Raw genomic sequence first — 72,089 nt, 5'->3', positions numbered from 1 at the left:
AAGAAATGATAGAGTTCAAGTCTATCTTTATTGGGTACACTGTTGCTTTTGTACTTGTCTATAAATAGTCTAGAGATCAGATCGATAAGTAATGGAATCAGAGATTATTTTCTTATTCAACTTCTCTCTTCCTCTTTCTATCTTTATTCGATCTCTTTATTTTTTCGCTAAGGTTAAATTTCATTACATGATATGAGTGCCTTGATCATGGCTTCTTTCACCCAGCTTCGGATCTTTATTCTCTTGGAGGTCTTTCTTTGTGATGCAGCGTGGAAGCAATGGAAATCGGAGCTGGCTATGCAAGCACCGGGCGTTCGCTAGCACCTAGCGAAAAACATCGATTTCCCTAAGAGAGAGAAAAGGTGGCGAAAATAGGAAGAAGAGAACTTGAAGAAATTCTGAAAATCTGAAGTAGAAATTGATGAATAACTTTGGGAAAATAGCAGTATTTATAATACATTTGGAAATTGTAAAAGAACTAGGAAATAATAACTATGATAGATCTAACATCTAATCTAGATAGGATCGAATTCCTCTTTGCCTGATCTCCACCGTCCGATCTCCCTAGATGCATGAATCTTGGGAAATCTTGCTAATCTTGATGCTTCTTGGAGTCTTTCTTGATAATATTGGAAGAGTCTTGGAAGAGTCTTGTCTTATCTTGCTAATCTTAGAAGTGTCTTGATAATCTTGAGTTCTTGGTTCCTTATCTTGAATTCTTATTTAACTTATCCTTATCCTAGGAGCTGCAGCCCCTAGGGATGAGATGGGCCTTGTGATGGGCCTCCATCATTCTCCCCCACTTGGAGACAACTCGACCTCGAGTCGTGACTAGGGTAGGCGAGTGTTATTTCTAGCAGGTACTGATGAAGGTCAGCAACGTTGAAGGTCCTGGACAAACTCATATGATCTGGTAAATCTACTACATAGGCATTGTCATTGATCTTCTTCACGATCTTATATGGACCATACTTCCGAGGCTTCAACTTGTTGTAAGTACCTACGAGAATCCTTTCCTTCCTTAAGATGACCATAACCTCATCACTTACATCAAACACTTGAAGTCGGCGGTGCTTGTCTGCGGCCATCTTGTACTTGGCGGCTCTAACTTCTGCTTCACGGCTTCTTGGACGGACTGGATTTGTTCTACCATCTGCTCTGCTGAGATACTGGCGCTGGGAACCTTGGGTAGTTTTACTAAATCCAGTGCATGGTTAGGGACCTTCATGTACACGATGGAGAATGGTGATCTGCCTGTAGAACTATGCACTGCATTGTTATAGGCGAACTCAGCCTGGGGTATGGCGAAGTCCCACTGTTTTGGCCTTTCCCAGCATATGCTACGAATTAAATTCCCTAAGTTCGGTTTACCACTTCTGTCTGTCCATCTGTCTGCGGATGGGCTGTACTGCTGAAATTAAGTGATGAATCAAACAACCTCCACAGGGTCATCCAAAAGTAACTAAGGAACCGTGTGTCACGATCTGAAGTGATGGTCTTGGGTACCCCATGCAAGCGGACAATCTCCCTGAAAAATAATTTTGCTGTTGCGGATGCATCTGCTGTTTTCTTGCATGGGAGGAAGAGAGCCATTTTCGAGAATCTATCTACCACCACGAAGACAGAGTCCATGTTCCTCTGGGTCTTTGGCAAGCCTAGCACAAAATCCATGGATAAGTCTTCCCATATAGTAGTAGGAACGGGTAGGGGCATGTAGAGACCTATGTTCTGGGTTTGTCCCTTAGCTGTCTGAGAAACATAGCACCTGCTTACGATGGTAGACACATCCCTTCTTAATTTCGGCCAGTAATATCGCCCCCTAACTGCTTCTACTGTTTTGTCCCTCCCCAAGTGTCCTACTAATCCACCCCCATGCAAATCCCTGATGATCTTTTCGCAGAGGGAGGTGCAAGGGATACACAGTTGTTCCCCTTTCATAAGGAACCCATCATAAATATAGAAGTCTTTTGCTGGCTGTTTATTCACACATTTCTCCCATACCTGTTGGAAGTCTTCATCTTGGGCATATAAGTCTTTTAGGCACTCAAAACCCACAATCTCAACACTGAGGATCTTGATGAGAGCTACGTGCCTACTAAGTGCATCAGCCACCTTATTTTGTTGTCCTGTCTTATACACAATTTTATATGGGAACTTGTCTAGGAAAGCAGACCATCTGGCATGTAAATCACTTCTTAATTGCTTTTGCCCACTAAGATATTTTAGGGCTTGATGGTCAGTGTAGAGAACAAATTCTTTTGCAATTAAATAATGTTCCCATGTTTTCAGGGCTCTAACCACCGCATAAAACTCCTTGTCATAAGTATACCACTTTCTCCTGGTTTTACATAATTTTTCACTGAAGAAAGCAATGGGTATTTTCTCTTGGAACAATACAGCCCCTATGCTAACTCCACTGGCGTCACATTCAATTTCAAATAATTTATTGAAATTTGGCAAGGCAAGAACAGGAGCAGTACATAACTTTTATTTTATGAGAGCAAAACTTTGCTCTTGTTCTTCCCCCCATTGAAATTTTCCTTTTTTCAAGCATTCAGAAATGGGAACCATGATACTACTAAAATTCTTAATAAAACGCCTATAGAAGGTTGCCAACCCATGAAATCGCCTGACATCTGTGACAGTGGATGGGGTCGGCCACTCCCTAATGGCTTTCACCTTTTCCTCATCTACTTTCACACCATCATTCCTTATAATAAATCCCAGGAATAATAAATTATCATTCATAAAGATTCATTTTTTCAAATTAGCATATAATTTATTTTCCCTCAATGTTTTCAGGACATCCCTAATATGTCCCACATGCTCGGTGATAGATTTGCTGTATATCAAAATATCATCAAAATAGACTACCACAAACTTACCAATGAAGGGGCGCAATACCTGGTTCATCAGCCTCATGAAAGTGCTGGGTGCGTTGGTTAGTCCAAAGGGCATGACCAACCACTCGAACAAGCCATCTCTAGTATTGAAGGCTGTCTTCCATTCATCTCCGGGACGGATCCTGATTTGATGATATCCACTCCTGAGATCTATTTTTGAGAAAACTACAGCTCCGCTTAGTTGGTCTAGCATGTCGTCCAGCCTAGGAATGGGAAATTTGTATCCAATGGTGATCTTGTTAATGGTCCTGCTGTCGACACACATTCTTCAACTGCCATCTTTCTTTGGTGTTAATAAGGCAGGTACTGCACAAGGACTCATGCTGATTTGAATGTGTCCCTTTTTCAATAACTCTTCTACCTTTTCTCATAATATTTCATTCTCCTTAGGACTCATCCTGTAATGTGGGAGGTTAGGTAGACTAGCACTTGGAACAAAATCAATATGGTGCTATATATCTCTCATGGGAGGGAGTTCATTTGGTAACTCATCGGGAACTACATCATTAAATTCATCCAGTAGTCCCTGTATTTCAGCTGGAATTGTATTTTCATCATTAACATCTTCTCCTTTTACTACTAACAAATGTATCTCACGAGTATCCTTACATTCTTTAACAAATTCAGCATGATGATGGGTGATGGTAAGGAAATTCTTCTCATGTGCCTTTGGAATACTTCTAATATTTTTTTCTGCTATGGGTAACAAAGTATAACGTGTACATTCTTTTTCAAGTTGGTAGGTATTCTTCCTACCCATGTGCCTTGCATCTATATCAAATTGCCAAGGCCTCCCTAACAAAATATGGCAAGCATCCATATCTACAATATCACAATATGCTTCACCATGGTACTTACCAATTGAGAAAGGTACCTTGCAACGTTCTTCTACTCGTACGCCGCCTCCTTCCTTGATCCACCCAATTGTGTATGGGTTGGGATGTTTTTCAGGAATCAATTGTAATTGTTGGATGACATCCCTACAAATAATATTTTCCTAACTACCACTGTCAATAATTAAATTAAATAATTTTCCCTTGATAGTACATCTGGTACGAAATAATCTGTGCCTTTGAGAAGTATCCTTATTTTTCTGGGACAACATTAATTTTCTTACCACACAAGTATATTCCTCATGTTCATATGGACCCTCTTCATCCTCCCCATCAGGTCCACAATATACTTCTTCCTCAATATCTTCTTCCTCCTCCCTTTCTACCATATTAACTGCCTTCCTCCTGGGACAGTCACTGGATCTATGTCCAACCTCATTACATTTAAAACATTTAATAGGAGCAGGCATTGCATAAGGGTTACTGGGTTTAGGAGGATTGGAAGGATTACCTCGAGTATGTCCTCTTGTAGTAGCCTTATCAGCGTTACTGGTACTTGCCAGGTGAGAAAGTTGTATTGCCGGGACTGATTTGTTCCTACCGACAATTGCCGGTCTGTTGTCGCTCCCGCTGTACCGGCGATAATTATCACTACGTGCCTTGTCCTGGAACATTAATTCTGCTTTCAAGGCTAGGTTCCTTGCTTCCTGCACACTAAGAACCATTTGTACACCAATTTTGTCTCTGATGGATGGTCTCAAGCTGCTTAGATAACGGGCTACCTACTGGTTATCACTTTCAAATAATTGGTTTCTTCCAGCTAATCTCAAAAATTCAGATGTATATTCGTTGACACTACGAGAACCCTGCGCACACCTCTGATAAGATTCAAACATATATTGTTCATGGTCAAGAGGTAAAAATCTACCTCTGATTAATTGTTTCATGCGCCTCCAGGTTCAAACAGGACCCCTTCCTTCTCTCATCCGGGTCTCTCTCATCCGTTCCCACCAAACAGATGCGCCTCCCTTTAATCGGAAAGCTACTAATTTTACCCTTCGTTCCTCTGGTATTTCCATGTAATCAAAGAACCTATCGAATTCTGTGATCCAATCCAAAAGTCCCTCTATACCAAGATCTCCACAAAAAGTAGGAATATCTACCTTGAGTTTAAATTCATCATTATTCCTACGAGGATTGAAATTACCTTGGTTGTGCCAATTTCTACCATTTCTGTCATTGCCGGGAGGAACTGGAGTGCCACCAAATTCGAAATCATCATCGCTGTCGTCATCAAGAACTGGACGTCGGGACGCAGTAGCGACGGGTGGTCTGTCGTGGTTGTCTCCTTCGACCTGCTATGGATTTTCCCGGATCCGTGGGACAACCTCCCGTAACAAGGTTTGTTGTTGTTCAGTCACCTCTGCCAACTATCGTTCGATGTTACGTGTGGCTGTACACTGCTCTTCGATTGCTCTCCAAACAGTTGGGAACCCCTGATCTCCGTCACGGGGTGGGTTGCGACTGCTACCGTCTGGGTTGGACATGACTGGGGGAATTCCCTGCTCTGATACCACCTGACGCAGCGTGGAAGCAATGGAAACCGGAGCTGGCTATGCAAGCACCGGGCGTTTGCTAGCACCTAGCGAAAAACACTGATTTCCCTAGGAGAGAGAAAAGGTGGTGAAAATAGGAAGAAGAGAACTTGAAGAAATTCTGAAAATCTGAAGTAGGAATTGATGAATAACTTTGGGAAAATAGCAGTATTTATAATACATTTGGAAATTGTAAAAGAACTAGGAAATAATAACTAGGATAGATCTAACATCTAATCTAGATAGGATCAAATTTTTCTTTGCTTGATCTCCACCGTCCGATCTCCCTAGATGCATGAATCTTGGATAATCTTGCTAATCTTGATGCTTCTTGGAGTCTTTCTTGATAATCTTGGAAGAGTCTTGAAAAAGTCTTGTCTTATCTTACTAATCTTGGAAGAGTCTTGATAATCTTGAGTTCTTGGTTCCTTATCTTGAATTCTTATTTAACTTATCCTTATCCTAGGAGCTGCCGCCCCTAGGGATGAGATGGGCCTTGTGATGGGCCTCCATCACTTCGACAAAATAGGTTGCCACGTAGACCGGTTATTGGGTCATTTAATTTAGGGAAGCTAACTTAATGACCTTAGTAGCAGACCCATCTTTACATTAGTAACATTACAAGTGGGGAAAAGTATGGGAATGCAAGTGATTTGACTAAAAGTTCTGATTTGTTTTTGTCTAGCTTGGATCTGTTTGGGAAGAGTGTAAATACAAATATATTCAATGCAAAATCTTGCATACAGTCCATATTTGTATTTCTAATCCTGAACATATTTGTATCACTCTGATCTCCTAAACTAATCCTAATTTTTACTTTGATTTTCCTACAGTGGAATTTACACCAGATAAAATAAAACTTAAAGCTGATAAAGTAAAATTTTTGTGATATATGTTTTCTTGCATTTGTATTACTAAAGAAAAACTGAAAAAGAAAAATATTGCATAGCAATTTAACAAAGGGAGACATAATTTATTCGTATGCAATTAAGAGATAATTTTGCATTCTCTAGTATTTCAAGCAGTAAAATTTACACTTTTGATTACATTCCCAATTTATTTAATATAAGCACTAATCATTCAAGGGTTGACAGTTGACACATAAAATAACATACAAATTTTGCAAGACATTGTGTTAAATTCTTAAAGTGCAATATCAATTTCTAATATGAAGTCATTCCCCAAGCTTTCCTGACCTGTTGCATTGCCATTATCAATTCAATAGCTTGATGGTTCACCCAACAAATATTCAGTTTCCTCTTGATTTCCTTGTACCCATGGAAAATCAGGCCAAAAAAAAAAAAGCCTAGCCCGTGTAAAATTTTGGGTGGAATGGTTCGGGCTTGGGATGGGCCCGCCCAAGTTGCACTCCTAGGCCGAGCTATGTTATTATTGTGGCCGTCTGTCTCATCCCTCCATCCACATCAGCTACATGCCCCACGGATAAGTTCAACCGCAGATAAGGGGTTGGGAAGCCAACTCCGCCGAGGAGTAGGACTCTACCCCGATAACCTTGGCAGAGAGCTCCATCCCCATCTCCCCGAAAGCCTAATTCGACTAGGAGACGAAACCCGGGTTATAAAAAGGTGCCCCATGCTCAAGGTAAGGGGATCGAAATTCTAACACTCGTACTGCTACGTAGCTCAGACCAACATCCTTATAGATCGACCCGACCATCTACCATCTCCTACTGACTTGAGCGTCGGAGTGCTTACCAGGGGATAACTCCTCAGGCCTCTGACATCTCCTTTCTTGATTGCAGGTCTTGAAGTGCGGCCTCGTCCTTGTAGCTCGGCCCTGCCCTACCAACAAGGACTATCTTATTGCTCTTCTCAATTCGTGCACCACCTCGGATTGAACAACATCAGATACCTAATAATCAATCAAAATCTAAATGAGGTACAGAAAAATCAAAAGTGTGAACAATAACATTTGGCTTTCTTGATTTGGTGTGTTCACATCCTAATGTCATGGATGGACACCCAACTTCTTTAGTGGATGCACAGCTTATAGATTCATCAGTTGGAACCTCAACGAGCGTAGGTTTCAAAAGATCATCCTCATTCTCTAGAGAATCAGCACGGTTCACAAGGTTAGAGCCAATGTATTCAAGTTAATGCTGGAGCAGCTTGGTTTAGGTTGAGTCAATTTGATAATATTAATATTTACATCTTATATATATATATTAATACAATTGGGATGCTCTCTCTGTGCAACAAATGGAATCTACCCGTGAGAGTACCCACTTCCTATTAATTATATAAATTATTAGATAATTATCTAATTATATAAATATATATTAGTTATTATATATAACTATAAATATTGTTATTATAATTATCTAATTACTGTTTATATAATTATCTAATTATACAAATATATAATAGTTATTATAAATATTGCTAATAACTACATATCGAACTGTTTGAACAGTTTTGACTGTTTTATATTTTTTAATTTTTTTTCAAAACAGGTCGACCGTTCAACCTAATAATTGGACACCTTACTGGTTCGGTCTCTGGGTCGGTTTTAAAAACCATGACGTTATGTCATTTGAGCATGTGACTCATACGACCCAAAAATGAAACCATTCTAGCCACCGATTTTCGAGTCAATGATTTGACGGTCTGGTGTGAACGATCGAACCATTCGACCCAGTAATATTAGTATTTATACTCTTTCCAAACCGAGCTCTAAGTGCAGTACCTTGAAAAAAAAAAGTATAGTATTTTGTGTATTAATGTTGTATATGATCTAAAAATTGAAATAAGAAAATTGTCTTGGCTTTCAAAAATGGTAAATTATAAAGACCTTGTATAATGAGGTCAGTGACGAACACCCCTTGAATTTTCATTTGTGACAAACATTCCCCTGAACTTTCACTTTGCAACAAATACCCCTGGCTATTAAGTTAGATATGATAGCATGTGTTAAATTACCAAAATATTCACCTGAACTTTCCTTTTCCTTTTCTGTTAATCCTAATTGATCATAAAGTACCTTCATTTTTTTAAACAAAACCAACTAAAATAACACGAATCATTTCATTGACATGAAAAAAACAAGTTTCTTTAAATTCTTGTCTAATTTTACTAACAAAAAATGTCTCTCTTCATCTTAAAATATAAAAATTATCCACTCCTTTTTTTCCAATAAGCCAAGAAAAAACCAAATAGAACATTAAAGTTATATCTATTAGAAAGAAACCCCTACCATTTTATCTGAATATTGAATCTATCGAAAAATCCGCAAGGACCTATTAAATTAACCAAGAAGACTTGAATATTATATTTAGAAAATTAATCAATTAATAATCCATTCAAATAAAAAAGAAAAGGGTAATAGTGGGATATAAACAATAAAAAATAATGAAGAAAACAAATAGAATGGGTGGCAGTTTTGTTAACAGTTATTACGCAGGCTAGGGTGTAGTTATTTCAGATGGTTTTAATTCGTTCCTAGTGCCTCGTCTTAGATTTTTCCAACGAGATCCGCAATGGATGCTGAAGTTAGGATGAACTGGCGAAACTCTGTGGTCTTTCGTAGTATTTTGATTGAAACGGACTGTAAGCAGAAGAGATGAATACTTTATTCATGCTGAGGTTTGGTTTCTATGGTAGGATTAGAGGCTTTTGAGTCGATCGGCATCAGTATATCAGTCAACAGTACTCTTTCCCATGGTCAGTAAGAGGGGAGCGAATCTCTTTCCATCTTCTGTTTAAGATTTATTGTATGTATTCGAACTCTTTGTCTCGTTAATGAATTTCAGCAATAATCAATTAGTTGACATTCTGCTAACTCGGTCATCACTTCCCAGATTCACCTTAGTATACGTGGCAAGCTGATGGTGTCATGTCATCTCCATCAGCTTGAGAGCGGTTGAGGTTGTTAATAAGCAATTAAATATAATAACGTCTCTCTTTACTTCTGACTTGTTCGTTGTATCTGTACTTATGAGATAAAACGCTAAAAAAAGGAAAAAACGAATAATTCAACAACAAACTTCCCTTTCAAATTATAATTGAATGTGTTGATCAATAGATGGTTGCAAGCATCTCTTCCATCCACGAAAAAGAAAAATAAATAAGATAATTAAGATAAGTTCGTCTGACAGGTTTCGCCATCAATTCGACACAAAGTACATTTAATAGATCATGGTTATAAAAATCGGATCGGAACTGTTTCATTTTGATAGCTGGTTTTTTCTTCACTGTTAAGAGAACTGGACAAGGCATATATAACTATAAAATATATTTTATAACTTTTTATATATTTAAATATAATGTATTGAGGGCAAATTCCTGAAATGGTTCTTAATTTATATTTTCTTTAAATACATACATAACAAAGTAATATGTACAATAAAGAGAAATATTAATATTAGTTTAGAAGTGAATTAATGGTAATTAAATAATACAGAAAATAATAGTTTATGGGTTTGAATCTTGTTAAGTACTAAGCTGTCTATGACTTAAGGACGCAGACGATTTTATGAAACTAGGACTGGTTCACTGGTTTTCTAATTAAATTGGCTGGCCATTTTTATTATTGGGATATGACAGAATTGGCCAAGGTTCCATGCAATTAGTCCCAGTTCAACTGGTCCTACCCGTTTGTCCGTTCCAATTTTCAGAACACTGGATTTTTTAATCAAACGGTTGAACCATCCAATTATCCAAATTCAGGTAAAACAATTTTAGAGTCAAAACCGGACCTGGATCCATGACCGTTCCTGGGTCAACCGATCCGACTTTCTGGTCCAACCAACATGCAAAACAAATGCAGCAGATTGAAGGTCATGAAAATAAATTTGTATAACCTATCATTCCATGTTTGTATTTTCAATCTTGAAAGACCTACGCACCTCTAAAAAACCATTAAAATGGTTTGGGCCCATATACGAGTGGATTACTATTATATACAGCTGATCACGCTGATGTATCAATAATTCCATAAACAGTGAAACTCAAATCTGGAGTGAAAAACTATAGAGTCCATGAATTTTGGTTTTGACTTGCTGATGAGCCAAGACATCTCATTCAAACCTCGAAAGCCAATAAACATGGTTTCAACCACCCCCTCCCTTGAAAGAAATATAAATAAAAGGTTAGTTTCCTGGTATTAGAAATCTAGAACCAGTCCTGTCTACTTCAGTCTTGTAAACGATTTCAATTAATATATTAACAAGAATTTTTCACTAGGTTTGTCCATTATTAAACAGACAAATTAATTAAAGATATCATAATGAGGACTGAGGATGTCATTGTTGGGTCTTTGTCTGGTAGACTGAAAAAAGAAAGTGAATATTCAAAACTGAAATTTTCTAGAGAACCTATTATTTCATGTTTGAATTGTTAGTTGTGAAAGAACTAAGCATCTATAAGAAAACATTTTAGAATTATTGATTTGAACCCCATATTTTTCTCTTTCACGTAGGGGTTATTATTTATAATCTAATTCTCGAATCAGAAAATAAAAAGATTTTGACTTAGCTAGCGATAAGCCAAAACTACAGGTGAATTTTAATTTCATTATCACTTAGCGATAAGCCAAAACTTCTCTTACAAACCTTGAAAGAAATATATCTAATAAATAAAATAAAAGGTTAATTCCCTGGTATAAGAACCAGACTTATCTATTCCGAAAAAAAGAAGAAGAAAAAAAAAAAAACAGTAGTCCTATACACAATTTCAACATACAAGATTGCTTGACTATGTTTGTCCATTATTCGGACTAAATTTAAGATGTCATAGTGAGGATGTCATTGTTGGGTCCTTATAGGTAAAATCTAAACAAATTAAAAAAAAAAAAAAAAAAGAAAAATAGACCATCTGATGGGCTGATGGTGGCTCGGATAGATAGTCAGTTCTCTGGTTGGCTGTAATATGGGTTCAAATTCCACAATTCAGATCTACCCACAATAACAATCATGGTTTTTAACACTGAACCGGTGACTGATCCAGTGACCAGTCCGGCTATTGGTTTGAATGGTTCGATTGTTCGATCTGAATGATCAGTCCTTTCTAACAAAAAAAAATTTAAAAATTAAAAAAAATTGAAAAACAGTCAAAATGGTTCAAACAGTTATCCGTCTGGTTCAATGGTTTACAGACCAAAATCAACAGTTCTAGGGAAAAACAAGTGACCGGTTCTCAGTTTTTCCGGTCCAACCGTCCCATCCGATCCAGATTTGAAAACCATGATAATATTCCTACCCACATGACAATGCAGCTGTATAATAGGAACATCTATTCTTATCGGTAGGAGATCAAAACTGTAAATTCCAAAGTGATTAGGGTTTGGAGGTTTTGTGTATTAGGACCTGCCATCCCATGTTATTTAGTCCATTAAGCCCCAAATAAAAAAGAAAAAAAAAAGAAATACACAAGAAAAGAAAAAGAAAAATAAGTTGTAAGTGGTTGCAACAATCACTTATTTCTTCATAACTCAAGCAAAAGTCGTTTGATGTGATTGTCAACCACCCCATCTAACATAAATAAATACATACAAAAGAGTAAGGTCCTTGCTTTGGACCTGATCATGCAAACAAGTTCAATACAGTTAATTGAGTTGCAATCACACAATTGATTGCTTGTCTCTCCTCTATACATATGGAACTAGACAGTTTCTTTTTCTCTTTTTTTTTTTTACATCAATTTCAGATTATGATATTGCTTGATTAGGTTTCTTCATTGATTGGACGAATTTATGAATGATTGTGAAGTTGTCATGATTGAGTCTTATATCAATTTATAAAAAGAAGAGAGTGATATTATCAAATAAAGCCTAAAAATAAATGGGGCGTTCAATAACATAAATTGCTCTCATTTCTTTTTGGAATCACTATATTAGTAAAAAAAAAACAAAAACCTGTAAATAAAATCAGACCAACCTGAGACCTGTCGAAACTTAAAATCCCCTTTCACTTATTAATCTTCTTTATAATAGTCTAGATCCATGCAATGTTAAAACCTTAGCTCTACAAAATTAAATTTAACATCCCCATTGCCTCAAAGATACTAGGAAGTAATAAATCTTCAAATCTCACATCAAATTTACAAAGATCAATCTTAAAAATGTCAAAATTCCACGGACTTAGATGAGTAGAACTAGAAAACTAAGATCTAGAAATTCTTTCTCATATCTGAGCAATGCACCCCGAATCCTCATCCCAATCCTTATTCAAACGCCAAATTTTATCTAAAAACTCTCTAGTTTAACCGTCCGATCGACAAAGGTCATGATTTAACATTTATAATTAAATCACATAAGAAGTTATAGCCTAAACAACTAAGCATCTATAATTAAGTCCAAAATCCTCAAAATAACCCACCTATCCAATTTCATCCATAAACTCCGCCAATTCCCTCCAAAATAACCAAGATTCCATTTTGAAATTTCTTCTTAATTGATGAATCATAAGCCAAAGCATTTATTTGAACCAAAATTTTCAATTCATGCCTTTGATCAAAGATCCAATTCTTTCATCAAATTTAGGACCTTTAAAAATGCCTACCTACCAAATTTTATATGGAAATTCACTCATTTGACCCTTTATTCAGAACAAATTCTATTTTAGCAAATCTTATTAATAAAAGCTTACTAGCCATAGATCTCCATTATTTAATGGCCCGTTTGGTGCGTCTTTCCACGCAGTCTTTCAGTTGTTTACAAGTTAGACAGACCGGTTTTCGGTCTATTTCCGTTTAGCTCATGGAAGATCTAGCCCCCAAAAGTTGGAGCACAAAAAAGACGTGAAAAAACCCATTTTGGGTTGATTTCGAGAAGCTCTAAATTATGCTTTTTGCGTCTTTTGCATTTTATTCTCGCACAGAAAGATATAGAAAGATGCACGGAAAGACGTGCGCCTGCCAAATGTTCTTTGGGCTACTAAGATCTTCATGCAAAAGCTCAATGTGTCTTTTGACTATCAGAGATACTAGAAGATATTCCTAAAAAGACACGCCAGATGGGCCCTAAGTTTTATTTGACAAATTAAACCTCACCACAGTGTTTAAAAACCCAAAACCCCTGATACATCAAATCTCATGACCAAACTCCACAATTTGCTATTAAACAAGTAAGACTCCATTTTAAGCCTTCTTATTGACTAAAAGGATATAAATTAAACCTTGATCTAAATCAAATCTTTCAATTCGTATTTCTAATCAATGATCCAACTTTCCTACTAGATTCAACATGTTTAAAAATGACTATCCAACTAAATTTTATTCTAAAATTCCCTTATTTGGCTTACATTAAGCTAATATTTTGTTTTAGAAAATCTTATCAATTAAAGATTATTAGTTGTGGATCTCTATCATGTAGGACTTATTCGACTAATTAGATTTCATCACCATGATCAAAGACACAAAAATAACCTTAGCATGTCAATTTTCACAACCTAATTCACTTGTTTAATTTATTAAATAAAAGGATTTTGTTATGGCATACCAGATTAAATTTCCCCTTCATATGTCTCAACCAAATACCTCAAAAGAGTTAGGGATGATGTCATCCCTTCACTTAATCCCCCTAGACCGCTAAAATAATTAGGACAAGCCAGGTAGACCAAAAGAACCCAAAAAACACCAAAGCAAATATTCTGGAACCTAGAAATTGACATAAAGGTCATTATAGCCATTCCTAATTTATCTTTTCTACCACTGAGTTGTTAGCTTCGAACTTGACATGAGCATATTCAAAAATAACACCATTGGGCTTGAGAAACCCTAATAAAATCATTGAAATCTCAGATTAATAGATTAAACCCTCAAAGATCTTCTAATCAAGCATGATAGATTGAGTTTTTTAGCTTTCTTGCATAATTTTGCTCCTGGAACCCTAGGAACATGGTGAATGAGTTTCAGACAAGTTCTGGCCTTCTCTTTCTATAAATAGGATGGATTTTTATCTTTTTAGGCCGATTCTTTTGAGAAGGGAGTATCGAAAGAGAGAAACCCCATTCGAATCTTCATCCATTTCAGTAATAACTTAAGAAAATTTTCAAATATAGAGTTGAAGCTCACCAAAACCGCCTCATTTCCTTGTGTATTTATGATTTGATGACCATCCTTTTGGTTTAAGTCCTAAAATAATCATTTCCGGGTTCTAAAATTGCAACTATCAAGCGTAAACAAGGCTAAACTAAAGAGGCAAGTTTCTAATCTTGTATTGTAGTTCCTTTTCATTAATTCTTGGCTACTTGATTGTTTTTTATCATATATTTTAGTATTTTAAATTCGTATTTATTGTGATTGGAACTCTAAACCTGATAACATCTCCTTAAAACTAGGATTAAGAGATGCTAGAAGGTATAACATTACAGGTATATAATGGGAACATCTATTCTTATCAGTAGGAGATCCAAACTGCAAATTCCACTGTGATTAGGGCTTAGAGGTTTTGTGTACTAGGACCAGCCATCCCCTTTTATTTAGTCCACTGAGCCCCAAATAAAAAAGAAAAAAAAAGAAATACACAAGAAAAGAAAAAGAAAAATAAGTCGTAAGTGGTTGCAACAACAACCACTTCTTTCTTCATAACTCAAGCAAAAGTCAGTTGATGTGATTGTCAACCACCCCATCTAACATAAATAAATACATATAAAAGAGTAAGGTCCTTGCTTTGGACCTGATCATGCAAACAAGTTCAATACAGTTAATTGGGTTGCAATCACACAATTGATTGTTTCTCTCCTCTATACATGCTTGTCTTTTTATTGATAAACTTATTGCAGAAAAGAAGCTGTCACAGATGGAACTAAACAGTTTCTTTTTCTCTTTTTTTAAATCAATTTCAGATTATGATATTACTTGATTAGGTTTCCTCATTAATTGGACGAATTTTTGAATAATAGTGAAGTTGTCATGATCGAGTCTTATTATAAATTTATAAAAAGAAGAGAGTCATATTATCAAATAAAGCCTAAAAATAAATGGGACATTCTGTAATCAATATATTAGTATTGATATATTAGTAAAAAAGCTTTCATCTCATTTTGTAATCAATATATTAGTAAAAAAAACTAAAACAAAAACCTGTAAACAAAATCAGACCAACCTGAGACCTGTTGAATCCCAAAATCCCCTTTCACAAATTAATCTTCTTTATAATAGTCTTGATCCATTGAATGTTCAAACCTTAACTCTACAAAATCAAATTTAACATCCCCATTGCCTCAAAGATACTAGGAAGTAATAAATCTTCAAATCTCACATCAAATTTACAAAGATCAACCTTAAAAATGTCAAAATTCCGTTTTAACGGACTTAGATGAGTAGAACTAGAAAACTAAGATCTAGAAATTCTTTCTCATATCTTAGCAATCCACCCCGATTCCTCATCCCAATCCTTATTCACACGCCAAATTTCAACTAAAAACTCTCTAGTTTAAGTGTCTGATCGACAAAGGTTATGATTTAATGTTTATAATTAAATCACATAAGAAGTTATAGCCTAAACAACCAAGCATCTATAATTAAGTCCAAAATCCTCAAAATAACCCACCTATCCAATTTCATCCATAAATTCCACCAATTCCCTCCAAAATAACCAAGATTCCATTTTGAAATTTCTTATTAATTAATGAATCATAAGCCAAAGCCTTTATTTGAACCAAAATTTTCAATTCATGCCTTTCATCAAAGATCCAATTCTTTCATCAAATTTAGGACCTTTTAAAATGCTTGCCTACCAAATTTTATATAGAAATTCACTCATTTAACCCTTTATACAGAACAAATTCTATTTTAGCAAATCTTATTAAAAAAAGCTTACCGGCCATAGATCTCCATTATTTAATGGCCCGTTTGGTGCATCTTTCCACACAGTCTTTCAGCAATTTACAAGTCGAGCAGACCAGTTTTTGGTCTATTTCATTTATCTCATGGAAGATCTAGTTGCCAAAAGCCGAAGCACCAAAAAGACGAGAAAATCCCGTTTTGGGCTGATTTCGAGAAGCTCTAAATGATGATTTTTTGGTCTTTTTCATTTTATTCTCGCACGGAAAGACACAGAAAGATGCACGGAAATATGTGCATCTGCCAAATGTATTTCGAGCTACTAAGATCTTCATGCAAAAGCTCAATATGTCTTTTGACTACCAGATGTACAAGAACATTTTCCTGAAAAGACATTTCAAATGGGCCCTAAGTTTTATTTGACAAATTAAACCTCACCACAGTGTTTAAAAACCCAAAACCCCTGATACATCAAATCTCATGACCAAACTCCACAATTTGCTATTAAACAAGTAAGACTCCATTTTAAGCCTTCTTATTGACTAAAAGGATATAAATTAAACCTTGATCTAAATCAAATCTTTCAATTCGTATTTCTAATCAATGATCCAACTTTCCTACTAGATTCAACATGTTTAAAAATGACTATCCAACTAAATTTTATTCTAAAATTCCCTTATTTGGCTTACATTAAGCTAAGATTTTGTTTTAGAAAATCTTATCAATTAAAGATTATTAGTTGTGGATCTCTATCATGTAGGACTTATTCGATCGATCAGATTTCACCACCATGATCAAAGACACAAAAACAACCTTAGCATGTCAATTTTCACAACCTAATTCACTTGTTTAATTTATTAAATAAAAGGATTTTGTTATGGCATACCAAATTAAATTTCCCCTCCATATGTCTCAACCTAATACCTCAAAAGAGTTAGGGATGATGTCATCCCTTCACTTAATCCCTCTAGACCACTAAAATAATTAGGACATGCCAAGTAGACCGAAAGAACCCAAAAAAACACCAAAGTAAATATTCTTGAACCTAGAAATTGACATAAAAGTCATTATAGCCATTCCAAATTTATCTTTTTCTACCACTAAGTTGTTAGCTTCAACTTGACATGAGCATATTCAAAAATAACACCATTGGGCATGAGAAACCCTAAGAAAATTATTGAAATCTCATATTAATAGATTAAACCCTTGGAGATCTTCCAAACAAGCATGATAGATTGAGTTTTTTTAGCTTTCTTGCACACTTTTGCTCCTAAAACCCTAGGCACATGGTGAATGAGTTTCAGACCAGCTCTGACCTTCTCTTTCTATAAATAGGATGGATTTTTATCTTTATAGGCCAATTATTTTGAGAAGGGTGTATTGAAAGAGAGAAGCCCCATTTGAATCTTCATGCATTTCAGTAATAACTTAAGAAAATTTTCAAATCTAGAGTTGAAGCACACCAAAACCGCCCCATTTGCTTGTGTATTTATGATTTGATGACCATCAATAAAAGCAAAGCCCCCTTAAATATTCACTTTATCACATCAAGGAGTGATCGTAAATCATCCTTTTGGTTTAAGTCCTAAATAAATCATTACCAGGTTCTAAAATTGCAACTATCAAGCTTAAACAAGGCTAAATTAAAGGGGCAAGTTTCTTAACCTGTATTGTAGTTCTTTTTCGTTAATTCTTGGCTACTTTAGTGTTTTTTATCATGAATTTTAGTATTTTCAATTCGTATTTATTGTGATTGGAACTCTAAACCTAATAACATCTCCTTAAAACTAGCATTAAGAGATGCTAGAAGGGATTCTATTTGCAAATTTTAGAATTCTATCATTATTAATTTGAGTTTTGTGAATTGAGAGCCTAAACATCTCTTATATTGGGTTACCATTACAACTTTGAGCAAGAGGTGCTTAACACCTTCCCTCTCCCAATCTTATTGAATTTAGAATCTTTTAATTAAGTGCTTTAAGGATAGATAAATGAAGTCAGTATCTAGGAAATATATATATATAATATATATATATATATATATATATATATATATATATATATATATATATATATTATGGTTTCAAAATGTTTGCAAAAGGTTTTAATTCCTGTGATCCATGTGAGTAGAGAGTGCAGCACTATACCTTGCAGCCGAGGGAGTGGTCATCTCTTGTCGGGCGGTGTTTGATCATTATGGGCTGAGAGTTTAAGTGTAAGACCATTTGAGGGTAATACCTGATGGGCTAATCTTGCATCTGCCCACAGTCCTTGAGTTTTTATAAGGTGGCTTGACCTAAGGACCGTTTAGTGTAAATGTTGGGCCCATTAAGAGCCCATGGTGATGGACTCAGGGGTTCACTGTCTCCTATTGTGAATTCGTCCAGGCCTTGTAACAGAGGCTAGGCTGAACCCATGTGGCTAATTTGTAGATCAATATTTGGGTCTCATGCCATACAAGGATAATCAACTGAGCAGCAATTAGGAGGCTAAGTGAGCAGATAGACTTAATGGGCCTAAAGCCCAATTTGAACTAGCTTAATGAGATTAATTAAAAAGGGGCAATTCTGGGATTTAGATCAGCAGATAAGATAAGGGATTATCCCTATCCACTCAGAGAGTCCATATCCAAATAAAGATTTGGATCAAGAAACTCCTAATTAGATTAGGAGGGCTGATCTTTATCTATAGATAAGATAAGGGGTTATCCTTATCTCTTAAAGAGTGTCCAAATCCAAATACAAGATTTGGATTAGGAAACTCTTAATGTTATTAAGAGAACATCTCTTTAAGGCTATAAATAGGAGAGCAAGGCAAACCCTCAGTGCACAACAGAAATCATCGGAATGACTGTTGATTTCTAGAGAGAGACAACACAGTCTGACTGCACTGTCTCCTTCTCTCCTGCTCTTGCCGCCATACCAATTCGATCTCCATCTATGGGAGCGATCAAGAAGAGTTCTTAATATTGCCTTTTGGCAGAAAAGGTAATCTAAAGTTGTGCTCACTAGCCCTCCATCAGATTCTTGCTGAAAAATCATCCTTCTGATTCTGCTTCATCCTGCACCGTGTCATCTTCGGTGGAAGCAACCTTTGGATCTATCCTTGGGTGTAAACACCTTCATTGGAGGTTATTACTACTTCGTATCAGGTATATCCCTCCACTCCCTTTTGGCTTCAGATTTGGTCTGGTTTAGGTTCAAGATTGATCATTGAAAATGCAGTTTTCTAAAATAGGAAATGCGATTCCCACATGGAAAATAGATAAATTTTTAAAATTTCACACAACCTTCCTGTAGGGTTCGGCCATCCATATGATGGATTTCTCATCCCTTCATAAGAAAGTGTGAATGTATAATAGTAGTAGGTAGCACTTGTTAATATTTCAATTTAATATTTGAATTATACTAATATAAGTGTGATGTTATTTGGGCTTTCTAATTGGGTTAATCCCAATAAAATGGCCCAAACCATATTAAAAACCAAACCAAACCGAATGATTTAGTCTGCTTTGATTTCTATACTAAAGTAGTTTGATTTGGATTGAGAATTTCTCAAATTGTAGTTTACTAATTTGGTCTGAGATTTTCAAATAGAACCAAATCAGAGTGTAAACACCCTTAATCTTGTTAAGGCTTTTGAGGTATTGTAGGAAAAATAATTTGAAAGAAACTGCTATAACAATGGGATCTTTTGGATTAAATTTATGCTTTCTTGGATAGAGGTGTAACTTTTATATTATAAATAAGGGTTTACATAGATAAAGCTTGAATTTTTGGGTTTTGCGCTGGGTCTGGGACTAAAATCTTGGGCTTTATCTAAATTCAGGCTGGGTCTGAATTGAAACCTTTGATAGCCTTAGTTCAAGCAAAGCTTAGTCCAAATCAATTGAAAATCATGCTTGACTTTAAACATAAACCTATTAATTAATTAATAGTTTGTAAGGATAAGATGGGAAATTGTCTGAATAGGAGACGAACCAATGGCAAAAATTGGGACATAAAGAAAGGATAGAATAATAAATTGGATAAAGAACAAGGGTATGTTATTTAAATATATAAAAGTTTGAATATAAACTTATTAATTGATTATATAAAGGTAGAATGAAATTTTGTATAAATGGAACGGGTATTATAGGTACTGAATAGTTGGACAAAAGGGGATGAATCAAATGTTTCTTTTATATATAGAGATATAGAGATAGATTTGATCCTAAGGCTGCAATACAAATATAAAAATGACCAGTACAAATACAAATATGTCTGATTTAGAATAATACAGAGTTGATTTAGATTTATAATGATAATTTTGTTTTCTTGTTTAATGATTAATTTTTAGATGTGATAAGTACATATACTAACACGAGTTTGGAATCGACTTTTTTTTCTTTACAGTAAGCAACTTGAGCGCGAAAAATATGTAGAGTGCAAAACCTTATATTTTGTATTATTCTGTATGCATTTGTACCATATATATTAGTATTTATACTCTTTCCAAATCGAGCTCTAAGTGCAGTACCTTGAAAAAAAAAGTATAGTATTTTGTGTATTAATGTTGTATATGATCTAAAAATTGAAATAAGAAAATTGTCTTGGCTTTCAAAAATGGTAAATTATAAAGACCTTGTATAATGAGGTCAGTGACGAACACCCCTTGAATTTTCATTTGTGACAAACATTCCCCTGAACTTTCACTTTGCAACAAATACCCCTGGCTATTAAGTTAGATATGATAGCATGTGTTAAATTACCAAAATATTCACCTGAACTTTCCTTTTCCTTTTCTGTTAATCCTAATTGATCATAAAGTACCTTCATTTTTTTAAACAAAACCAACTAAAATAACACGAATCATTTCATTGACATGAAAAAAACAAGTTTCTTTAAATTCTTGTCTAATTTTACTAACAAAAAATGTCTCTCTTCATCTTAAAATATAAAAATTATCCACTCCTTTTTTTCCAATAAGCCAAGAAAAAACCAAATAGAACATTAAAGTTATATCTATTAGAAAGAAACCCCTACCATTTTATCTGAATATTGAATCTATCGAAAAATCCGCAAGGACCTATTAAATTAACCAAGAAGACTTGAATATTATATTTAGAAAATTAATCAATTAATAATCCATTCAAATAAAAAACAAAAGGGTAATAGTGGGATATAAACAATAAAAAATAATGAAGAAAACAAATAGAAAGTTTTTTTTTGGTAAGAACAAATACAATGTTTGGTGTAGGGGTGCAATCAAGTTGAGCCAAGCTGAATTTTTGCATGTTTTGGTTAAGTTTGATTAAAATGCTATTAGCTAGGTTCTAGTTCAAGCTCGAGTTCAATTCAAACTATATTTTTTTGTCTTGAGCTCGGTTCGATTAAATATTTAATGAGCTTGAGTTTGGCTTGAAAGCTCGAAAATAAATAAATTTGTATATTATATATACATGATGTTTTTCATAATATATAGTATATTCTTACATTATATAGAATATAAAAGTATATTTTTATCATATATTTGAAAATATATTTTTGTATTCTATAACATATATGTACATTGTGATGTAGCGCAATCCGGTCACTCCTAGCTAGCGCTCGCATGGCTCCTGAGAGGTACCTGAGATGAGAGGAAAGAGGACGTCCTCCTGGGGGGTTTCCCAGCGGGAACACTCCGATGCTTAAGTTAGTATTGTGTGCAAGAAGCAGAAGGAAAACGAAGGCTAAGAGTGCAGGTTGCACAGGTGATTCGAAGATACCTTGTTCCTTGAGAATAAGCTCCTTATAACTGAATTTCGTTGCTTCAGGCCCTCTGACTTCTGACAAGGCAGGTATAACCACCACTGTCAGTCTGCCACAGCCGTTACAGGCAGGGCTGAGGTGGCACGTGCGGGACCGTCGTTGCAGGGTACGTGTCTGTCAGGTGCGGGACACCTTTCTAAAGGTGGCAGGTGCGGCGAGGGGGACATGCCTGCTATCCACAGATTTGTCGGGTACGGCGGTCGAGCAGGAAGCCCTCCTGTGGTATACCGAACTGCTCTCCCGCGAATTACCCTGAGTCGGGCTGTCCTTTGAGTGACGGGTTGCCTGTAGCCGGTTATGCTGAGCTAGCTGACCCGAGGTGTTTGTGCCTCGGGGTGTCCGGAGAAGGATCGATGCGTTCTTGCCTGGGAGCGGCCCGAGGTCCATTGGGAAGAGCTCGAGTCTTAAAAGGGGTCAGGGCGTCCCGAACTCGGGACCCCGGAGTGCCTTAACCCCGGTGGGACTTTCCCTCCGAGTTGTGCTCACGCTCGTTGCGCTATCATGCTGAGTCACTGTTTGAGCAAGGTCACGCCCACGTGTACCTGTGCTACGAGGTCGGGCCAAATCACCCTCCATCAATATGTATGTATGTATGTATGTGTTAATCAAGCCATACTTTTTATTGGTCAAGTTTGAGCTTGAATAACTAATCAAGCCTACCCCAAGGTTTGAAATCAAATCAAGTCTAATCAAATTCAACCCCAAACTATTCGATTAGAATTCAATTCAATTGCAACCTTAGTTTGGTGGTTGAGTCCATCCGGACCTAATGTTATTTATGAACAAAAATCCAAAGAGTTTACAACTCTTTTAGAAAATTTGAAAACACACTAGGATAAGTTACAAAAATGATAAATAATAGAAAGTGTAATTTGCTAAACCTCCTGGAGTTTTTGATTGTTATTGAACATCCCCCAAAGTTTGGTAATTGCAATCACCTCCCATGAATTTTCTAACATAGTTGCAAGTAGATATGACGCTTAGGAGAGACCTTGACTCATTGCAATTACCTCCCTTGAACTATTTGACCAAAATGTTTACATTTCTAAAATTGATTTATTTTCCATATTTACCCTTCATATCAATTGGTCAAAGGTAAAACTACAACTTTAAACTGTTTTTTATTGTTCACAAAGTTTGTATTCTTTGTTCTATTGTAGAAATCAGCCTCAATAACAACTGCATTGATGTTTTGGACATTTTTGTGCTTCTCTTATTAGAGGGTATTAACAAAGGGGTTTTACTTGATACTATGCCAAAAAGCTCAGGATAGGTAATTGCAATTACCACTTTAGGGGATGTTTCAGCAGTGGTCAGAAAAACTTTAAGGGAGGTTTCAGAATTTTACCAAAACGGAAAAGATTAAACGCGCGCGCGAGAGAGAGAGAGAGAGTCTCATGAATGTAGGACAATGAGTCGATGAACGATTAGGATCCAAGGTCTACATCATGCCCCCTTAAGCAAAATGTCCAAAATAGACATGAAGCTTGGAATGGAGATCAACAAAACGTGAACTAGTGATGTGTTTAGTGAATAGATTTGCTAACTGATCGCTCAACGATACGAACTAAACCCAAACATCTCTTCTGATCACTAGGTCTTGAAGAAAATGAAAGTCAATCTGAACATGATATGTGCGAACACTAGATGAGACTGAAGGTATGTGGCCCCAGTGTTGTCACAACAGATCAACAAGGAAGAGTTGAGAGTAGAGCCCATGTTAGATCAGCCAACAAAGAATGTATCCATAAGACCTCCATCGCAACATTAGTACACACAAGGAATTTGGATTCAGTGTTTTAACGAGCCATTGTAACTTGTTTCTTAGAGCTTGAGGCAATGAGATTGGGTCCAAGAAAAATTTCATAGCTGCCAGTGAATCTTTTCCCATTAGGGCATCCTGCTCAATCCATGTCTGAGTGACCAAGAAGTGAGCAAGGCGATCAAAACTACAAGAAAAATGACTTGGCAGCAGTTTTCACTACTACTAAAATTTCTAAAACTGCCATTAAAATGTTTACCGGCAATCAGTAAACTGTCACAAAAAGTTCTAGTGATAGTTTTAGCGACGCCACATTCTCTTTTAGCAGGTAAATCCATTGCCATTATAGATTTATAGCGGCAGCCATAGATTTTTTATTTTACACCGACCAAAATAACCTAGAATTTGTTACAAATAACTTGCAATTTGATTGTAATTGGTTACAAAGCTCAATTATTAAATAAACTTGTAATTTTACTCATCCAAATTAAAACTAAATACAAAATAACTTGTTTCCTTTCTTGATAGCCTTTGGAACTTTAGTCATACAAAACAAAAAAGGAAAGAAAATTTATTCCGATTAGTCCACTTGCACACAATACACTACGGTATTTGAACTCTTCCTCTTCTCATCTCTTCATCTTGTGCCTCAATAACATTAACACATACATACCATAACTTTGATGCATGGTAGACCTTTGAGTGGGATATATCTAGAGGCAACTACAAAGCTATCAATAGGGGTCACGGAATCAGAATGCCATGCATGCATCAGGGAATGCTTCATATGCTTGTGTGCCAATCCAAACAGCAAGCATCAAATCGCCTTTTGTTCTTAGGAACTTGAAACTCGGATACTAAGCAGGAATTTATAGTCAGGTGATCTTGTGTTAAGGTTTTGTAGGTCAGTTAAGATTCTTTTGTTGGAAGGGGAGGAATCATGCTCTCCTTTTCTTCTTCTTTCGCTTGTTCCTGAAACTTCTCTAGGAGCTGAATAGTAACCTCAAAATTACGCAAATCTTAAATCTTCCTGGGTTACCTAATTATGTATCAAAACATGATTTCCAATCTACTAACACTAAAATGAGAAAAAAAAACTTCTAGTTAAGATAATTTTGTTAGCACAGAAACCTGTGAACCATGACAGAAGTTCAATGTTTCCATTAGATTCAATAAAAATGGTTTGATAACCGAAAGTAACATCACATTCATTTATCAAAACAATAACATCCACATTCCCCCTTACAAGTTTAGATCATTTAAAATATATAATGAGGGGTGAGTCCTTGGAATAATAAATATATAGAGGAAACAAATGGTTTTACTTATCAAAGAGGAACATAAGGCATTTCTTTGGTACCTCCATTAGAGCAAGGATGAAACATATATAAGGGGCGGTGAGTCATTGGATTAGCATCAATATTCCTTCAGTACTATTGGATTTTAATCTCATTAGAGATTAAATCCAATGAGGTCTGATTGATCAATTACATGAAAAACACACTCACACACATATTTTGAAAAAATATTTTCTTTTCTTACTAAAACCAGTTTTCAACTTGTCCCACATTGAAAAATTATTAAACTTGTTTTGAGTTTTGAAATAGAAAATTATTTACACTCAGAAATATAAGAGGAGGGTATGGAGGCTTTCTACCATGCAATGTGCGCACATAAGGCATTTTAGAAGCACACTTTGACTTTTGGTGTCAAGCAGACCATTGAAACATCAATGGCTATGATTTGATAGGGTGTAATCAAGGGGTACTATTCAAAGTTAACAGTCATTAACCATTAACTATATTTTTAATAGTAACAATGTTTAAAATTGTGACTATTCGATGTGTCTTTTCTAAATCAACAATTTCCTTTGCTCCATGACTCTTCAGAAATTATTTAAGGAGCGTAAATCAAGTAAATGAACATTAAGTTTTCAAGAATCACTCATTTCTCTCTCAATTCGATTGTTATTGTCTCAAAATATTTTTTCGAAAACTCTTCAACTTTGTTGGCTATAGATTCTTGCCCAAGGCTCTATTGTATTCTAAAAACAGATTTGCTTGTAACCCAAGAAAAAAACCAATGGAACTGAGTGGTTCAACAATGCATGTGTGAGACATGGTTTTATACCTGGAAAGTGATTTTATGCTTCTCATCACCCTACTTTTTTACCACAAGAGAGTCTTTATACTTTTATTTTTAAATTTGTATGAATTTTTTATCAAATTTTTATATACTTTTAAAAGTTTTTTTTATTTTATTAACCTCTTATTTATATTTAATACTTTTTGTAATTTTTATACTTGTTACTTGTTAGTCAATACATGTTAATATTTTATTTTAATCACAGTTAATTTATATAATATTTTATTATTTATCTTATTTATAAAATACAATAGTTTTCATACTTGATCAATAGTATATATCATCCCACATGTATGTATGTAAGATACATAGAATCAAAATACAAGGTTTGAATTGAACTATACCACACCTTGAACACCTATATAGGCATGATGTGGTTCAGCCCACATAGTTATCTCATCCGCACTACGAACAGCCCCTAAGTAAAGCAATTGCAAACTATTTGCAAGGTTTAGAATAGGGCAATATGTCGGTAGGGCATATCGGCCTGTATTGGTATTGTTTTCTTTGTTTTTTTTTTTTTTGAATCTGGTTCAGAGGGGCAGGTTTAAGGCTGGTCTACCCCCTGAACTACTCGCTGACCCGAAACACCCCCCTGTGAGGGCATATCAGAAAGGCCCTGATACAATGCGTATCAGCTGAGACGACCTGATATGTATCGAAATTTTGATCCTTGACTATATGGGATGTTTTAGTATTATGAGGATTCGTTTTAGTAAATACATGAGATTATGGGAGTGTAGTAAATGACCCAGAAAGAAAAAATAAAAGAAAAAAGAAAACAACTCAGGAGCTTCCATAGATATATAATGCAAAAGATGAGTGCATGGTGATCAAGCGAAATCGGTAGGATGAAATTGTGCAACCTTGAATTTGGTCTTTTTTGCTCATCATAAGCTTCCTCTATGATCAATGTGTCCTAACCTCATAATTCCATATAGAATTATTTTAATACCCACAATGCAGCCTACTCGGCCTCATGAAATGGGACGATACAGTAGCATCCTATTCTCAAATCTGTGCTAATAAGAGAATCCATACGACTATAACTTCGTCCATTTAGGGTTCCACATGGGGACAAAATTGCTGAAACTAGTCCTATTCCAGGTATAGATGCCAATCTGCCATGGAACCCGTGGGCCGGATCTAGAAGAAATCGTTACACAATCACAGCAGAACCAACATTCTTACTTCAGGGTGCAATGCCTAAAGTGGTTTCAGGGAGCAACTCTGTTCATCTCTAGCGTGCCAGAGAGCAGTGCCGTGTAAGGACCATTGATCCTTGTAATTGAAAAACGCGGGAATGTATTTTAGTTTCCCCGTTATCCAAATTCTAACGCTTGTTCCTTTTGCTCTCAACGCAATACTCTTTCAATCTGGATTAGCTACATTTAATGCTTCCCCACAACCAGTTTGTGTTTCAAAACTAAATCAAACAAAACAAATCATCCCGGCAGAGGTGAAGAACAAGCACTAAAAAGAACCAGGATTTCTACTCTGGTTGGTTGTCTGATGGCATCAATTAGAAGGATAAACACGGGAGTAAGAAGATGATAAAAATTTTCAATAAACACATGTAATGCAACAATTAGAAGTGTACGAAAAGGATTTATATTAATGCTTCTTTCAAGTCAAATGTATGAAAACAAAGCACCAAGTTAAAACCTTATGCACACACACAATCATCATGGTTGAATGTTGATGGAGTGCACAAGAGAACACATGCAGAATCTTTAAGTGGACCAACGTTTTCGTGACGTTGACGTGATTGTATCTGCTGTATGTACATGGATTGTTGATAAAATACTGAATTTGGAGCTCTTTTAAAACCAGTTTAATATGATGGTGAATCATTTTGTATTTCAAAAAAAATATTAAGAATTTTACTCGATTCTCTCATTCAAAATGAATCTCTAATTACACAATAAAGTGAAGAACCAGCCGACTATTATTAACTTCTCAGGTGCTTCTATAACATACTTGCCTTCCTGCTCATAGGCAAGAAAAGGAAGAAAAAAGGCATACTTGCAACCTATAATGGAAGAAATCAAATTCAATATTTTGCTATTTCACCAAAACTTAGGCTTAAAATACAAACTCTTCCTCTTCATCTCCAATTGGCAACTCCCTCTCTCCAACTTCTCTTAGAGCAGCAGCTGTTGAGTCACTTAAACCAAGCAAATACTGCAAGCGAGAGAGCTTCTCGGGTGCTGGGTCACTCTTCAGGTAGATGGCAAAAAGATCAGCAACCTCCTCCGGCACCTCCCACGATAATGGCTCAGAAGGCACAGCCTTATCACATGCTAGCATATCATTTAGAGAGGAAACCTGCAATGGAAATGACTAATCAGACCAATATAAATACATGCAAATTAAATAGAATTCACTCAAGATACGAGTAACTAAGTCCAGACCACTCCTGCACGATTCCTCTGCCTAAGAAGTGCCACAGCCTGAATCAATGAGTTGGATAGTCTTGTCCGGGCAAGATCATGAACAACTCCTTTTGCCTTGTCACCATTTATGTTGAGGTCCAATGGGATCCTCTCATAGACCTCCACTTCATCAAACTCTCCAGTACCTGACGAGAAAATTTCATCTACAGTTTTCTTGAAGAGGTTCTCCCGTAGGCTTTCAGAGATCATGCTGTCCAAATCTACACTTGCTTCTTTCAGTTCTCGGATCTGCTTTATATTGAGCCTTCCTTGACTGATAGCAGTTTCAATTGCAGCTGCCATCTTTGTCGTTGTTATACTCTTGATAACTTTCTGTGCATACTCTGCTGGCAAGCCAACCTGTTTCTTCACTTCATTAAGCTGCTCAATCCTGGCCTTGGTCAGCTGCCCATCAGCAAGAATCACCTCAGCTTGTTGCCTGAAAGCTTGCTCAGCCAAGCTCCTGTGGACTTCCACAATCTCTTTACCAGTCAACCCTAGGATCCCACCAAGCTGGTTTAGCAGCAAATATTCTGAGTTGTCCTTCTTTGTGGTTATCTGTGCCCCAAAAGGAATTCTAGTCACCTCCCCGGTAATGCAGAATAGCAAATATGTCCTGTAAAGGTCAGTTCTATCCCTTTCTGGAAGCTCATCCTTGAGAGTTATTTCTGTCTGACCAGGCTTTTCTAGCTTTTCTACAAGCTCTTTGCTGGGTCTAGTTTTTCTAAGTGTTTGAAGGGATTCCCATTCTTCCTCCTCAATTTGCTTTTCTTCCTCCTTATCAGGCTCACGTGTTGCAGTGTCTGTGGATTCTCCTTTGATGTCTGATACCAACTCAGTCACAACCAAGGTGTTGAATGCTATCATCTTCTTTAACTCTTTTGCAGCCTCTGTACGGTTGCCAGCTGCTCGTGCTCGTTTAATGTAGTTCATAAACATCTTACGCACCTACATAGACATCATTTATGGCATAAGAGGAAATGCTGGATCAGATACTCTATAATTACAAAAACTATTTTCTCAAGAACTGGAAACTGATAAATCTAGTAAAAATTTGCTGCGAATTGTACAAGCCAGTGACTTGTGCTTTATGCTCAGTGCATATCAGTGTTTTCAACCCGCCATTGACCCAGTCAGTTGGGCCATCACTCTGCCAGGATTCCGGGTCTGACTCTCCTAAAACCTGAGAATTGATCAAAACCGTTGACCTGGTCAAAAACTGTCCAACCCGGGCAGTTAAACCATTGACCTGTTCGAGTTGGTGACAAGTTAGAAGTTGCACACTGAATGCGTATGCAAACTTCTGGAGGCCATAACTTTGCGCTCCGTTGTCTGATTGGGGTGATCTTTTTTTATTTTGGGTAACTTCTAACTTTTTGAAATCCATGCATCCAAAGAGCCATAGGTGTCTTGCCCCACTATTTTTGAGAAATAACCCCCCTCTTTTTGGCCTCAAATGGTTGTTTTCAGCATTTTTTACATATAATATATTAAAAACTGAATTAAAAAAATATAAATTAAATATAAATAATATTTATATTACATATATGGGTGATGATGTCGCCCTGTCTGACTCGTTCGACTATCTGTCAAACCAGTGACCCATGAGACAGGAAAAAACGGTTTGGTATAAATAATATTTATATTACATATAGTAGTTCAACCAATGTGAATCCTCTTAGGTTAACTTGGAATTACACCACTTCCTTTGGTTAGCCAGGTTAGAGTTGAGAATGTAGCAGGCTCCCCTTTCTCTCGCAAGGACCTAATTAAGTTACCACAAAACCCGCTTTGGCGTAGCCATTTAACCTCTTTCCTTAGACACTAACCGACGGTTATAGAAAGTAATTACAAGCTTTCTTAAAATTCAACACACCTCTGAACCAAGTGTGAGGCTTCCGTAAAGGATCTTGCTATCCAATTTTTAAATTAGGGTTTAGGGTAAACTGCACAAGAAAGGTGGTGATTTTTGTGCCAAGGAAGGGTGATGAAATCCACACCTTATCTTATTTAAATAGAATTGCCCTTAAGTAGATTAACGGGAAGAAAAAATAAATAAAGTAAATGCAACTAACTACAATGCATAAACAATTATCTCTAAAATGCAATTCAGTAATATAACATAAAATAATAAAATAAACTATGCAAACGAAGCAATTAAAACTTAACACATTCACAACTAACAAGATGATGTCAACAATTAAATAAACCTATATGATGCATGCTCTAGCATATGTAGCCCTAAATGATGGAATGCAAATGCAATATATATACTAATTAATTTTTCAAATTTTTTTAATTTTTTTCAATTTATTTTATGTTTAACATTTTCTAAAATTCAAAAATTTAAATTTAAATTTCGAAATTCAAAATTCAAATTCAAATTCAAATTCAAATTCAGATTTGAATTTAAATTTAAATTTAAATTCAAATTCAAATTCAAAATTTAAACTCAAATTCAAAAATTTAAGCAATTTCCTATTTAACGGTTAATTATTCAATTAAATAACAAAAAAAGGGAATTAAATAATGCAGCAACTAATTATAACAAACAGAAAATAAAAGAAATAATTATACTAAGAAGGAAATTAACTACTACCAAAATAAATTCTATCAAGAAAAATTATTATTCTAAAAATCAAACCAAACATAAAATAAACAAAAGAAAATTATGCGGCAATAAATAAAATGAAATAAAATAAACAATTTTTTCTGTTTTTTATCAGAAATAAAAGAAAAACACTAACCTAATAAAATAGAAATTCAAACAAGAAATTAAAATCAAGAATGAAAAATAGATCTAGACACAAACAGAAGAAAAATAATACTAAAATAAAATAAATCGAATTTAAAAAAATTAATTAAAAATTGAAAAATCACTATTCTACCAAAAAAAGTGTTCAAAACTAAAAACTAAAAACAAAAAAATTAAAAAATAAAATCGGACGACTACACCTGAAACGCAATCCAATTTCTCTTATCTTCTGTTCTGTTCTGCAGTCTCGCAATGCTCCGTTACCCCACCTTTTGCTATTCTATCATGCAAAATCAAAGAGAAATAAGAATTAAACTGAGATAGCGAATCGAGTATTAAAACGAAAAAGAAAAAGTAATGAAACAGATCCGGGTAAAGCAAATAAAAGTTTTTCTCTATGCTTCCCCGGCAACGACGCCAAAAACTTGATGTGTCCAGAAGTGTATCGTTAAACACTTCGGAACACCAGTTTAATCATTTATAAAATTTTTCCAATTCTCAAACAACTATAAACGTAGTTAATGGTGAGAACGGGTCGTATCCACAGGGAAGCGAGGGAAAAATTAATACACCCAAATCCGGACAAGAGAACACAAGAGAGAAGTGCAAAAATATAAAACAGAAATTAAAACTAAAATAAAGTAAAAGTAATTGGGATCCAATTCCAGAGGTAGCAGTGGTGGTGTTGGCGAACTGCAAGAAGGAACCCCTCCTCTTGCCTGGGCATCATCCTCTTCTTCTACCCTTGAACTTCTCAAGATCAACCTTCCATCTTACCTGGGGTAGAATCCAATCCTTTCTCAGGAGCCTTAGGGTCCTTTTTTATAGAGAATGAAGGAAAGAACTGGGATTAAAGAGAAAGAGGGGGCAACAATTGGGTTTTAGCAAAAATATGGGTGCCCTAGGGTTTAAAATGAAGGGTTATGATGGTTTTAGGGTGACCCTAAGTTTGAGAAGAAAAGGAGAAGGCACTCAATATTATGTAAGGCTAAAATTTAATGGCTAAAGGCTGAATGGTGAAGGTTAGAAGTTAAGTGGCTAATAGGGTTAAAATGCTAAAGGCCACAACATTGCATTTAATTAGGATAAAGACACATCTTGACTATTCTAAGGGCGAAAACACCCCTAAATTGATGCTCTTAAGGCATCAAAATGCAAAGTTGTCAATAATGCATTTGGATACTTTGCTCAAAATGATAGTGTCCTTGTGTCATTTCAAAGGTGTCCCGGTTGGGATTTCTCCATTTTTTTTTTTTTATCATCTCCATCGTTGTCTTGATGATAATTAACTGGATGCACTTAAACCTTGTGTTTGTGTATTTATTTTCATATGTCTGGATTAGAATAGACTAATGTTACCAATCCTTAGTATATATTGTTTTAATTAATGGAAATCAAAACGACTACTTTCTCTATACTGTTAATAGTTAGAAAACTAGTAAGAGTAAGTTCATTCCAATATTTTGTTGAGGATTCAGCTAGTAAGAGTAGTCCCAGAAATCTTGAACTCATCATAAAGCAAATTATACGAAGCAAGCCAAATTTTGTTAGAAGACACAAATAAAGACTGGTACATTGATAAGAAAAATCAAATGAAAGCTAGGTTACCAAAGAAAATAAAATCATCCAAAATTCAAGAAAAAACCTATAAGTCAATGTCATAATAGCTTTATCAGAATTTTAAACTCCAAGGACAAGTATAATTGCAACATCAGGTCTTGGAACTGACATCAACAGATGAGTGGAGATGGGATTGGTCCTAGGACTTCCAGGGGAACCAAAGAAATGAGTACCGAGTTTTCATTTTCTTCCTAGATATAATAGACAAGTGTTTCTTTTCTAACCTTGTAGTCTAATTGGAACCTTAAACACTTTATGTTTGGTAAGTGATGGCTTTTGATTAATAAGTGCCATGAATAGATTTTTATTAGGCTTTAGATTCATTAGTCATGCCCCAATTTCCACCTTCATTATGGGAACTTTCTCTTAATAATTAATAAGATGAGAACAGGAATATGTTAGAGAGAGATTTTATCTACTTAGCTATAGAGACCCCAATAACATTGGAGATTTATCATTTTAGTTGACATCTAAAGCCTAGCATCTAATGTATTTTTGCCAAGACATCCAAACAAAAAAGAATAAGGGTAAGTTCTTGATGCTATCTGAATTCTTGGACTTTGCAAAGGCCAAGGCAGTTCCTGGAATCATGATCAACATAATGGTAATCCTTTCCCCCAACTATACACAGTTTTTTTAGGTTTCTTATTGAATTTCTTTTAAATAAATTTTAAATCTAAAAAATCTTCTATTGCTAATAGCTATATGATCCTTGGAGATATTTTCGACAAGAGAATACAAAAAATATTTACAAACCAAAAAGGAAATTAACCAATGTATCCCTACTATTTGGGTCTTTGGAGGGATGGGTTGGATGCAGATATAACCTAAGGTAGTTTTGTATAGAGTGAATGCTCTTAGACTTAAACTAGTGTTCTTAACATAACAAAAATTTTCACTTGACTCATGGATTTTTACTTAGGGGATAAAAAAATTAGAGAGATGTTTCACTTGGCCTGAATTGCTTCTTAGAGCATTTTGTCTTATTCTAGCCAATTCAACTAGGCTTTATCTATGTTTCCTCTATATAATATCTAACTTATGCTATAATTGATGCTTGATTCATTTTGTTTTGTTTCTAACTTACTATATTCTATTTTTTGAAGGAATGTAACCCGCTACAAGTGTTCTATTACAAGACAGCTACATGTAGAATAAAGTTAGAGATCTTCAAGATGTGGAATTAACTTCACATGAGCTATTTATCATTTTTCAACCAAGTAGTTATCATGGTTATTTAGTCCAAGGTACAACTCTGGTTACATGGATGAAGACATTGAATCAAATTTCTATGTGTTAATTGTATTATTTATATAATAGCAATTTGAACATTGTAATATATCAAGTTGTGTATAAATTATAGTTGGAATGTAATTTTTATTTTTTATAATATTAATGAATCACACATTGACATTTCACAAGTGTTTTTGATTTAGATGCTTCATATGTGTATGTTGTGCTATATACATTTATCAAACGTTTCCTAATCTATTGCTTCTTTAACAATAGGTATTATAATATTTACAATAATTTATTAAATTAAATAGCAAATAATTGGCAATAGTCAATGATAAGAATTATGTGGCCATTGTACAATTAGCAATGATGATTTGATTGTTGAGTATGGAACTTTAAGGTAACAATTGCTTGATTGTTGCTAATTCAATGGTAGTTTGTAAAGACTGTTGCCTTAAATATTTATAAGAAACAATTGTATTGGTAACAACTAACATAATTTTGTATATCAAACTTTGGGGCAACAATCGCTTGATTCTCATATATCAAACTTTGGGGCAACACTTGTTTCCCATTAGATACAATTCTTCAATTATTGAAAATTTATAATTAACAACAATTAACATGATTGTTGGGGATGATACCTATTAGGCAACAAATAATTAGTTGTTGCTAAAAGTCTATAGGAGCAGTGGTTTTTAGTAATGTTGTTAAAACAAAAATTTTGGGAACAATTTCTATTGCTCGTTGCAAAACATTATTGTTGTCAATAATTGGTCCAACTATTTCTCCTACATTCTACCCCATTTATATCAAGATTTCTTCTCTGAGGACTAATTCAAACTCACTTGTTTTATTGTGTGGATTCCGTCCCACTTATATTGATTTGTGAGGCACTCGCTTTTTATTTGTATTCATTTTTTTGCTACGATAATGTCTTAAGACATAAAGCCATGCCTTATATGTACTGCCGCAGCTCCATCCAAAAGTTATTTCATCTAATTCGAGATGGAGCCATGACAATAAATCAAAGGCTTTGATTCAGATCAACTTTATCATCATCATCCTCCTAGGAGTTTGGATCTTCACCCGTCGCTTGAATCACAATCTCTGTTGAGATCCCGATCATTGTGAGTGGTCGAAGATCGAGCTGGGGAAACGCACGCCTTGCCAGCTAGCGGCAGACCTTGAAACCTTTGCAGAAGGCTGAAGTAGCTATTTCGTTCACAAAATTCTTGAACTCTAGAGAAGTCTTGTAAGCTCAAATAGCACGATCACCAGCTTCCTTTAGCTCCTGGGAAAAGATAGCCTTGCGCTAGCAAGGAGAGCCTCCTTCTCCTCAATCTCCTTCTTCAACTCATGGATACGCTCCTCCTTCCGCTTTGATTCTACCTCCCGCTTCGCTGCCAGCTCGACAGCCCTCATCGTCTTGGACTGGCACTCCGCCGCTTTCGACTCGGTAGCCAAAACCTTGGCCTCCAAGACTTTCACTTTTGACTCCGAGATTTGTAATAGCTCCATCTGACAATCGGACTACTCCACCAGTGAGTGAATCAGCAAGTTCGTTTGTGAAAGAGTTGTACTGACCAGTAAGGCAGGAAAAGCACAAAGGACAGAGAAGTGAAGTTAGAAACATACCACCACAAATGACCCCACGTAGTGGCTGTGAGCTTGGAGCAAGCATCTCGGCATAATTTGACACCTCGGTAGGAAAGACAACTTCCTTAATCTTGAGAGTGGCAACTCGGGCAACGACCTCGGGTTGGACGGGTTGAGGCTTGAACTCCTGGGCCACCTCAAGCTTGCAAGTTGGCAACCTGGTTCCCTGGTCATCCTCAACCAGGTTGATGACGGGCACATCCTCTTTCCTCCTCGGGGTTGTAGGTGCGGAGGTACTGGCGACGGGCTTGACAGCTTGGGGATCAGTACGAGATGCCTTTCTCATTTTCCTCTTCTTCATGTCGATAAAAAGCTTGGAGACAGGGATATCCGCCATGGTACTTGCAACACAGACACAAACTTAGCAATGACATCGATGAGAAAGAAAAAAGTCCAAGTACGTGAAACCGAAGTGGAGACTTACCCGAACTCAGCCCCGCATTAACCAATCTCTCCTCGGCTAGGAAGTCGTCCATTTTCAACATAAGCTTTGCCTAGGCATGGACCTGTTCTCTCATGTCCTCATCTAACTTGATGCTGGAGTCACTAATGACTGTCCTCTAGTGCATCGAAAATGGCCACCTCCCAGCCACAGTGACAATAAAATAACGTCTCTTCCAGGCCGAGACTTTGTTGGGGAGACCATACAGGATCTTGTACTCAGGTCGAGGGGTTAGGTAGTAGCTACGGTGTTCGGAAGAAGGAAGACTAGTAGAATTCTTCTTAATAGAATAAATCGAGCTGAAGGTGTTCATGGTCAAAGGTTTACCGTAGTGATGGAATAAGAAAATGGTACCTACTATAGAGCAAATTGAGTTGGGTGAAGCTGACCTATGGCTATGTTAAAAAATTGAAGAATTTCCATGATGAATGGGGGGAGCGGAAAGCACAGCCCAAACTATCAGTTGCTCCTCGAACACCACAACCTCATTAGGATCATGGTCCCAAGGGTATCCCTCCAAAGGGATACTCCAGCCATGGTCCTCAAGGAACTTGTAGTATTCGACCAGTGTTTGCAACCTCTTCTCAGTCATCATGGAAGGATCGAAACTGTCCAACCCCGGCCTCCGAGAACTATGGGAGCTCGAGTCTTCTTTCCCGGAGTCTCCCCGCTTCTCTGCTTGGGAATCCACCTAGAGCGGGCTGGGCTCGAAAGCTTGTGACGAGGTGCCCACTTCGGCAAGACGAGACCTTACTGCTTGGCTCGAGGAGTCCACCTCGGTCCCACTCAACTCGTTACCGACATCCAACAGGCTACCAATGCTAACACTTGACATCGTAATCAAAGGGAATCAAGTAGGAACGAAGGAGGCTTACCTAAGCCAAAGAGAGGAGGAGATGACCTCGAAGAACAAGAATAGATGACACTAACCTGGAAGCAGACACACAAGCTCAAAACACGAATGCACAAATCATAGCGAAGAAAATGGGCACCCCATGGCCCCTATTTATAGCCACTGTAGTCGGTTTTGGACAGGCAAGATCGATGTAATCTGACGGCTCCCATAAAAACCGGCCGCACTCCTATCGAGCCATAAATCAGTTGAGCGTGTGTTTTGACGTCCGTAGGGTTAATAATCCATGTGACGTATGCGTGTCCATGGCACGTGATCTGGTTTCCTGGTAGAATTGTAGGGGACGCTGAGATCAAACTGCCAGATAGACTAAAGCCAAATCCACTTCAACCTGACGTGAATTCCTCTAATCGGGTCATGACCCATGCGCGAGGGGTGATTTGGCCTGACTTGATAAATAGAGGACACACGGATGAAGACCACCAATTGGACGATGACTCAACACTATGCTCACCTCGGCAAGTAAAGTTACTTCAAGAGTCCCAGCCACCTCGAAAAACATCGAAATCTGGGGACCTCGGATGGTTGAGACTGTTTAAGGGACACGTAGCAAGTCCTAGAAGATTGCCAGCTGTCTCCAAGCTCTCTGGGATCATGACGTGGAACTATAGGCTTTATCTGCATCCCGCCCGAATTGGATGGACACGATAAGCACTATCAGATAGCACATTATTCCCTATCGGAGAGGAACAAACTCCCACTTATCCAGCCCGAAGATCTCAAAAAGGCTTTGCGAGGCCCACGACAACTCAACTATATAAGGGCACTCACCCCATAGCAAAAGGTACGCGCGATTATTTGCTCACTAGGTCTCATACAATCAAACTTTTAGCTCACATACATAGCTAGTATACTAACTTAAGCATTGGAGCGACCTCACCGAGTTACAAATCCTGTGTTCTCTGATCTCTTTCTTTTGTAGTTTGGATGATCCACTTGGCAATTGACGTCTGAACTGCCTTACAAGTAAGAGCCCAGATTGCGCATGGTCAAATCCAAAAGCAGCTAAGATAAATTGCCACGTTGTCTTTTCAAGATAAACATACTATTTTTAATAAGTTTGTGTAATACAAAAATAACAATAATAAATTTCAGCTAAGGTTGTTTATAAAATCGATGAAACTAACCAAATTGACCCAACTTGACCTGATTTGGTCAATTTCTAGTATTTTCGGTCAGCATCAGTTCAACAATTCCCCAACCTGGCCAAGTCGGGTAAGTTTTGATTTGGCTACTTGTAAACTGACTAAAATCGAGCTGACTCGATCATAAATATATATTAATGTTTTATATTTCAAATATAAATTTTTAAATACTAAAAAGTGGAAAATTTTCCATATTTCTTAGTTTAAACTATTTTATACTATAAATTTAAATTTGTAAACTTATTCTTTAATTTAATTTATATTTTAATTTTTTTAATTTAATTTAATTTCTAAATTTAATTTTGAAAGTTTAAATCTTTTGAACCGCCCAACCAAACTGAAAACCAGCCCAAACCGATACCAATGTTTTATACTTGCCATTTACCTCACCGATTAAACTTCTTGAACCATCACCCGACTGGTTGAACCAATCAAAAAAGCATCCGTCCTTGATTCTAGGTTTACTTCTATTGAAACCCACCCTTCGGTCAAAAACCGCTGACTTGGAGGGTTCAACCATCACTAAGTTGCGGGTTGCATATTTAATGCATGTGCAATCTTTTAGAGGCCATAACTTTGCACTCCAATCGCAATTTTTAGCATCTTTTATAAACCAAAAAATTAAAACTAGATTAAAAAAATATAAATAAAATATAAGATAATACATATATTATATGTAAAACATAATTATACACTATTTATTAATAAAATACGTATTTGCACACACACACACACACACACACATATATACACATTTATATAGAGTGTTGATGTGGAATGGTCTTACCCATTCGACCTAGACGATTGAACCATTAACCGTGATCCAGATGCAAAACCGGTTTGGCCTCTGGGTTAGTTTTTAAAACATTGACCAATAAAACTCGAGTTGGTCAGAGATAATTTAGTTGAAAGTGGGGGATAGTTAATTTCCTAATAAAAATGAGAGGAAAAAGGGAGATAAATCATGCCAAATGGAAACTCCATGGGCTTCTAGAGGGAATCTTACACTTCCTCTACAATTGATCCATTGGGGTAATAGAGCACAAAGAGGGCATCTACATATAATACACCAGTAATTCTCTCATTCAATCGCCTTTACAACGTTTAACACCCCTCATTAATACACCATTAATTCTCTCATTCAATAACTCATGCCACTAATTCTCTCTTATCTCCATTATTGTTTAAATTGCATAAAATACATTATATATATACCCTTTTGAGTTTACTATCATTTTATATATATTAGATGTATTTGCATTGAACTGTAATTATAATCCATTTATATTCCATTTGAATTCCAAATAAAAAATATTGATGTAATGCATTAATTTTACTTCACTTCAACCTTTTTATCTTGCTTTGTCCAAGAAGAGTAAGGAGAATTATTCTTTAAAAAGTTGTTTGGCAAAATAAATTAGTGGCAGGTAAATTTGAAACTTTAAATTATGTATGATAATGCATTAACAATGATAAGGGTATTTTGGCAACTTTAATTTCTTTGCTACTTAATAGAAAGGAGGTATTTGCACTTTTTCCCTCAAAACTATAGGGGAGGACTTTATTAGGGTCAAAACACACAAGTGGTTTATTTAATTGTTATAATTGGATTTTTTAATAATTTTACTTAAAAATAATACAAATCAATAAAAATTAATAAAAAAAATCAAAAAGATGAATAAAAAATAGCATTAAGATGATAAAAAGTAATACAAATATATCTAGAGAATAGAAAATTGGCCATTTTCACTAAAGCTCAACTTAGATTGTGCTTGATTGGATAAATTAAATATAACCCGGCCCAAAAAATAATACTTGAGTTGAACTTAGATGGATGCCATTAATTGAAAATGTCATAGAGTTTCATCGTTCTAGAGATCCAAAAGAAAGAAGATGAAGGAATAAACACATAGGGAGAGAGAGATGATGGATGCGAAGCAGGATGGAGAATTCTTTCTATAATCACTTTTCCATTTGAAGGCAAGATCTAAGGCCTTCTAAAAAAATTGCAAGATCTAATTTAAAGAGACCTTGCAAATTATGAATGGTGGACCGAAAATGTCTGTTATCTCGTTTCCTCCAGATGATTTTAAGTGAACCTTTACCACCCATGTTTTAATTTTCCAAGATAAAAAGTGCAAAACCTTTATTAAAATAATGGCGATCGAGGGAGAAACCAATTGCACTAGAGAGGGGGAATGGTTGAAAGAGAAGTCCAAAGGTGATTTTAATTTATTAGCTTTGTCATGCACGACAGTAATTCACCATTTCGGTGTTATTTATTACAGAAATCCATTCAAGGGTTTTGCAATAAACACAACAAACCAACACCAGAGAGATGTTGATCCAAATTACCACCCATCACACATCACATGAAGATACAGGCATTGTCCAGTGCGTCAAGTAGATTATCTACTGCTTCAGTTGCGTCGTCGACTGCGTCAAGTAGACCCTCAGATTTGTCTTGTAGTGTTTCGGCTGCCCATTCCTCTATCTTTTTAACAACGAATTCCCCAGCTTTGTCCGCAATCTCAGAAACGAAAGGAGGCATCTGAGAAAGGAAAAGAATCATGCATGGAAATGAATTTTAATCTGAAGTAGAGACAAGAGACAAGACATAACGGACGGTCTACCTTTTTGGTTTTAACCGTAGTTTTTATGCCCTGGTGGAGAGCATAGTTGTCAACCAGGTTGCTGTGCTCACAGCCGGCAGATTTACCAGATTGGTGGCAGCTGCAACAAAGATTGTGGTTGACGGAAGTCTCAGTGTAGAAGCAAATGGCGCATGTGAAATACATACCCATTACCAACGAACCACATCCAGAGCATGATACCTCGTCCGAATGATGTAAAAGAAAACGATGATTTCCTCGAAGTCTAGGAAGCCGTCTCCGTTCTTGTCTTGTTCATTGAAGTAGTGCTTTGGCAACTTCTTACTCTTTCTCTTGCAGTACTCATTGAACTCATCGAGACTTACCTTTCTATTTCCGTCCGCATCTATCTTTTCGAAAAGCTTTTTAACATTCTCTTTAGTCTCATCTGAACTCTCATTGTAATAAGCTAGAGCTACTTTGCGTATCTGCTCCATCTCTCTGCGTCTGTGTGTGTGTGTCAGTGCATATCCTTGTTTTTATATGATTCTTTAGAGACACACTCGATTAGGTAAGCTGTATGAATATAATCTATCTCTCTCTCTCAGCCATATTTTTATTGAAATCAAATTTTAGAATTTTACAGTTTTACTATTATTTTCCAGCAACTTTAATTGGATTCTAAGAAAAGTCGGGAGATAAATTCCACTTGGCTCAAGTCGGCAGATAGATAATAAATTGAAAATCATTTTTACCCATTATACATTATAAATAAGGAACAGGGGGACAAACATGCATAAACGCAGAGAGAGAGAGAGAGAGAGAGAGAGATGGAAGAGATACGAGTGGCTGCTTCGTGCTATTATAGAGACAGCCCGCCTGAGATTAAGCAGATGGCTCAGGATCAATTCAATTCTATGGATCGGAATGGAGATGGGAAGATCAGCATAACGGAGTTCAAAGAATACCTAGTCGGAGAGAAGTACGGTAATAATAATAATAATTACTCAAAATTATTTGAAGAATTGGATAGGGACAACAATGGGTTCCTAGATTTCGACGAAGCCATTGTTTTCTTTTACATCTCGACAGCAAGATTAGTAATCTGCGGTGGGTGCGGAATATTGATAAAGGAAATATACTTTACATGCATGGAATGCTTCTGTGACAGAAGTCTAGATGAGTATAACCTTTGGTGCGACTGTTATGCTTCTAAGAAAGGTCGCCATGAAAACCATAAAAAATTTGTCGATAACTTTGCGGCACTGCAACTCTTGAGAAATAAAATAGAAAAGAAAAGCTCTACCGAGGTAAGCTCAAAATACTTTAGCCTATTTAAATTCTCATTTGTTAATTAATACTTGGTCTTTGTAATGCTTTCATATTTGCTTCACTTTCTTTGCAGTTGCAGAGCAATGCGTCCGGAAAAAAGATAGCTGTAGTTGTTGCAAAATCTGTTATTCGTCATGTTGTAATTCATACAGCAGTCGCTACGTTCTGTAGCATCATGTGATGGATTGTGATTTGTATCTCTATACATAGAAGTCTTGTTCTTTGTTTCAACTCTATCGGTGATTCACAAATAAAGGTGTGTTAATGGTGTGGGATGTATATCAATGTCATTAATAAACATTGTTAATGGAAAATTTCTCTCCTCTCTCTCCGTCTGATTGTGTATTCATTAGTTTTTGTCTTTCATACCATCAACTAAAGAGTCCGAATCCGAATCTTTTGTCTCACCTGCAAGAAAAATTTCTACGCACATATCATTCAGTCGCAGAATTCGTTGAGTTATTTATCTCGGAAAGTGTTTTTTTATCCTAGTAATTGTTCATGTATTTTTTTATTTTTCACCTAAATATGATAATGACCATTAAGCAATTTTTCACTTTATCCACTTAGAAGATGAAGGGGAAAAGTTATTTATCCACATAAGTGGAAAAGTTATTTTCACGAAAACCCACATAAATCTAAAAATATAACATACGATTCTTGATCAATGAGAATCAACTAACTGTCTATAATTCCTCATTACTTTTTCTCAATTCTCTTAAACTCATCTTCACTTTTCAAAACCTCCAAAACCCTTATGTCAGAAAATATTTTTTTAAGGATAAATTGGCTATACTCTCCTTCAAAATCTAAAATTACAGCCACCTCCTAATCTACTAGTAGCCCCCCTATAAACAGCATCCTGTTTGTGGATTTGGCATCAATCCACGGTCAGGATTCATTCTACCCCTAAGGTGGAGCTGAGATTTCTAGGGGTAGAGTGAACAGTTAAAATCACATTTTTTTTATCTAAAACTAACTTTCCATCAAATCACAATTAGTTACCATTAACAAAAGCAGTCTTATGACCAACAAAATAACCCTACACACATTGATTCCCTTTTGATCTGAACAAAGAGAAAGACTGGGAGCAAGGTTTAAAATTTTGCAACTTATTGGACCGTAGCCAATATGTATAGTTTCGGTACATGTCCGATAAATGAAACATATAAAAATTATCTATAGCGTTCCTTTTTGTATGTATCGGTATGTATCGACTGATACAACCTGATATAAGTCACCTTCTCTCTCATTAATTTCATTAAATTATGTTTAGGGGTAAATTATCTTTCATTAATTTTATATTTACTCCTATATCTAAGTGCAATTTCTCTCATTAATTAATTAATTATTCATATACTTAATTCATAATTTTAAATTTGAATTAGAATTTTAGCGCATAAGTGAAATTATCTTCTCATTAATTTCGTTCATTAATAAATTTTTCCAATAATAATAATAATTTATATAGTGTTTGGTGATGAAAAATCTACAAATTGGTTTTAATTAATGACATCCGCTTTAATTACATGGCCCAAGAATAGTTTATTTTATAAACATTAATTGCATCTGCTCCCTACACAGGAAGAGATAGAAGAAAACTTCAATGAATCTATTATGTATTTCCAACGATAAACATTAATGACATCCTTGGCGGTTTGACTATTTCCAACGATACATCATCTTTGATGAACAGTTTCGATGTAAACATATCATCCATCTTGAAAGAGACAGAAGTCATCTCAATCCTAATTGAGTTGCATAATCTTTAAATGTCGGTAAGTTAGAAAATTTGCTTTGGGTGGATGACCAATTTCTGTGGCTGAGAGTTTGTGTGGAGGCTCCATACTTGTGGCTCATTCCTACCTCTAAAATAAATTATGAAAATCTTTGTATTTAGAAGACTCATCGGTCCTGGTTAATTTGTAAATACAATCCTTAAGTTAAAATGTTTAAATTGAATTTCGTAGACTAAATGAATCATAATAATATCATGGAGAGTGTCCAGTCCGAATAGAACTCATCTACCCGATTCGAGTAGAACATGAACAGAAGACATGATAGAGTTCAAGTCTATCTTTATTGGGTACACTGTTGCTTTTGTACTTGTCTATAAGTAGTTTAGAGATCAGATCGATAAGTAATGGAATCAGAGATTATTTTCTTATTCAACTTCTCTCTTCCTCTTTCTATCTTTATTCGATCTCTTTATTTTTTCGCTAAGGATAAATTTCATTACATGGTATGAGAGCCTTGATCATGGCTTCTTTCACCCAGCTCTCTTGGAGGTCTTTCTTCCACAAAATAGGTTGCCACGTGGACCGGTTATTGGGTCAATTAATTTAGGGAAGCTAACTTAATGACCTTAGTAGCAGACCCATCTTTATATTAGCAACATTACAAGTGGGGAAAAGTATGGGAATGCAAATGATTTGACTAAAAGTTCTGATTTATTTTTGTCTAGCTTGGATCTGTTTGGGAAGAGTGTAAAATACAAATATATTCAATGCAAAATCTTGTCCATATTTGTACTTTTAATCCTTGTATTTTCACTGAACATATTTGTATTACTCTGATCTCTTAAATTAATCCTAATTTTTACTTTGATTTTCCTACATATTTGTATCAACGAAGCCATTGTCTTCTTTTACATCTCCACAGCAAGATTAATCTGTGGTGGGTGCGGAATATTGATAAAGGAAATTTACTTTACATGGAATGCTTCTGTGACAAAAGTCTAGACTGCGACTGTTATGCTTTATTGAAAGGCCGCCATGGAAACCACAAAAAATTTGTCGATAACTTTGCAGCACTGCAATTCTTGAGAAATAAAATAGAAAAGAAAAACTTTAACGAGGTAAGCTCAAAATACTTTAGCCTATTTATTTTTTCATTTGTTAATTAATACTTGGTCTTTGTAATGCTTTCATGTTTGCTTCACTTTTCTTGCAGTTTCAGAACAATGCGCTCGTAAAAAGGATAGCTGTAATTGCTGCAAAATCTGCTGTCGGTCATGTTGTAATTCATACAGCAGCCGCTATGTTGTGTAGCATCATGTGATGGATTGTGATTTGTATCTCTATACATAAAAGTCATGTTCTTTGTTTCAACTCTTTCGGTGATTCACAAATAAAGGTGTGTTAATGGTGTGGGATGTGTACCAATGTGACGTAGCGTGAAAGCAATGAGAACCGGAGTTGGCTATGCAAGTACTGGGCGTTCGCTAGCACCTAGCGAAAACACCGATTTCTCTAGGAGAGAGAAAAGGTGGCGAAAATAGGAAGAAGAGAACTTGAAGAAATTCTGAAAATCTGAAGTATGAATTGATGAATAACTTTGAGAAAATAGCAATATTTATAATACATTTGGAAATTGTAAAAGAACTAGGAAAGAACATGAGTCTTGATCTTGATCTTGATCCTCTTGGTCTGTCTTGATAAGGTCGAACCCTCTTGGAATTCTTGGGCTTGATCTTCTACCGTCCGATCTCCCTGGCTCTCCTTATGCATGAATTTGGGAGTCTTGGATTTCTTGATGCTTCTTGGAAACTTTGTTGGATCTTGATTTGAGTCTTGAATTCTTGCTAATCTTGGATTCTTGATAAGTCTTGGAGTCTTGGAAAAGTCTTAATGAAACTTGAATTATCCTATTATCCTTTCTTGACTTATCTTGGACCCTTGACCTTATCCTAGGAGCTGCCGCCCCTAGGGGTGAGATGGGCCTTGGGATGAGCCTCCATCATTCTCCCCTACTTGGAGAGAACTCGGCCCCGAGTCGTGACGAGGATAGGCAAGTGTTATCTCTGGCAGGTACCGGTGAAGGTCAGCAACGTTGAAGGTCTTGGATATACCCATATGATCTGGTGGTCCACTATATAGGCATTATCATTAATCTTCTTCACGATCTTGTATGGACCATACTTCTGAGGCTTCAACTTGTTGTAGGTACCTACGGGAATTCTTTCCTTCCTTAAGAAGACCATAACCTCATCACCTACATCAAACACTTGAGGTCGGCGGTGTTTGTCTGCGGCCATCTTGTACTTGGCGTTGGATTGCTCTAGCTTCTTCTTCACGGCGTCTTGGACGGACAGGATTTGTTCTGCCATTTGCTCTGCTGAGATACTGGCACTGGGTACCTTGGGTAGTTTCACTAAATCCAGTGCATGGTTAGGGACCTTCATGTACATGATGGAGAATGGGGATCTGCCTGTAGAACTATGCACTGCATTGTTATAGGCGAACTCAGCCTGGGCTATGGCGAAATCCCACTGTTTCGGCCGTTCCCGGCATATGCTGCGAATTAAATTCCCTAAGGTTCGATTTACCACTTCTGTTTGTCCATCTGTCTGCGGGTGGGCTGTACTGCTGAAATTAAGTGATGAATCAAATAACCTCCACAGGGTCATCCAAAAGTGACTGAGGAACCGTGTGTCATGATCTGAAGTGATGGTCTTGGGTACCCCATGTAAGCGAACAATCTCCCTGAAAAATTATTTAGCTGTTGCGGATGCATCTGCTGTTTTCTTGCATGGGAGGAAGTGAGCCATTTTTGAAAACCTATCAACCACCACGAAGACGGAGTCCATGTTCCTCTGGGTCTTTGGCAAGCCTAGCACAAAATCCATGGACAAGTCTTCCCATATAGCAGTAGGAACGGGTAGGGGCATGTAGATACCTGTGTTCTGGGTTTGTCCCTTAGCTGTCTGACAAACATAGCACCTGTTTACGATGGTAGACACGTCCCTTCTCAATTTCGGACAGTAATATCGCCCCTTAACAGCTTCTATTGTTTTGTCCCTTCCCAAGTGTCCTGCTAGTCCACCCCCATGCAAATCCCTGATGATCTTTTCGCCGAGGGAGGTGCAAGGGATACACAGTTGTTCCCCTTTCATAAGGAATCCGTCATAAATAAAGAAGTCTTCTGCTGGCTGCTTATTCACACATTTCTCCCATACCTGTTGGAAGTCTTCATCTTGGGCATATAATTCTTTTAGGCACTCAAAACCCACAATCTCAACGCTGAGGGTCTTGATGAGAGCTACACGCCTACTAAGTGCATCAGCCACTTTATTTCGCTGTCCTGTCTTATACACAATTTTATATGGGAACTTGTCTAGAAAAACAAACCATCTGGCATGTAAATCACTTCTTAACTGCTTTTGCCCACTAAGATATTTTAGGACTTGATGGTCAGTGTAGAGAACAAATTCTTTTGCAATAAAATAATGTTCCCATGTTTTCAAGGCTCTTATCACAGCATAAAACTCCTTGTCATAAGTGGACCACTTTCTCCTGGCTTCACATAATTTTTCACAGAAAAAAGCAATGGGTCTTTTCTCTTGGGACAATACAGCCCCTATGCCAACTCCACTGGCGTCACATTCAAGTTCAAATAATTTATTAAAATCTGGCAAGGCAAGAACAGGAGCAGTACATAATTTATCTTTTATGAGAGCAAAACTTTGCTCTTGTTCTTCTCCCCAATGAAATTTCCCCTTTTTCAAACATTCAGTAACAGGAGCCATGATACTACTAAAATTCTTAATAAAGCGCCTATAGAAGGTTGCCAATCCATGAAATCGCCGGACATCTATGACAGTGGATGGGGTCGGCCACTCCCTAATGGCTTTCACTTTTTCCTCATCTACTTTCACACCATCCTTGCTTATAATAAATCCCATGAATAATAAATTATCATTCATAAAGATGCATTTCTTCAAATTAGCATATAATTTATTTTCCCTCAATGTTTTCAGGACCTCCCTAATATGTCCCACATGCTTAATGATAGATTTGTTGTATATCAAAATATCATCAAAATAGACTACCACAAATTTACCAATGAAGGGGCGCAATACCTGGTTCATCAGCCTCATGAAAGTACTGGGTGCGGTGCGTTGGTTAGTCCAAAGGGCATGACCAACCACTCAAACAAGCCATCTCTAGTCTTGAAGGCTGTCTTCCATTCATCTCCGGGACGGATCCTGATTTGATGGTATCCACTCCTGAGATCTATTTTTGAGAAAACTACAGCTCCGCTTAGTTGGTCCAGCATGTCGTCCAACCTAGGAATGGGAAATTTGTACCCAATGGTGATCTTGTTAATGGCCCTGCTGTCGACACACATTCTCCAACTGCCATCCTTCTTAGGTGTTAATAAGGCAGGTACTGCACAAGGACTCATGCTAATTTGAATGTGTCCCTTTTTCAATAATTCTTCTACCTTTTCTCGTAAAATTTCATTCTCCTTAGGACTCATCCTGTAATGTGGGAGGTTAGGTAGACTAGCACCTGGAACAAAATCAATATGGTGCTGTATATCTCTCAAGGGAGGGAGTTCATTTGGTAACTCCTCCGGAACTACATCATTAAATTCATCCAGTAGTCCAGTATTTCAGCTGGAATTGTATTTTCATCATTAACATCTTCTCCTTTTATGACTAACAAATGTATCTCATGAGTATCCTTACATTCTTTAACAAATTCAGTATGATGATGGGTGATGGTAAGGAAATTTTTCTCATGTGCTTTTGGAGTATTTGTAATATTTTTTTCTGCTATGGGTAACAAAGTATAACGTGTACCTTCTTTTTCAAGTTGGTAGGTATTCTTCTTACCCATGTGCCTTGCATCTGTATCAAATTGCCAAGGCCTCCCTAACAAAATATGGCAAGCATCCATATCTACAATATCACAATATGCTTCATCATGGTACTTACCAATTGAAAAAGGTACCTTGTAGCGTTCTTCCACTCGTACGCCGCTTCCTTCCTTGATCCACCCAATTGTGTATGGGTTGGGATGTTTTTCAGGAATTAGCTGTAATTGTTGGATGACATCCCTGCAAATAATATTTTCCTGACTATCACTGTCAATAATTAAATTAAATAATTTTCCCTTGACAGTACATCTGGTACGAAATAATCTGTGCCTTTGAGAAGTATCTTTATTTTTCTGGGACAACATTAATTTTCTTACCACACAAGTATACTCCTCATGTTCATATGGACCCTCTTCATCCTCCCCATCAGGTCCACAATATACTTCCTCCTCAATATCTTCTTCCTCCTCCCTTTCTACCATATTAACTGCCTTCATCCTGGGACAGTCACTGGATCTATGTCCAACCTCATTACATTTAAAACATTTAATAGGAGCAGGCCTTGCATAAGGGTTACTGGGTTTAGGAGGGTTGGAAGGATTACCTCGAGTATGTCCTCCTGTAGTAGCCTTACCGGCATTACTTGTACTTGCCGGGTGAGAAGGTTGTACTGCCGGAACTGGTTTGTTTCTGTCGACAGTTGCCGGTCTGTTGTCGCTCTCGCTGTACCAGCGATAATTATCACTGCGTGCCTTGTCCTGGAACATTAATTCTGCTTTCAAGGCAAGGTTCCTTGCTTCCTGCACACTAAGAACCATCTGTACACCAATTTTATCTCTGATCGACGGTCTTAAACCGCTTAGATAATGGGCTGCCTGCTGGTTATCACTTTCAGATAATTGGTTTCTTTCAGCTAATCTCAAAAATTCAGATGTATATTCATTAACACTACGAGAACCCTGCGCACACCTCTAATAAGATTCAAACATATATTGTTTATAGTCAGGAGGTAAAAGTCTACCTCTGATTAATTGTTTCATGCACCTCCAGGTTCGAACAGGACCCCTTCCTTCTCTCATCCGGGTGTCTCTCATCCGTTCCCACCAAACAGATGCGCCTCCTTTTAATCGGAAAGCTACTAATTTTACCCTTCGTTCCTCCGGTATTTCCATATAATCAAAGATCCTGTCGACTTCTGTGATCCAATCCAGAAGTCCCTCTATACCAAGATCTCCACTAAAAGTAGGAATATCTACCTTGAGTTTAAATTCATCATTATTCCTACGGGGGTCGAAATTACCTTGATTGTGCCAATTTCTACCGTTTATGTCATTGCCGGGAAGAACTGGAGCACCACCAAATTCGAAATCGTCGTCACTGTCGTCGTCAAGAACTGGGCGTCGGGACGCAGTAGCGACGGGTGGTCTGTCGTGGTCGTCTCCTGCGATCTGTTGTGGATTTTCCCGAATCCGTGGGACAACCTCCCGTAACAAGGTTTGCAGTTGTTCAGTCACCTCTGCCAACTGCCGTTCGATGTTACGTGTGGCTGTACGCTGCTCTTCGATTGCTCTCCAAACAGCTGGGAACCCCTGATCTCCGTCACGGGGTGGGTTGCGACTGCTACCGTCTGGGTTGGACATGACTGGGTGAATTCCCTGCTCTGATACCACCTGGCGCAGCGTGGAAGCAATGAGAACCGGAGCTGGCTATGCAAGCACCGGGCGTTCGCTAGCACCTAGCGAAAACACCAATTTCTCTAGGAGAGAGAAAAGGTGGTGAAAATAGGAAGAAGAGAACTTGAAGAAATTCTGAAAATCTGAAGTATGAATTGATGAATAACTTTGGGAAAATAGAAATATTTATAATACATTTGGAAATTGTAAAAGAACTAGGAAAGAACATGAGTCTTGATCTTGATCTTGATCCTCTTGGGCTGTCTTGATAAGGACGAACCCTCTTGGAATTATTGGGCTTGATCTTCTACCGTTCGATCTCCCTGGCTCTCCTTATGCATGAATCTGGGAGTCTTGGATTTCTTGATGCTTCTTGGAGTCTTTGTTGGATCTTGATTTGAGTCTTGAATTCTTGCTAATCTTGGATTCTTGATAAGTCTTGGAGTCTTGGAAGAGTCTTAATGGAACTTGAATTATCCTATTATCCTTTCTTGACTTATCTTGGACCCTTGACCTTATCCTAGGAGCTGCCGCCCCTAGGGGTGAGATGGGCCTTGGGATGGGCCTCCATCACAATGTCATTAATAAACATTGTTAATGGAAAAATTCTCTCTTTCTCTCTCTCTCCGTCTGAGATTGTGTATTCATTAGTTTTTGTCTTCCTTACCATCAACTAAAGAGTCCGAATCCGAATCTTTTGTCTCACCTGCAAGCAAAATTTCTGCGCACATATCATTGAGTCGCAGATTGAGAATTTCTATTGTATGTTAATATTAACGTCCCGTTTGCTTTTCGTTGGGTTATTTATCTCGGTAAGCGTTTTCTTATGCGAGTAATTGTTCATGTTTTTTAATTTTTCACCTAAATATGATAATGACCATTTCAGTTATAAAAATTTATTATTAAAAAATATTTTTATCCCATTTAAGTGTTGGTAATTTTCAGTAGTTAGGTGGAAAAGTTATTTATCCACTTAAGAGATGGAGGGGAAAAGTTATTTATCCACTTAAGTGGAAAAGTTATTTTCCCAAATACCCACATAAATCTGAAAATATGACATAGGATTTTTGGTTAGTGAGAATCAACCAACTGTCTATAACTCCTCATTACTTTTTCTCAATTCTCTTAAACTCATCCTCACTTTTCAAAACCTCCAAAACTCCCATGTCAGAAAATATTTTTTAAGGATAAGTTGACTGTACTCCCCCTCAAAATCTGAAATTATGGCCACCTCCTAATCTACTAGTAGCCCCCTATAAACTGCATCCTGCCCGTGGATTTGACATCAATCCACGGTCAGGATTCATTCCACCCCTAAGGTGGAGCTAAGATTTCTAGGGGTAGAGTGAACAGTTAAAACCCTTTTTTTTTTATCTAGAACTTACCTTCCATCAAGTCACAATTAGTTACCATTAACAAAAGTTGTCTTATGACCAACAAAATAACCTTACACACATTGATTCCCTTTTGATCTAAACAAAGAGAAAGACTTGGGAGCAAGGTTCAAAATTTCGCAACGTATTGGACCGTAGCCAATATGTATCACTCCGGTAAAAGTCTGATACATGGAACATATAAAAATTATCTATAACGTTCCTTTTTGTATACATCGGTCTGTATCGGCCAATACAACCTGATACAAGTCTCCTTCTCTCTCATTAATTTCATTAAATTATGTTTAGGGGTGAATTGTCTCTCATTAATTTTGTATTTACTTCTATATCTACGTGAAATTTCTCCCATTAATTAATTAATTATTCATATACTTAATTCATAATTTTAAATTTAAATTCGAATTTTAGCGCATAAGTGGAATTTTCTTCTCATTAATTTCGTTCATATTTTTTCAATAATAATAATAATAATTTATATATTGTTTGGTGATGAGAAATCTACAAGTTGGTTTTAATTAATGACATCCGCTTTAATTACATGGCCCAAGAATAGCTTATTTTATAAACATTAATGGCATCTGCTCCCTACACAGGAAGAGATAGAAGAAAACTTCAACAGCTATGAATTTATTAAGTATTGACCTCAAATTAATCCTTGGCGGCTTGACTATTTCCAACGATACATCATCTTTGATGAACAGCTTCCATGTAACATATCATCTATTATGTATTCATTTGAAAGAGACAGAAGTCAACTCAATCGTAATTGAGTTGCATAATCTTTAAATGTCGGTAAGTTAGAAAATTTGCTTTGGGAGGATGACCAATTTCTGTGGCTGAGAGTTTGTGTGGAGGCTCCATACTTGTGGTTCATTCCTACCTCTAAACTAAATTATGAAAAATTGTGAATTTAGAAGACTCATCAGTCCTGGTTAATTTGTAAATACAATCCTTAAGTTAAAATGTTTAAAGTGAATTTCGTAGATTAAATGAATCATGATAATATAATGGAGAGTGTCCAGTCCGAATAGAACTCATCTACCCGATTCGAGTAGAACATGAACAGAAGAAATGATAGAGTTCAAGTCTATCTTTATTGGGTACACTGTTGCTTTTGTACTTGTCTATAAGTAGTCTAGAGATCAGATCGATAAGTAATGGAATCAGAGATTATTTTCTTATTCAACTTCTCTCTTCCTCTTTCTATCTTTATTCGATCTCTTTATTTTTTCGCTAAGGTTAAATTTCATTACATGATATGAGAGCCTTGATCATGGCTTCTTTCACCCAGCTTCGGATCTTTATTCTCTTGGAGGTCTTTCTTCGACAAAATAGGTTGCCACGTGGACCGGTTATTGGGTCATTTAATTTAGGGAAGCTAACTTAATGACCTTAGTAGCAGACCCATCTTTACATTAGTAACATTACAAGTGGGGAAAAGTATGGGAATGCAAGTGATTTGACTAAAAGTTCTGATTTGTTTTTGTCTAGCTTGGATCTGTTTGGGAAGAGTGTAAATACAAATATATTCAATGCAAAATCTTGCATACAGTCCATATTTGTATTTCTAATCCTGAACATATTTGTATCACTCTGATCTCCTAAACTAATCCTAATTTTTACTTTGATTTTCCTACACTGGAATTTACACCAGATAAAATAAAACTTAAAGCTGATAAAGTAAAATTTTTGTGATATATGTTTTCTTGCATTTGTATTACTAAAGAAAAACTGAAAAAGAAAAATATTGCATAGCAAATTAACAAAGGGAGACATAATTTATTCGTATGCAATTAAGAGATAATTTTGCATTCTCTAGTATTTCAAGCAGTAAAATTTACACTTTTGATTACATTCCCAATTTATTTAATATAAGCACTAATCATTCAAGGGTTGACAGTTGACACATAAAATAACATACAAATTTTGCAAGACATTGTGTTAAATTCTTAGCGTGCAATATCAATTTCTAATATGAAGTCATTCCCCAAGCTTTCCTGACCTGTTGCATTGCCATTATCAATTGAATAGCTTGATGGTTCACCCAGCAAATATTCAGTTTCCTCTTGATTTCCTTGTACCCATGGATGCTGTTGGATCTTTCTCAACCCTTCAAGCTCTGCTGCCACTTCTTTCATTGTAGGCCTTTCTTCGCCTTTCAGTTTTAGGCATCTCTTTGCAAGCATAGCAACAGCCATTAATTGCTCTCTGTTTCCCTCATTCAGAACTTCATTCTCAAGTATTTCAAAGAGACGGTTCTCTTTGATTGAAGAAAGGAAATACATCGCTAAACTTTTCTGTTCTGGGGGCCTCTCTGGTGATAGTGGTTCTTCTCCAGTTAATAGCTCCACAAGCACAACACCAAAACTATAAACATCACTTTTATCTGTTAATTGACCTGTATGAAAACATTCTGGATCCAAATAACCTAATGTCCCTTGAACCAGTGTAGTCATTTGAGTTTGATCCATAGGAACCAACCTCGAAGCTCCAAAATCTGAAACTTTTGCGATATAATTATCATCCAACAATATGTTAGCAGTCTTCATATCTCTATGAAGAACTGGTATGGAATGTGCAGAATGCAAATAAGCTAATGCTCCTGCAGTTTCAGCTGCAATTCTCAAGCGTTTTTCCCATGGAATAGGCGATGCGTGATCCTCATTATGGAGGTGCTGGTAAAGGGTTCCGTTGGAGATGAATTCGTAGACTAACAAGGGCACCTCTGTCTCAAAACAACAACCCAACAGCTTCACCACATTTCTATGGTTGATTTGAGAAAGGATGTCAACCTCATTTATAGATTGTAAAATTTGGCTCTGGTCCATTATTTTAGACTTCTTAATGGCAACTACTCTTTTATCTGGTAGAATTCCTTTGTAAACCCTGCCATAACCTCCTTGACCAATGATATGACTTTCATCAAAATTGTTTGTTGCCTTCTTAAGGTCTTCTTCACTAAAGATCTTGGCAATATCTGAAACACCTCTACGCGACGAGATCTGTTGTTGCAGTAATAAACCACCATTTTGTTGAAAGAACTTCTGTCGAAGTTTGATAAGCTTTCTTTTCTTGATTGTGTAATATAACAAAGAGCCACAAGCAAGTAGAAAGAGAATGCTTAGACCAGTACCTGGGAAGAAAATTACTAGTATATAAATCAACAGTAGTTTGAAGAGACACGTCAATTAAGATTGTATTAAGTTGAGTTGCCTGAGGCTTCAATTCCAACCCAACTCAAAGTTTGGTTTAATCCTAACCTGACCTTTAACCTAACTCAACTTTTGGGTTTGGTTGAAGCAAATGTCTAAGCCCTGCCTCTCTGAATCACACCATGCATGCACAAATGCTTTATAGTTGCTTAACTTCTAGAACCCGGCTCAGACCTTTATCTGCCCTTTAGTGACTTGATCTGGTTTAGGGGTGTCCATTATATGGTCCAGACCACCAAGTTGCACTGAACAAAACTGTAATTGGCAGTTTGGTCTGGTTTGGCCTTAAAAATCAATTTAGTTTGGTCTGAGAATTTCTTAGACCGTAATTCTTTTTTTTTGGTTTGGTCTGATTTTCTGAATTTCAGAAATCAAATTATTAAAAATATATTTATTAGTGTATATAAGATACATGTATATGTATGCATTCATTTAATATTTAAACATATTTCATAACTCATAATTATATAAACATTCCATACATGATTAATTTTTGTTTATGTATTTGATTCCCAAAGAACTTTTTATGTATGAGATATTAGACAGTGTATACCCTTAACTCCAATCAGAATGATGTATATTATGCCAATTAATGTAAATGAATAAAGTACACATTTGATTCATGTTATTATGGTGTGTTTCTCTGTAATACCTTTAAATTTGATACATATGAGACTCGTGTTAGTTTAGAATCTTTATAGCCGTTGGATAGATTTGAGAGATTTATCCTACCAAGGCTGACACTAATGTGTCGCCAAGTTGGTTGGGGTTGCTTGTCCCAGCTGCCAGGATAAGACCTGAGGTACATGCAGTGTGGGTTTTCTTGAAACCTTGAACCAGACCAGAATTCCAACATTGCCCTGAACCTTGGAGATAGATAGGCAAAACTGGAATGTTACACCTGACCCCTAGACTCGATTATGATACTACACTAGGTGTCGGGTTGGGTTGTCTTTGATATGCCAATCAATGAGATCCTTAGAGGGGGCCAAAACCTGGGTTTGTTGGGACAATCCGAGAATTCATTTGAGTGGGTGATCATAGTGATAGGATCAGCCCCTTTGTTGGACAAAGGGAATGATCGGAGATGCACTCTCTCTGATGAAAACCTAAACTACCGACAGTTGATTTCAACCGTTGAAATTTGTTTTGCAAAATATATTTATATAGAGATATACAAATATATATTATGGTTTCAAAATGTTTGCAAAAGGTTTTAATTCCCAGAATCCATGTGAGTAGAGAGTGTAGCACTATACCTTGCAGCCGAGGGAGAGGTCCTCTCTTACTAGATAGTGTTTGATCATTATGGGCTGAGAGGTTAAGTGTAAGATCATTTGAGGGTAATACCTGATGGGCTAATCATGCATCTTCCCACAGTCCTTGGGTTTTTATAAGGTGGTTTGCCCCAAGGACCATTTAGTGTAAATGTTAGGCCCATTAAGAGCCCATGGTGATGGACTCAGGGGCTCATTGTCTCCTACAGTGAATTCAGCCAGGCCTTGTAATAGAGGTTAGGCTGAACTCATGTTGTTGATATGTAGATCAATGTTTGGGTCCCATGCCATACAAGGATAACCAACTGGGCAGCAGCTAGGAGGCTAAGTGAGCAGATAGACTTAATGGGCCTAAATCCCAATTCGAATTGGCTTAATGAGATTAATTAAAATGGGTGATTCTGGGATTTAGATCAGTAGATAGGATAAGGGATTATCCCTATCCACTTAGAGAGTTCAGATCTAAATAAAGATTTGGATCAAGAAACTCTTAATTAGATTAGGAGGGCTTATCTTTATCTGTAAATAAGATAAGGGATTATCCTTATCTCTTAAAGAGAGTCCAGATCCAAATACAAGATTTGGATTAAGAAACTCCTAACGGAATTAGGAGAACCTCTCTTTAAGGCTATAAATAGGAGAGCAGGGCAAACCCTTAGTACACAACAGAAATCATCTGAGTGACTGCTGATTTCCAGAGAGAGACAACATAGTCTGACTGCACTGTCTCCTTTTCTCCTGCTCTTACTGCCATACCAGTTCGATCTCCACCTGTGGGAGCGATCAAGAAGAGTTCTTGGTATTACCTTTTGGCAGAAAAGGTAATCTAAAGTCGTGCTCACTAGCCCTCCATCAGATTCTTGCTGAAGAATTCGGTTCTTGCTGAAGAACCATCCTGCTGATTCTGCTTCATTCTGCACCGTGTCATCTTCGGTGGAAGCAGTCTTTGGATTTATCCTTGGGCGTGAACACCTTCATTGGAGGTTATTATTACTTCGTATCAGTTATATCCCTCCACTCCCTTTTGGTTTCAGATCTGGTCTGGTTTAGGTTCAAGATTGATCCTTGAAAATGTAGTTTTCTAAAATAGGGAATTCGATTCCCACATGGGAGAGAAAGAAAATTTAGAAATTTCGCCCAACCTTCCTGTAGGGTTCGACCTTCCTTATGATGGATCTCTCATCCCTTCTTGAGAATGTGTGAATGTATAATAGTAGTAGGTAGCACTTGTTAATATTTCAATTTAATATTTGAATTATACTCATATTTGTATAAGTGTGATGTTGTTTGGGCTTTCTAATTGGGTTAATCCCAATAAAATGGCCCAAACCATATTAGAAACCAAACCAAACCGAACAATTTAGTCTAATTTGATTTCTATAATAAAATAGTTTGATTTGGATTGAGAATTTCTCAAATTGTAATTTATTAATTTGGTCTGAGATTTTCAAATAGAACCAAATCAGAGTGTAAACACCCTTAAACTGGTTAAGGCTTTTGAGGTATTATAGGAAAAATAATTTGAAAGAAATGCTATAATAATGGGATCTTTTGGATTAAATTTATGCTTTCTTGGATAGAGGTGTAACTTTTATATTATAAATAAGGGTTTACATAGATAAAGCTTGAATTTTTGGGTTTTGCGCTGGGTCTGGGCCTAAAATCTTGGGCTTTATCTAAATTCAGGCTGGGTCTGAATTGAAACCTTAGATAGCCTTAGTCCAAGCCAAGCTTAGTCCAACTCAATTGAAAATCATGTTTGACTTTAAACATAAACCTATTAATTAATTAATAGTTTGTAAGGATAAGATGGGAAATTGTCTGAATAGGAGACGAACCAATGGCTCAAATTGGGATATAAAGAAAGGATAGAATAATAAATTGGATAAAGAACAAGGGTATGTTATTTAAATACATAAAAGTTTGAATATAAACTTATTAATTGATTATATAAAGGTTGAATGAAATTTTGTATAAATGGAACGGGTATTATAGGTACTGAATAGTTGGACAAAAGGGGATGAATCAAATGTTTCTTTTATATATAGAGATATAGAGATAGATTTTCTCCTATGGCTGCAATACAAATATAAAAATGATCGGTACAAATACAAATATGTCTGATTTAGAATAATACAGAGTTGATTTAGATTTGTAATGATAATTTTGTTTTCTTGTTAAATGATTAATTTCTATCATTATCCATATTTCTATCATTATCAATATAAAAATATATTCTTAATTACCAAACACCTACAAAACTTAATCAGAATGCATAAGCGACATTTGCACTCTTCCCAAATGCAGCCTAGGCTCAGTTTGGAAGGAGAATAAATACAAATATGTAGAGTGCAAAACTTTATATTTTGTATTATTTTGTATGCATTTGTATCGTACATGACGTAGCGTGGAAGCAATGAGAACCGGAGCTGGCTATGCAAGCATCGGGCGTTCGCTAGCTCCTAGCGAAAACATCGATTTCTCTAGGAGAGAGAAAAGGTGGCGAAAATAGGAAGAAAAGAACTTGAAGAAATTCTGAAAATCTGAAGTATGAATTTGATCAATAATTCTGGGAAATAGCAGTATTTATAATACATTGAGAAATTATAAAAGAACTAGGAAAAGAAATTAGATTTGATCTAAACATCTCAAACTTGTAGATTGGATCGAACTCTTCTTGACTTCATCTCCCCCATCCGATCTCCCTTGATCTTATCCATGCATGAATCTTGGATTATCTAGAATTCTTGAATTCTTGATGAATCTTGGATTCTTTGAATTTTTGATGAGTCTTGGATTCTTTTAATTCTTGATGAGTCTTGAATTCTTGAATTCTTGATGGGTCTTGAATTTTGATAATTCTTGAATTCTTGAATTATCTTGGGATAATCTTGAATTCTTTGAATTATCTTGGACTCTTGACCTTATCCTAGGAGCTGCCGCCCCTAGGATTGAGATGGGCCTTGGGATGGGCCTCCATCATTCTCCCCCACTTGGAGAGAACTCGACCCCGAGTCGTGATGAGGATAGGCAAGTGTTATCTCTGGCAGGTACCGGTGAAGGTCAGCAACGTTGAAGGTCTTGGATATACCCATATGATCTGGTAGGTCCACTATATAGGCATTATCATTAACCTTCTTCACGATCTTGTATGGACCATACTTCTGAGGCTTCAACTTGTTGTAGGTACCTACGGGAATTCTTTCCTTCCTTAAGAAGACCATAACTTCATCACCTACATCAAATACTTGAGGTCGGCGGTGTTTGTCCGCGGCCATCTTGTACTTGGCGTTGGATTGCTCTAGCTTCTGCTTCACGGCGTCTTGGACGGACTGGATTTGTTCTGCCATCTGCTCTGCTGAGATACTGGCGCTGGGTACCTTGGGTAGCTTCACTAAATCCAGTGCATGGTTAGGGACCTTCATGTACACGATGGAGAATGGGGATCTGCCTGTAGAACTGTGCACTGCATTGTTATAGGCGAACTCAGCCTGGGCTATGGCGAAGTCCCACTGTTTCGGTCGTTCCCGGCATACGCTGCGAATTAAATTCCCTAAGGTTCGATTTACCACTTCTGTTTGTCCATCTGTCTGCGGATGGGCTGTACTGCTGAAATTAAGTGATGAATCAAACAACCTCCACAGGGTCATCCAAAAGTGACTGAGGAACCATGTGTCACGATCTGAAGTGATGGTCTTGGGTACCCCATGTAAGCGAACAATCTCCCTGAAAAATATTTTGGCTGTTGCGGATGCATCTATTGTTTTCTTGCATGGGAGGAAGTGGGCCATTTTTGAGAACCTATCAACCACCACGAAGACGGAGTCCATGTTCCTCTGGGTCTTTGGCAAGCCTAGCACAAAATCCATGGACAAGTCTTCCCATATAGCAGTAGGAACGGGTAGGGGCATGTAGAGACCTGTGTTTTGGGTTTGTCCCTTAGCTGTCTGACAAACATAGCACCTGCTAACGATGGTAGACACGTCCCTTCTTAATTTTGGCCAGTAATATCGCCCCCTAACTGTTTCTATTGTTTTCTCCCTTCCCAAGTGTCCTGCTAATCCACCCCCATGCAAATCCCTGATGATCTTTTCGCGGAGGGAGGTGCAAGGGATACACAGTTGTTCCCCTTTCATAAGGAACCCATCATAAATAAAGAAGTCTTTTGCTGGCTGCTTATTCACACATTTCTCCCATACATGTTGGAAATCTTCATCTTGGGCATATAAGTCTTTTTGGCACTCAAAACCCACAATCTCAACACCGAGGGTCTTGATGAGAGGTACGCGCCTACTAAGTGCATCGGCCACCTTATTTTGCTGTCCTGTCTTATACACAATTTTATATGGGAACTTGTCTAGGAAAGCGGACCATCTCGCATGTAAATCACTTCTTAATTGTTTTTGTCCAATAAGATATTTTAGGGCTTGATGGTTACTGTAGAGAACAAATTCTTTTGCAATTAAATAATGTTCCCATGTTTTCAAGGCTCTTATCACAGCATAAAACTCCTTGTCATAAGTAGACCACTTTCTCCTGCCTTCACATAATTTTTCACTGAAAAAAGCAATGGGTCTTTTCTCTTGGGGCAATACAGCCCCTATGCCAACTCCACTGGCGTCACATTGAACTTCAAATAATTTATTAAAATCTGGGAAGGCAAGAATAGGAGCAGTACATAATTTATCTTTTATGAGAGCAAAACTTTGCTCTTGTTCTTCTCCCCAATGAAATTTCCCCTTTTTCAAGCATTCAGTAACGGGAGCCATGATACTACTAAAATTCTTAATAAAGCACCTATAGAAGGTTGCCAACCCATGAAATCGCCGGACATCTGTGACAGTGGATGGGGTCGGCCACTCCCTAATGGCTTTCACTTTTTCCTCATCTACTTTCACACAATCCTTGCTTATAATAAATCCCATGAATAATAAATTATCATTCATAAAGAAGCATTTCTTCAAATTAGCATATAATTTATTTTCCCTCAATGTTTTCAGGACCACCCTAATATATCCCACATGCTCAGTGATAGATTTGCTGTATATCAAAATATCATCAAAATAGACTACCACAAATTTACCAATGAAGGGGCGCAATACCTGGTTCATCAGCCTCATGAAAGTACTGGGTGCGGTGCGTTGGTTAGTCCAAAGGGCATGACCAACCACTCAAACAAGCCATCTCTAGTCTTGAAGGCTGTCTTCCATTCATCTCCGGGACGGATCCTGATTTGATGGTATCCACTCCTGAGATCTATTTTTGAGAAAACTACAGCTCCGCTTAGTTGGTCCAGCATGTCGTCCAGCCTAGGAATGGGAAATTTGTACCCAATGGTGATCTTGTTAATGGCCCTGCTGTCGACACACATTCTCCAACTGCCATCCTTCTTAGGTGTTAATAAGGCAGGTACTGCACAAGGACTCATGCTAATTTGAATGTGTCCCTTTTTCAATAATTCTTCTACCTTTTCTCATAAAATTTCATTCTCCTTAGGACTCATCCTGTAATGTGGGAGGTTAGGTAGACTAATACCTGGAACAAAATCAATATGGTGCTGTATATCTCTCATGGGTGGGAGTTCATTTGGTAATTCCTCTAGAACTACATCATTAAATTCATCCAGTAGTCCATGTATTTCAGTTGGAATTGTATTTTCATCATTAACATCTTCTCCTTTTACGATTAACAAATGTATCTCATGAGTATCCTTACATTCTTTAACAAATTCAGCATGATGATGGGTGATGGTAAGGAAATTTTTCTCATGTGCTTTTGGAGTATTTGTAATACTTTTTTCTGCTATGGGTAGCAAAGTATAACGTGTACCTTCTTTTTCAAGTTGGTAGGTATTCTTCTTACCCATGTGCCTTGCATCTGTATCAAATTGCCAATGCCTCCCTAACAAAATATGGCAAGCATCCATATCTACAATATCACAATATGCTTCATCATGGTACTTATTGAAAAAGGTACCTTGCAACGTTCTTCCACTCGTAAGCGCCTCCTTCCTTGATCCACCCAATTGTGTATGGGTTGGGATGTTTCTCATGAATCAGCTGTAATTGTTGGATGACATCCCTGCAAATAATATTTTCCTGACTACCACTGTCAATAATTAAATTAAATAATTTTCCCTTGACAGTACATCTGCTATGAAATAATCTGTGCCTTTGAGAAGTATCCTTATTTTTCTGGGACAACATCAGTTTTCTTACCACACAAGTATACTCCTCATGTTCATATGGACCCTCTTCATCCTCCCCATTAGGTCCACAATATACTTCCTCATCAATATCTTCTTCCTCCTCAATATCTTCTTCATCCTCCCTTTCTACCATATTATCTGCCTTCCTCCTGGGACAGTCACTGGATCTATGTCCAAACTCATTACATTTAAAACATTTAATAGGAGCAGGCCTTGCATAAGGGTTACTGGGTTTAGGAGGGTTGGAAGGATTACTTCGAGTATGTCCTCCTGTAGTAGCCTGACCGGCGTTACTTGTGCTTGCCGGGTGAGAAGGTTGTACTGCCGGGACTGATTTGTTCCTGTCGACAGTTGCCAGTCTGTTGTCGCTCCCGCTTTACCGGCGGTAATTATCACTGCGCGCCTTGTCTTGGAACATTAATTCTGCTTTCAAGGCTAGGTTCCTTGCTTCTTGCACACTAAGAACCATTTGTACAGCAATTTTGTCTCTGATGGACGGTCTCAAACCGCTTAGATAACGCGCTGCCTGCTGGTTATCACTTTCAGATAATTGGTTTCTTTCAGCTAATCTCAAAAATTCAGATGTATATTCGTTAACGCTGCGAGAACCCCACGCACACCTCTGATAAGATTCAAACATATATTGTTTATAGTCAGGAGGTAAAAATCTACCTCTGATTAATTGTTTCATGCGCCTCCAGGTTCGAACAGGACCCCTTCCTTCTCTCATCCGGGTCTCTCTCATCCGTTCCCACCAAACAGATGCGCCTCCCTTTAATCGGAAAGCTTCTAATTTTACCCTTCGTTCCTCTGGTATTTCCATGTAATCAAAGAACCTATCGACTTCTGTGATCCAATCCAGAAGTCCCTCTATACCCAGATCTCCACTAAAAGTAGGAATATCTACCTTGAGTTTAAATTCATCCTTATTCCTACGGGGGTTGAAATTACCTTGATTGTGCCAATTTCTACCGTTTCTGTCGTTGCCGGGAAGAACTGGAGCACCACCAAATTCGAAATCGTCATCACTGTCGTCGTCAAGAACTGGGCGTCGGGACGCTGTAGCGACGGGTGGTCTGTCGTGGTCGTCTCCTGCGATCTGTTGTGGATTTTCCCGGATTCGTGGGACAACCTCCCGTAACAAGGTTTGCAGTTGTTCAGTCACCTCTGCCAACTGCCGTTCGATGTTACGTGTGGCTGTACGCTGCTCTTCGATTGCTCTCCAAACAGCTGGGAACCCCTGATCTCCGTCACGGGGTGGGTTGCGACTGCTACCGTCTGGGTTGGACATGACTGGGCGAATTCCCTGCTCTAATACCACCTGACGCAGCGTGGAAGCAATGAGAACCGGAGCTGGCTATGCAAGCACCGGGCGTTCGTTAGCACCTAGCGAAAATACCGATTTCTCTAGGAGAGAGAAAAGGTGGTGAAAATAGGAAGAAGAGAACTTGAAGAAATTCTGAAAATCTGAAGTATGAATTTGATCAATAATTCTGGGAAATAGCAGTATTTATAATACATTGAGAAATTATAAAAGAACTAGGAAAAGAAATTAGATTTGATCTAAACATTTCAAACTTGTAGATAGGATCGAACTCTTCTTGACTTGATTTCCCCCGTCCGATCTCACTTGATCTTATCCATGCATGAATCTTGGATTATCTAGAATTCTTGAATTCTTGATGAGTCTTGGATTCTTTGAATTCTTGATGAGTCTTGAATTCTTGAATTCTTGATGGGTCTTGAATTTTGATAATTCTTGAATTCTTGAATTATCTTGGGATAATCTTGAATTCTTTGAATTATCTTGGACTCTTGACCTTATCCTAGGAGCTGCCGCCCCTAGGAGTGAGATGGGCCTTGGGATGGGCCTCCATCAGTACATATTTGTATTTATACTCTTTCCAAACTGATCTCAAAGTGCAGTACCTTAAAAAAAAAAAGTATAATATGTTGTGTATTGGTGTTGTATATGATCTATAAATTGAAATTAGAAAATTATCTTGGCTTTCAAAAAAGGTAAATTATAAAGACCTTGTATAATGAGGTCAGTGAGAAACACCCCTTGAATTTTCATTTGTGACAAACATACCCTGAACTTTCACTTTGCAACAAATACCCCTGGCTATCTGAATATTGAATCTATCTAAAAATCTGCAAGGACCTATTAAATTAACCAAGAAGACTTGAATATTATATTTAGAAAATTAATCAATTAATAATCCATCCAAATAAAAAAAGAAAAGGGTAGTAGTGGGATATAAAAAATTTAAACAACTGAATGAGGAGGATCTTTTTCAAAACTAACCCACGGAACTCTAACGAAGAAGGTATTTGTTGCAAGGTAAGGGGATATTTGTAAATGAAAGTTCAAGGGTTTTATAATTTACCAAAAAAAGAGAAAATTACCTCCAACAACCGGCATAATGGGAAATGCTTTAGTACCACGGATACATCTAGTTCCATTTACTTTACCATCACCACGATATCCAGGTCGACAAGAGCAGCTATAGCTACCCTCTGTGTTAATACATTGGGCTTCTTTCACGCACAGATTGTTGTGTATGTCTCCACACTCATCGGTATCTTCATCATCAAATCCAGCACCAAGACATGAAAGAGAAACCTCGGTTATAAGAGAGAACCCTCAGAAATCTAGCTTAATTTAGGTTGTATTTGTTATTGTCATTTTTACTTATATTTGTTGACCAATTCAAATTGGTAATACAAACTTTTGAAAAATAGCTTTATCACATCATATTAGATAATCATTTTCGTTAAAAAAAAATACATTTTCTGGGTATTTGTCAATTGCCTGTGTCCAAATTAAGAGTTTTATTAAAAAAAAATAGTTTTACTTTTTTTAATAGCACAGCATCACACCATTTGATATTTAGACATTACAACCTTAGCATTGAGATAAAGCATACAAATTAAAATTCATTACCTTCACATCCCCGTGGTAGGTATGGGTTGCCTTGGTAACCTTGGATGCATTGACAACGATATCCAGAGCCATCGTGGGAATAAGAGCATTTGCTGTTGGGGCCACATTTGTTTCCAGCTTCTTCACATGTCTTTTTCTCGACTACAAACTCAACCACTACAGGAGCGGTTCTCAATCTATTCCCGGTGGACGACAGGTCTGACATAGAGAACTTGAACCATTCTTGGTCAGCCAAGAAGGCATAACTGCATGGGTTGAAACCAAAGGAGTTGCTGTGATTAAAGACGCTTTCCAGACTCGTAGTCACATTTCTGAATCCGGTGGGAATGGGTGTCTGGCAGCATCCAATGCCAGAGCAAACTCCATCGGTCACGTTGTCAAGGCTGTTGCAGACAGAAACACAACCAGTCGTAAAGCTTTCGCCGGCAGAGTCCGTCATATAAGCGATGGTATCACAGCCTATGGCTGTGAACTTATTACGAATCTGTGATAAGGTGAAAAATTCTGCGAGTGCAAACCACTGATTAAATCGGTCTACACTGATACCCGACCTGTCGTAGCAATCGCGAGCCTGCAAGAGATCGACCTTCAGTAAGCCCAATTCTAGGGATATATTCAGGATGGGTACGTTGCTCCCCTTTCCAAAAAAGAGGACTGGATGCTGGTAAAAGGAGGATTCGTTGCAATACAACTCGAAATATGGATTTTTGAAACAGATGGAATCTCCGACACCGAATGGATAGGGGATGCTAACGTCCCCGCAATATTCACGGCAACCGGGCATTGTGAGGGTGGTGACTGATGCCGCTGCTTCCACACAAAGTAATAAGATTGTTAGTTTAAGGCTCCAACCCATCCTCTGGTTTATTGCTTCTTCAGACAGGATTGCAAGCTTACAAACAGAGCGATCGATCGAGTACTGAAGAAGGCATGCTGCGGACAAGCGATTACATCCTCAGTGAGAGCACCTGATGAGCTTGTTGGTCATCTCAGGAGGAAGGAAGCTGTTTGGGGGATGAGTACTCTCCTTGGTGAATGCGTGCAACTTTCAACTATGGATGTCTACTGCGTATTTTAAAAGGATAATAGTCAATTTTCTTATTCAAACTTGAACCAACCGCTACATAATCCAGATCTAAGTTCCAACGGGCTTACCCACCCAAACATGAGATAAAATGACTTACCAAATGCAATTTCTTGATGTTCTTTTGACAAACTAACTCATGTGGAAGATGAAAGAGAAAATGACAATTAGAAAAAGACAGTGCAACAATAAAAAATAATGAAGAAAACAAATAGAAAGTTTTTTTTTTTTGGTAAGAACAAATACAAAGTTTGGCGTAGGGGTGCAATCAAGTCGAGCCAAGCCGAATTTTGACATGTTTTGGTTAAGTTTGATTAAAATGCTATTATTTAGGTTCTAGTTCAAGCTCGAGTTCGATTCAAATTATACTTTTCTGTCTTGAGCTCGGTTCAATTAAATATTCAATGAGCTTGAGTTTGGCTTGAAAGATCGAAAATAAATATATTTGTATATTATATATACATGATGTTTTTCATAATATATAGTATATTCCTACATTATATAGAATATAAAAGTATATTTTTATAATATATTTGAAAATATATTTTTGTATTCTATAATATATATGTACAATGTATATATGTATGTATGTATGTGTTAATCAAGTCATACTTTTTATTGGTCAAGTTTGAGCTTGAATAACTAATCAAGCATATCCCAAGGTTTGAACTCAAATCAAGCCTAATCAAATTCAAGCCCAAACTATTCGATTAGAATTCAATTCAATTGCAACCTTAGTTTGGTGGTTGGATCCATCCGGACCTAGTGTTATTTATGAACAAAAATCCAAAGAGTTTACAACTCTTTTAGAAAAATTGAAACACACTAGGATAAGTTACAAAAATGATAAATAATAGAAAGGGTAGTTTACTAAACCTCCCCTGGAGTTTTTGGTTGTTATTGAACATCCCCCAAAGTTTGCTAATTGCAATCACCTCCCTTGAATTTTCTAACATAGTTGCAAGTAGATATGAAGCTTCAGGGGAGACCTTGACTCATTGCAATCACCTCCTCTGAACTTTCTAACATAGTTGCAAGTAGATATGAAGCTTCAGGGGAGACCTTGACTCATTGCAATCACCTCCCTTGAACTTTCTAACATAGTTGCAAGTAGATATGAAGGTTCAGGGGAGACCTTGACTCATTGCAATCACCTCCCCTGAACTTTCTAACATAGTTGCAAGTAGATATGAAGCTTCAGGGGAGACCTTGACTAAATGCAATCACCTCCCCTGAACTTTCTAACATAGTTGCAAGTAGATATGAAGCTTCAGGGGAGACCTTGACTCATTGCAATCACCTCCCTTGAACTATTTGACCAAAATGTTTACATTTCTGAAATTGATTTATTTTCCATATTTGCCCTTCATATCAATTGGTCAAAGGTAAAACTACAATTTTAAACTGTCTTTTGTTGTTCACAAAGTTTGTATTCTTTGTTCTACTGTAGAAATCAGCCTCAATAACAACTACATTGATGTTTTGGACATTTTTGTGCTTCTTATTAGAGGGTATTAACAAAGGGGTTTTACTTGAAACTATGCCAAAAAGTTCAGGATAGGTAATTGCAATTACCACTTTAGGGGATGTTTCAGCAGTGGTCAGAAAAACTTTAGGGGAGGTTTCAGAAATTTACCAAAATGGAAAAGATTAAACAAGAGAGAGAGAGAGAGAGATTGTCCCATGAATGATAGGACAATGAGTCAATGAACGATTAGGATCCAAGGTCTACATCATGCCTCCTTAAGCAAAATGTCCAAAATAGACATGAAGCTTGGAATGGAAGTCAACAAAACGTGAACTAGTGATGTGTTTAGTGAATAGATTTTCTAACTGATCGCTCAACGATAGGAACTAAACCCAAACATCTCTTCTTATCACTAGGTCTTGAAGAAAATGAAAGTCAATCTCAACATGATATGTGTGAACACTAGACGAGACTGAAGGTATGTGGCCCCAGTGTTGTCACAACAGATCAACAAGGAAGAGTTGAGAGTAGAGCCCATGTTAGATCAGCCAACAAAGAATGTATCCATAAGACCTCCATCGCAACATTAGTACACACAAGGAATTTGGAGTCAGTGTTTTAACGAGCCATTGTAACTTGTTTCTTAGAGCTTAAGGCAATGAGATTGGGTCCAAGAAAAATTTCATAGCTGCCAGTGAATCTTTTCCCATTAGGGCATCTTGCTCAATCCATGTCTAAGTGAGCAAGAAGTGAGCAAGGCGACCAAAACTACAAGAAAAATGACTTGGCAGAAGTTTTGACTACTACTAAAATTGTCACTAAAATAGGTGTCACAAAAAGTTCTAGTGATAGTTTTAGCGACGCCACATTCTCAGTAGCACTTTTATCTTTTAGCAAGTAAATCCATTGCCATTATAGATTTATAGCCGCAGCCATAGATTTTTATTTTACACCTACCAAAATAACCTAGAATTTGTTACAAATAACTTGCAATTTAATTGTAATTGGTTACAAAGCTCAATTATTAAATAAACTTGTAATTTTATTCATCCAAATTAAAACTAAATACAAAATAACTTGTTTCCTTTCTTGATAGTATTTGAAACTTTAGTCATACAAAACAAAAAAGGAAAGAAAATTTATTCCGATTAGTCCACTTGCACACAATACACTACGGTCTTTGAACTCTTCCTCTTCTCATCTCTTCCATCTTGTGCCTCAATAACATTAACACATACATACCATAACCTTGATGCATGGTAGACCTTTGAGTGGATATATCTAGAGGCAACTACAAAGCTATCAGTAGGGGTCACTGCATCAGAATGCCATGCATGCATCAGGGAATGCTTCATATGCTTGTGTGCCAATCCAAACAGCAAGCATCAAATCGCCTTTTGTTCTTAGGAACTAGAAACTCGGATACTAAGCAGGAATTTATAGTCAGGTGATCTTGTGTTAAGGTTTTGTAGGTCAGTTAAGATTCTTTTGTTGGAAGGGGAGGAATCATGCTCTCCTTTTCTTCCTCTTTCGCTTGTTCCTGAAACTTCTCTAGGAGCTGAATAGTAACCTCAAAATTATGCAAATCTTAAATCTTCCTGGATTACCTAATTATGTATCAAAACATGATTTCCAATCTACTAACACTAAAATGAGAAAAAAAAAACTTCTAGTTAAGATAATTTTGTCAGCATAGAAACCTGTGAACCATGACAGAAGTTCAAGGTTTCCCTTAGATTCAATAAAAATGGTTTGATAACCGAAAGTAACATCACATTCATTTATCAAAACAATAACATCCACATTCCTCCTTACAAGTTTAGATCATTTAAAATATATAATGAGGGGTGAGTCCTTGGAATAATAAATATATAGAGGAAACAAATGGTTTAACTTATCAAAGAGGAACATAAGGCATTTCTTTGGTACCTCCATTAGAGCAAGGAGGAAACATATATAAGGGGCGGTGAGTCATTGGATTAGCATCAACATTCCTTCAGTACTATTGGATTTTAATCTCACTAGAGATTAAATCCAATGGGGTTTGATTGATCAATTACATGAAAAACACACTGACACATATTTTGAAAAAAAAAAATTTCTTACTAAAATCAGTTTTCAACTTATCCCACATTGAAAAATTACTAAACTTGTTTTGAGTTTTGAAATAGAAACTTATTTATACTCAGAAATATAAGAGGAGAGTATGGAGGCTTGCTACCACGCAATGCGCGCACATAAGGCGTTTTAGAAGCACACTTTGACTTTTGGTGTAAAACTGACCATTGAAACATCAATGGCTATGATTTGATAGGGTGCAATCAAGGGGTACTATTTAAAGTTAACAGTCATTAACCATTAACTACCTTTTTAACAGTCACAATGTTTAAAATTGTGACTGTTCAATGTGTCTTTTCTAAATCAACAATTTCCTTTGCTCCATGACTCTTCAGAAATTATTTAAGGAGTGTAAATCAAGTAAATGAACATTAAGTTTAAGATAATCACTCATTTCTCTCTCAATTCGATTGCTATTGTCTCAAAATGTTTTTTCGAAGACTCTTCAACTTTGTTGGTTGTAGATTCTTGCCCAAGGCTCTATTGTATTCTAAAAACAGATTTGCTTGTAACCCAATAAAAAAATCAATGGAACTGAGTGGTTCAACAATGCATGTGTGAGACATGGTTTTATACCTCGAAAGTGATTTTATGCTTCTCATTGCCCTACTTTTTTACCACAAGAGAGTCTTTATACTTTTATTTTTAAATTTGTATGAATTTTTTATCAAATTTTTATATACTTTTAAAAGTTTTATTATTTTATTAACCTCTTATTTATATTTAATACTTTTTGTAATTTTTATACTTGTTACTTGTTAGTCAATACATGTTAATATTTTATTTTAATCACAGTTAATTTATATAATATTTTATTATTTATCTTATTTATAAAACACAATAGTTTTCATACTTGATTAATAGTATATATCATCCCACATGTATGTATGTAAGATACATAGAATCAAAATACAAGGTTTGAATTGAACTATACCACACCTTGAACACCTATATAGGCATGATGTGGTTCAGCCCACATAGTTATCTCATCCGCACTACGAACAGCCCCTAAGTAAAGCAATTGCAAACTATATGCAAGGTTTAGAATAGGGCAATATGTCGGTAGGGCATATCGGCATGTATTGGTATTGTTTTCTTTGTTTTTTTTTTTTAATCTGGTTCAGAGGGGCTGGTTTAAGGCTGGTCTACCCCCTGAACTACTCGCTGACCCTAAACATCCCCTTGTGAGGGCATATCAGAAAGGCCCTGATACAATGCGTATCAGCTGAGACGACCTGATATGTATCAAAATTTTGACCCTTGACTATATGGGATGTTTTAGTATTATGAGGATTCGTTTTAGTAAATACATGAGATTATGGGAGTGTAGTAAATGATCCAGAAAGAAAAAAGAAAAAAAAAAAAACAACTCAGGAGCTTCCATAGATATATAATGCAAAAGATGAGTGCATGGTGATCAAGCGAAATCGGTAGGATGAAATTGTGCAACCTTGAATTTGATCTTTTTTGCTCATCATAAGCTTCCTCTATGATCAATGTGTCCTAACCTCATAATTCCATATAGAATTATTTTAATACCCACAATGCAGCCAACTCGGCCTCATGAAATGGGACAATACAGTAGCATCCTATTCTCAAATCTGTGCTAATAAGAGAATCCATACGACTATAACTTCGTCCATTTAGGGTTCCACATGGGGACAAAATTGCTGAAACTAGTCCCATTCCAGGTATAGATGCCAATCTGCCATGGAACCCGTGGGCCGGATCTAGAAGAAACCGTTACACAATCACAGCAGAACCAACATTCTTACTTCAGGGTGCAATGCCTGAAGTGGTTTCAGAGAGCAACTCTGTTCATCTCTAGCGTGCCAGAGAGCAGTGCCGTGTAAGGACCATTGATCCATGTAATTGAAAAACGCGGGAATGTATTTTAGTTTCCCCGTTATCCAAATTCTAACGCTTGTTCCTTTTGCTCTCAATGCAATACTCTTTCAATCTGGATTAGCTACATTTAATGCTTCCCCACAACCAGTTAGTGTTTCAAAACTAAATCAAACAAAACAAATCATCCCGGCAAGGGTGAAGAACAAGCACTAAAAAGAACCAGGATTTCTACTCTGGTTGGTTGTCTGATGGCATCAATTAGAAGGATAAACATGGGAGTAAGAAGATGATAAAAATTTTCAATAAACACATGTAATGCAACAATTAGAAGTGTATGAAAAGGATTTATATTAATGC

At 36.8% G+C, this 72,089-nt stretch overlaps 3 protein-coding genes and 1 long non-coding RNA gene across 4 annotated transcripts; 1 reads left to right on the top strand and 3 right to left on the bottom strand.

The window, feature by feature from the left end:
- Positions 1-27,702: 27,702 nt before the first annotated feature.
- Positions 27,703-29,170, bottom strand: LOC148852372 (protein TIC110, chloroplastic-like). The gene is made up of 2 exons (XM_088946517.1): positions 28,187-29,170; positions 27,703-28,100 (listed from the first exon to the last, which is right to left on the bottom strand). Exons 1-2 carry the CDS (start codon positions 29,144-29,146, stop codon positions 27,858-27,860), a joined length of 1,203 nt encoding a protein of 400 aa, XP_088802643.1. The 5' UTR covers positions 29,147-29,170; the 3' UTR covers positions 27,703-27,857.
- An 11,011-nt stretch (positions 29,171-40,181) lies between these two features.
- On the bottom strand, positions 40,182-41,179 carry LOC148852371 (uncharacterized). Its single transcript, XM_088947138.1, has 3 exons — positions 40,812-41,179; positions 40,611-40,710; positions 40,182-40,528 (listed from the first exon to the last, which is right to left on the bottom strand). The coding sequence occupies exons 1-3, from the start codon at positions 41,063-41,065 to the stop codon at positions 40,346-40,348; spliced, it is 537 nt and encodes a 178-aa protein (XP_088803264.1). The 5' UTR covers positions 41,066-41,179; the 3' UTR covers positions 40,182-40,345.
- Positions 41,180-41,371: 192 nt separating this feature from the next.
- LOC148852370 (uncharacterized) lies at positions 41,372-42,225 on the top strand. The gene is made up of 2 exons (XR_016099737.1): positions 41,372-41,878; positions 41,974-42,225. It is a non-coding gene; the product is annotated as an uncharacterized LOC148852370 (long non-coding RNA).
- An 11,215-nt stretch (positions 42,226-53,440) lies between these two features.
- Positions 53,441-66,201, bottom strand: LOC148852369 (putative wall-associated receptor kinase-like 16). Its single transcript, XM_088945002.1, has 3 exons — positions 65,215-66,201; positions 64,677-64,853; positions 53,441-54,703 (listed from the first exon to the last, which is right to left on the bottom strand). The coding sequence occupies exons 1-3, from the start codon at positions 66,068-66,070 to the stop codon at positions 53,520-53,522; spliced, it is 2,217 nt and encodes a 738-aa protein (XP_088801128.1). The 5' UTR covers positions 66,071-66,201; the 3' UTR covers positions 53,441-53,519.
- Positions 66,202-72,089: the final 5,888 nt, after the last annotated feature.

The sequence above is a fragment of the Nelumbo lutea genome, chromosome 5, assembly GCF_056320005.1.
Source record: "Nelumbo lutea isolate HS-2025 chromosome 5, American lotus-T2T, whole genome shotgun sequence".
NCBI lineage: Eukaryota > Viridiplantae > Streptophyta > Magnoliopsida > Proteales > Nelumbonaceae > Nelumbo > Nelumbo lutea.
Note: the sequence above shows the minus strand (reverse complement) of the source record. Positions and strands in the feature narration are given on the sequence as shown.

What these genes read in the sequence shown, in the direction of transcription:
- LOC148852369 (XM_088945002.1), bottom strand. Translation starts at nt 66,070, where the DNA reads ATGGGTTGGAGCCTTAAACTAACAATCTTATTACTTTGTGTGGAAGCA. An exon ending in CCTACCACGGGGATGTGAAG is followed by an intron (nt 64,854 to 65,214) that starts GTAATGAATTTT and finishes TTGATGATGAAG; the next exon opens with ATACCGATGAGTGTGGAGAC. An exon ending in CATTATGCCGGTTGTTGGAG is followed by an intron (nt 54,704 to 64,676) that starts GTAATTTTCTCT and finishes TTTTCTTCCCAG; the next exon opens with GTACTGGTCTAAGCATTCTC.
- LOC148852372 (XM_088946517.1), bottom strand. Translation starts at nt 29,146, where the DNA reads ATGTTTATGAACTACATTAAACGAGCACGAGCAGCTGGCAACCGTACA. An exon ending in AGAGGAATCGTGCAGGAGTG is followed by an intron (nt 28,101 to 28,186) that starts GTCTGGACTTAG and finishes TTTCCATTGCAG; the next exon opens with GTTTCCTCTCTAAATGATAT.
- LOC148852371 (XM_088947138.1), bottom strand. Translation starts at nt 41,065, where the DNA reads ATGGAGCAGATACGCAAAGTAGCTCTAGCTTATTACAATGAGAGTTCA. An exon ending in TTTTACATCATTCGGACGAG is followed by an intron (nt 40,711 to 40,811) that starts GTATCATGCTCT and finishes TCTTTGTTGCAG; the next exon opens with CTGCCACCAATCTGGTAAAT. An exon ending in CTACGGTTAAAACCAAAAAG is followed by an intron (nt 40,529 to 40,610) that starts GTAGACCGTCCG and finishes TTCCTTTCTCAG; the next exon opens with ATGCCTCCTTTCGTTTCTGA.